Source organism: Balaenoptera musculus, chromosome 4, assembly GCF_009873245.2.
Source record: "Balaenoptera musculus isolate JJ_BM4_2016_0621 chromosome 4, mBalMus1.pri.v3, whole genome shotgun sequence".
Lineage (NCBI taxonomy): Eukaryota > Metazoa > Chordata > Mammalia > Artiodactyla > Balaenopteridae > Balaenoptera > Balaenoptera musculus.
The window spans coordinates 98741405-98813493 of NC_045788.1; the positions used below are offsets into that span (position 1 = coordinate 98741405).

Consider the following 72089-nt stretch of genomic DNA (forward strand, 5'->3'; position numbering starts at 1 on the left):
AACTAATGGATACTGTCTAAAGAAATGGAGAACAAAGATGTTAAATAAAGATGTAATAATAGAGGTGTTCATTGGAATAAAAATATAAACCAGAATTATCCACAAAACTCACAAACATAATATGGGGTGAAAAAAAGCAACCTGTAGAATAATACATACAGTTTGATTCCATTTGTATAAAATTCAAAAGATGCAAAGCTAGCCCATAGACTGTGTTTAGGTGATAAGACTCTAATGAAAAACCAAGGGCAAATACAATTCTGGTGAGTGGGGAAAAGGACTGAGGCAAAGCTTCCAGAGAGCTTCAAAGTTAGCAGTGTCCTATTTCTTGAGCTGGACTCTGGTACACAAGAGGCCATTTCAGTATTTGAATATATCAAGGAGATATTTCTTAATATCCTCATATTTCCTAAATATTAATAGTAAATAATTATGCCCTTTAAGCTAGGGCAGAAAAACTCTTTTACTTGGATACCAACATGTACCTACTTCTGTGGGTTTTCCTTTTGGCATCCTGATACGTGTGTCTTTAAAAATCAAGTATTTTTCCCTAATATTTAAATTAATGCCTATACTTTGTGGAAATTTTGGAAAATAACAGTATCAGAAAGGAAATAATCATCACATTTTGTGCCACTGTTTAGAAATAACCATTACCATAACCACTCAATATTTTGGTGTATTTCTTTCTAGCTACTTCATGTAAATTTGAATTTAGTTAAATTGTGTATACAATTTTGTATCCTGATTTCCCCCCCTTATCTTTATATCTTAAACACTTCCCTCTCTTATTTAAAATCTTCAAAGACAGAGGACAGGCTGGCAGTGAAAATAGGGGTTTTCTTGAAAAGTGACCTACTGACTGAGGGCTCTAAACTATTGTCCGCCCTTTTCCCTCAAGGGATTTGGCCTTCAGCTGGGCAGGAAATTCAAGAGCTCTTTTCTAGAAAACAATTTTGTAGAATAGTTCTAGACAAAACAAAACAAAACACAAAAAGCCCCCCAAACTCCACCACGAGGAGGGAGCTTTGGCGTTCTCACCACACACAGCTCTTTCCTTACGCACTCTCCACCCACCTCCCACCACCTCCCATATCTAGAGCTTTCAGTCCAATTTTTAGTGCCTCTTTAAGGGCGGAGATAATCAGATATTGGAGGAAAACCTCCAAATATATAAGAGAGAGAGAAAGCAGAGATAACAGACAGACCGACCTCTAGTTAATATTCTCAGAAAAGAGATTAAACTTATCATTTAGTAATATAGAGGTAAACAGAAGATAAAGCTAAAGGATTTAAAACTGGTTGCTTTTGGAGATCAGGACTGGGGGTAGATGACCATGGGACAGAGAACTGCTATTTTTCAGTATAAGCCTTTACTACTATTTGATTTTTTTAACTGCTGACATTTATTAGATTAATAAAAGAGTTAAAAAGTAAAGGCCATGCATTTTTTTAAGATCTCAAAACATTGTTTTCATTATGCATACTTTTCCATAATATAGATGTTTCTTAGCAGAAGAACTTTCCATTCTCTTACATAGATTTTTTTTTTTTTAATTACGAGTTGCCATTACCCTATCAGTGTTTTAAAGACCTCTTCCTGTTTTTAACCTCAGGTTAAGATTTTTTAAATGCATGGTATCTTCTAACTAGTTTAAGAGACCAGGTGTGCTCAGAGGAAAGAATTATTTATCAGGTTGTAATCTTCAAGATCCATAGAACTTTCACCGTGGAACTAAAGTGTCTTTTCTGTCTATGCTAATAAGTAAAACTATTGCTCATAAAATAAACTGTCACAGATTTCACACACATCAAGGTATACAGGGAAGGCATTTCAGAGGGTGGGTGCTGGACAATGTCCCAGATATGTGACCTCTTTAAAGTTTCTGCTTGGGAGATTAGAAGTTATATTGAAATCAATGACCATCTAACGACCACTGTTTCTGGGGTTATGTTTTCTAAATATAGCGGCCCTCTGGCTTAACCACAAAAGCATCTCATGAGTTATAGAGGAACTTGAGCAGAGTTGTGTTTGTAAAGAAAGAAACCTAAAAAAATAAACGTTCCTGTTTTTATAGCTCTACTTTGTTTTCTTCAAGTTTATTTTAATGACAACTTGAAGGGCTTGCTACCAGTGGCTGAAAACCTCAACATGGTTTCCTTGGCAATCACTAGAATATGAAATGGAAATGAAAGTTACCCAGTGAAAAGCTCACAACTCCTCACTGCTCCCCCTCGATCCCCTCCAGATTAGAAGAAATTCAGTGGAAGGAATGCGCCAGCCTGGGATTTGGGGAAAATATCTGGCTTCCTTCCTGGACTACTATACAATCTATGTGCTGCCACTACAGTGTCGTTAATTCATGGTTGGATTGGTGTGATACAATACAGGAGAGCAGGGAAATCAGATTGAAGGAGATTTTCTGTTTAAGAAAAATGAGTTACTAGATGAAGAATGCTTCTTCCTGAAGTCTATGGGCTTTCTCTCAGTGTTGTTACGTAGTTTGGTTTCACCCTGGCCAGGTTCTTGTGTGTCCAGGTGGGTGGATTCCTCTCATTCCTACTCTCCTTTTGTGGTGTGACATTCTGAGTTCACTGTTATTTGTTCCTCATGATTTTTTAGTGTATTGCTGTAATCATAGTTAGAGTCAGAAATGCCCTAAAATCCTCTTATTGACGTAGCATGAAATTTTATCTGCATTTTTTTAATTTAGAAAAATATTTGAGTTAGAAGCATACACATTTTGAAAAGTATATGTACAAAGACAACATAGCATCATGTTTTCATTACTTATACGTCATATCCTTGAACCCTTTAATTTTCTCACACCAGAAAATATTTTTAAATATACAATTTTCATAAAAATTTAGGTAGGCGTACTAACAAATAACTCATTTCCCTCTTTCATAACTCATCTTTTTTTTTTTAATATAGAGTTTATGGTTCTTGCTTATATCTCTGTGGTTTGATGTTTTATCCTCTGGATTAATTTCAATACTTTCTGTTCTCTTACTAGAATACTTTCCTTTTTCCTCAACATTTTCTTCTTAGGTTTGGATAATTCATATGTTTCTTCCTTATATGTAGAAATCTAAATCTAGTCATAAATAATTCCTTCAAATTATGAGGATCTATTTATTTATTCTTCTGACTTATCCTAAAAAAGAATTAAGGTGATTTATAACACATAATATATAATAGGATGTATTCAATTAAAAGTAAGAAAAGGGCTTCCCTGGTGGTGCAGTGGTTGAGGGTCTGCCTGCCAATGCAGGGGACACGGGTTCGAGCCCTGGTCTGGGAGGATCCCACATGCCGCGGAGCAACTGGGCCCGTGAGCCACAATTACTGAGCCTGCGCGTCTGGAGCCTGTGCTCCGCAACAGGAGAGGCCGCGATAACGAGAGGCCCGCGCACCGCGATGAAGAGTGGCCCCCGTTTGCCACAACTAGGGAAAGCCCTCGCACAGAAACGAAGACCCAACACAGCCATAAATAAAGTAAATAAATAAAATTAAAAAAAAAAAGTAAGAAAAGTTAGCAAGAAGAAATTAATGTTGGAAAATTCAGAAGCCAAGAGTGAGATCAGTACCCAAATACTTGCCAGATGGTCACAGTTTGGCTTGGTGTTCAATCCCTGGTTTTTGTTCACCAGCTTCAAGTCCCGTCCTTGTAGGCTGAGGACTACAGCCCCCCTGTATTAGGGTTCTCCAGAGAAACTGAACCTATAGGAGATACATATCTCTCTATCTCTATCTCAAAAGATTTATTTTAATGAATTGGCTCATGCAATTATGGAGGCTAGCAAATCTTATTCTGAGCAGTTCAAGCTCTAAGGCCATCAGCCTGCAGACCTAGGGAAGAGCCAGTGCTGTTCAAGTCAAATGAAGGCCATCTGCTGGCAGAATCTCCTCTTGCTCGGGAAGGTCAGTCTTTTGTTCTATTCAGGCCTTCAGCTGATTAGAAGTGGCCCACCCACATTATGGAGGGAAATCTGCTTTACTCAAAATCTTCTCATTTAAATGTTAGTCTCATTGAAAAACACCCTTACGAAAACATCCAGAATAATGTTTGACTTGTAGTCATCTGGGCACCATGGCCCAGCCAAGTTGACACATAAAAGTAACCATAACACCGCTGAAGCCTGCTCCTTCCTTGCCTTTACCAACCACTTGCCCTTTTTGGAGGTACACTCCCCCTTCCATTTTCCCTAATCCATGAAGTTTCTCTTAATCCTTTTTTCTCACTCCTTACGCTTGCGAGACTCAATTCCATAGGGGCCATCGGGCCACGAGTTCCTATTTCCAGTATCCGGTGAAACTCCTGTCTTTTCTGGTGGCCAACAATTGCTTATGAATAGGCTTCTAGGTTATCCTGGGCTTCCGGCTAACCTCTGCTCCAACAGCCCTGCCCCCCAGGTCTTTGTAAAAATTCCTTACATTGTTGCAAGCCTGTTATGAGCCAGCACTTCTGCTAAAGGGTTTTACAGTAGGAAGTAGCTCTGCTGACCTAGGCCACATTTTCTGGGGCCAATGAAGCCAGTACACAGGCCATAGCTTTTTTTTTTTTTTTTTTTTTTTTTTTTTTACTATTATCCCCTAAGCCAGCCTGCAGGCCATTTATTTTATTTTATTTTTTTTAGAAATTCACGTTCTTTTTATTTATTTATTTATTTATTTATGGCTGTGTTGGGTCTTCGTTTCTCTGCGAGGGCTTTCTCTAATTGTGGCAAGCGGGGACCACTCTTCATCGCGGTGCGCGGGCCTCTCACCATCGTGGCCTCTCTTGTTGCGGAGCACAGGCTCCAGACGCGCAGGCTCAGTAGTTGTGGCTCACGGGCCCAGTTGCTCCGTGGCATGTGGGATCTTCCCAGACCAGGGCTCGAACCCGTGTCCCCTGCGTTGGCAGGCAGATTCTCAACCACTGCGCCACCAGGGAAGCCCAACACAGGCCATAGCTTTAACAATTTACTTTAATCCCTAATGAGGATAAACAATAGGACAGTTCCTGGGAAAATTTTCCAAGACCTAGCCATCCTGTGTGTCTCTGCTTTACTGCCTCTCTTGCTCCCCTGAAGAATAAAGCCCAGACCATAGTCAGGGGTTGTGGGAATTAGTTACTGACCCTGGCAGGCTTTGGAACCCTGTGAGGAAAAATAACTCTCTAGCTTTCAACAGGGAAAGCAAAAATAAAAATGAAATAAAATAAGACAAATAAATGGCAACACTAAAAAATTTATAGGCAGAGACTCAAATATAAGTCTGTACTGTCCCCCCCTTTTCTTTTTTTAACCAGCCAACCGAGGACCCTTAAATGTATAACAATCATTTCTGAAACCTTTGCTAATATTCCTATACCACCTGAGCCCAGATCTCAGACCAGTCACAGCTGTGGGATCTAGGGACAGTCACACAGACTCTACGCTTAAGTTACCACATCTGTAAAATAGAATGAGTAATGTGTTCCTCTCAAAATTACTGTGAGAGGTAACTGAGATAATGCATGGAAAAGAGTTCTGTAAACTGTTAAGTGCATCCAGACATTACGTATTTAGTAAATCAGTTAAAGCCGTACTGAAGACATTAAAACAAGTGATCAGATATTTCATAAAAAGAAAATGAGGTAAATAATTTTTATCATTTTACAAGTAGGAAAAGGAGTAGATGAGATTAGTCAGGAAGAAGAGTTTAGTCATTTGCAGGTTACACTTGCTCCCCTCCCGGTGGAAAATATAAATATACGTGTATGTTTACGTTATATAGATAGATGCCTCTGTCAATTGCTTTTCACTTTCTCTGGTCAACATCAAAAATAATAATTATTTTTAAAGCTAAGAAATTTGAGTAATCTGATGGAGGAATTTAGCTGGAAAAGTGAAAAACAATTCAGTGATAGGTATGTTTACATATATCAAAATATTCAGCACATATTTTTATACGTATGTATGTTTTATTTGGGAAGGAAATAACAAGTGACTTCTCTGTGTATTTCAATTCTTTTATGTATTATTGTTTTCCACCTATTGTTTAACTTTTTGATTCTCTTCTTTGTTTTTTTTTTCCTTTGTGGTCAAGTGTATATCATAGACCACCTTAGATTAGCTGAGAACATTTTACTCGTGACAGCATTTCAAAGTATGCCACATCAAAGGTGGGCAAAAGAATTCGTTTCTTGGCCTTGCTCCTCTCCTCGCCTTGAAAGTCTGTCCCAGTGGCCCCTACCACTCCCACCTGTAACCATCTCACCCTGTTTTGAACCCAGGCATCTTTAGTATCTGTAACTCTCATCTGATTCTCACATACCACTCAGTAACATTATATATCTCTTTGCAAATTTAGATTTACACTTAAATGTTCCATTTCCCCTCACACCAGCTAATATTAATAGTTAACACTAATTGAGGATTTACTATGTGCCAGGCACTGTTCTAAAATTACCTGAGTTAATGTATTCAATATTTGAAAGGATCCTATGAGAGAGGTGCTATTATTTCCATTGCATATGTGAGAAAAATTGAAGGGTGGATGGATGAAGTATTTGCTCAACACCCCAGAGCCACGCGTCCAGCCACCAGTGGTCTGGCTCTGAGGCTGCAACTGAACCATTGAGTTACAGAAGCGCACAGGTGCCAAGACCTTGCCTCTCACCATGGTACTGCCAGCACCTCACCATGAATTGCATCCAGTAAGGGACGGTAAATGTCTTGTGGTTGTTGGTCTGAGAAAAAATCCTATTGTTATAGAAAAAATAAAGGAGCAAGGGCTAGGGAACTTATGTTCTACTAATGCTATTTTAATTGTTTTCTCCTTATCTTTCTTTTCCCATACTAAATTAAAATTTTTAGATTAAGCTGACTTGTACTGAGTTCAGAATCAAGGAATGTTAATGATATCGAGGCTTTTCTGGCACTGATTTTTTTCTTAGTATCAGTCTGTGGTTTGGTGACATAACTATAGAAACATGGATAGAAACTCCCTATTATGCAATAAACCACTTCCTTTGTCTGTTTATTCATTTATCTGCAGTGTCTTAGCTAAACTCTTCTCCACTTGTAGGGTCCTATAATTGCAGCTATCTCACTACGTGGAGCATAAACATTGCAGAGTGCTGAAGAGCATGGACTTGGTTCCCAGATTTTGAGGTTAGGATCTTATGTAAATCCTGTGTACATAATATGTACCTCACTAGGGTGGTAGAAAGGATTACCTATGTGTTCATCTATGTAAAGCACTTTAAACAGTGCCACACACATAATAAGCACTTCTTAAGTGTTTACTATCATTTTTAAAACCCCACAATCTCAGGAAATATACTTAATCCAGCCTTGTGCAATTAGAAGCTTCAGTTCAGTTCAACCCAAAGCATAACAAAGTGAAACCTCTATTCTCATAGGAACATCAGAACTTAGATTTGAAATGGAACCTAACGATATGCTGCTCACATTTCTCTATATTATACCTAACAGGTGGTAATTGTGATTCTGCTTGAACATTCCCAGTGATGGGGAGCTTACTACCTCTCAGGAAAGTACACATCATGATTGAATAGTTTGATTATGAATAAGCTTATACTTTATACTGAACAGAAATCTCCCCTTCTGTAAATGCCACTCATTGGTTCCAGTGATAGGTTAGCAAGCAGTTGTCTTCCATTTCCTTGGGCAGAAGTGCTTCATGAATTCTTAAAATGTTTGATTCCATGTTTTTTTTTTTTTAAAGTACATTTCTGAATTATTTGCCAAACTGAAACTCAAAAAAAGGGTGTGTAATATCCTTGGGAAGTTTGCTAACCTTCTCCAATTCTCAGCTTTTTAACCTGTAAAACGAGTCTAACTCGTAAGTGAATAATAAGCACTTAACAAATGTTAGATGCACCTTTATAATTATTATCATTGTATTATTGGCATTTGATATAAGCTATTAGGAGGCTTCCGTAAAACTCTGTGACTCTATTTTGCTCATGTTGCTGTAGACAATTCTCAGCTATTTTCTTCCTCAACCTGAGGAAAAAAACCCCGGTTCTGAGCTTCAAACCCCAAACTTGGCCTTATAATAAACTGAGCATGGGCTTTCCTGGGTCTCCAACCTATTCAAGGTAATCCATCAGGAGTGATCACTCAACTTCCAGCAGCTATAGTCCCTGAAGATCTTCCAGGACAGGTGTTCACATGCTCCAGCTTTCCTGGTAGCGGATGCTTTGGAAATCCACTGGAGCCAAGTTTCACTAACGTCAAGGTGTTGAGAGGCTTTCCGTGGATGTGGGACCCCATGTAACTGCTGCCTACTGCAAACCTTATCATTCCTGCACATCTCAGCTGCCAGATGCTCCAGAGGATCCCGTGGCCTCAGAATAGGGAGAAATCCACCACAGCAGATTTCTATTTGGGGGATAATTCCCGTCTCATGTTAATCCAGCTTTGCAGAGGCTGGAGACCTGGAGACTAGGGAGACTGGCAGCACTCAGTCCTCAACTCAGAAAACCATCTTATATTTCCCCTGCTTTTCTACTCAGCTCCTCCGAGCAGGAACTTGAGTCCGGAGGAAGTCTGCCTGAGCTTGGCTAAAATGATATCCCCCTTTGGCTGTCTGTCCTGTAATATCTGTGGAGCATATTGTTAACTAGTTTTTTTTTTTTTTAAAGATTGATTGATTGATTGATTACTATGTTGGGTCTTCGTTTCTGTGCTAGGGCTTTCTCTAGTTGCGGCAAGTGGGGGCCACTCTTCATCGCGGTGCGCGGGCCTCTCACTATCGCGGCCTCTCTTGTTGCGGAGCACAGGCTCCAGACGCGCAGGCTCAGTAGTTGTGGCTCACGGGCCTAGTTGCTCCGCGGCATGTGGGATCTTCACAGACCAGGGCTCGAACCAGTGTCCCTGCATTAGCAGGCAGACTCTCAACCACTGCGCCACCAGGGAAGCCCTGTTAACTAGTTTTAAAAATTATAAATGTGATATATGTGCATAGTAACATTTTTTCAAACATTTCTGTAAGTTCAGAGCATACAATAAAAAGCTATATATCCCTAACCACTATCACCCCCAATTCCACGGCCCACTGATAGATCTCCTTATAAATTGTTGCAGAAATTTCATGCGCTTATGCGTGTAATTGTGCATACATGCCTATTTTTATAAGAATATTGAGGGAATCTTATTATAAACATATAGATATGTTTCACACACTTTATATTTTGAGCACTTTGCCACAGCAGCATAGATAGTTTCCTTCTTTTCAATGGTTCTATAACATTTTAAGTTAAAAAATTTTAAATTTTACTTTATTAATGAATATTGAGATTCCTTTTCTTTCCTTGTTAGTCCAAACTGTGGTAACTAGCCTCAGAAGATGGCCTCCAGTGATCCTTAGCTCCTGGTACTCATGCCCTTGTGTATTCACTTCCCTCACTGAATTGGGCTGACCTGTGTAACACGGATATTGCGGAAATGGTGATGTGTGACTTCCAGGACTAGGTCATACAAAGCATTGTGGCTTCTGCTTGCTGTTTCTTGGATTGCTCACTCTGATGGAAGCCAGTTGTCATGTCACGTGGGCACTCCAACAGTCCTACTGAGAGGTCCGTGGGGTGAAGGACTGAGGCCTCCTGCAACCTGTTGGCCAAGAGAGTGAGTCACACTGGAACTGGATCTTCCAGCCACAGTCAGACCTTCAGAAGACTGTACCCACATCTGACTACAACCTTGTAAGATACCCACCCAGCTAAGCTGCTCTCCAACTCCTGACACACAGACACTGCATGAGATAATCATGTTTGGTATGGGGACTTCCCTGGTGGTGCAGTGGTTAAGAATCCACCTGCCAATTCAGGGGACACGGGTTCAAGCCCTGGTCTGGGAAGATCCCACATGGCACGGAGCAACTAAGCCCGTGCACCACAACTACTGAGCCTGTGCTCTAGAGCCTGTGAGCCACAACTACTGAAGTCCACATGCCTAGAGCCTGTGCTCTGCAACAAGAGAAGCCACCGCAATGAGAAGCCCGTGCACCGCAGCAAAGAGTAGCCCCCGCTTGCAGCAACTAGAGAAAGCCCGCGTACAGCAATGAAGACCCAACACAGCCAAAAATAAATAAATTTATTTAAAAAAAAGCAATGTTTGGTATGTGTTAAGCTTTTAAGTTTGGGAGTAATTTCTTATGCTGCAATAGATAACTTTTACCTAAACAATGCCATAATAATCATCCATGTCTACTCACTTTTGTGAGTCTATGAAAATCTACAAAACAAATTCCTAGAAGTAGAATCACTAGATTGAAACAAATGTCAATTTTATTTTTTTTAATTTTAAAAAAATTTTTATTTATTTGGTTGCGCTGGGTCTTAGATGTGGCAGGTGGGCTCCTTAGTTGCCACACGTGGGCTCCTTTGTTGTGGCATGTGAACTCTTAGTTGCGGCATGCACATGGGATCTAGTTCCCTGACCAGGGATCAAACCCGGGCCCTCTACACAGAGGGAGCATGGAGTCTTTTTTTTTTTTGGCTGTATTGGATCTTCATTGCTGTGTGTGGGCTTTCTCTAGTTGCGGCGAGTGGGGGCTACTCTTCGTTGCAGTGCTTGGGCTTCTCATTGCGGTGGCTTCTCTTGTTGCGCAGCACGGGCTTTAGGCACGCGGGCTCAGTAGCTGTGGTGCACGGGCTTAGTTGCTCATGGCATGTGGGATCTTCCTGGATCAGGGATTGAACCCATGTCCCCTGCATTGGCAGGCAGATTCTTAACCACTGGGAAGCACGGAGTCTTAACCACTGTGCCACCAGGAAAGTCCCGAAACAAATGTGAATTTTAAGTTTTACTTAATAATATCAAATTTAAGTTAACAAAGTCTCACAGTGAATGAATAGGCTTCCCCATATCTGCCCTCATCATCACAGCCCACGCTAAATTTTGGCCATTTTATAGGTTTAAAAAAAGTTTTTTTTAGATTTGGATTTCTTAGGTATGAGGTTGAGCATTTTTTCTTGTATTTATTGGACAGTTATATCTATATTTCTGTTAGCTGTCAATTGATGTCTTTCACTCAGCTTTATATTGGATTGCTCATATTTTCCCTATTAACTTGTTAGAGCTCTTTGTATAATAAGAAAATTAGCCCTGTCTTACCTGTGTACGTATTTTCACCCATTTTGACATTATAGAGTTTTTTCTGAGTAGAATATTTTTACTTTTTGTGGTAAACTGTATCTTTTAAAAAATATTTTAGATTTTTATATAAAGTTTTCTATACCATCTCTAAAATTATTAAAATGCTCATCTGTACCATTTTTCTAGAGTCCACATATATGCGATAATATATATTTGTTTTTCTCTTTCTGACTTACTTCACTCTGTATGACAGACTCTAAGTCTATCCACATCTCTACAAATGGTACAGATGAACTTATCTGCAAGGCAGGAATAGAAAGGCAGACGTAGAGAGCTGACATGTGGACACAGAGGGGGAAGGGGAGGGTGGGATGAACTGGGAGATTAGGTGTTACATAAACACACTACCACGTGTAAAATAGATAGCTAGTGGGAACCTGCTGTATAGCACAGGGAGCTCAGCTCGGTGCTCTGTGATGACCTAGATGGGTGGGATGGTGGGGGAGGGAGGTTTAAGAGGGAGGGGATATATGTATACATATAGCTGATTCACTTCATTGTACAGCAGAAACTAACACAACATTGTAAAGCAATTATACTACAATTAAAAAGAAAAAGAAAAACGCTCATATTATCTTCTGGTTCATATCTTACATGGTTTTTTTTTTCCCCTACCAGAAGTGGTGACTGGAAAATTGAATCTCAAAAAATAGAAACAAAAGCCCTGATTTGTAGTATTTGCCAATTTCTGAAGTGTAAACACTCCCACCATGCCCAATTACAAGCTATCAATGTAACTTCACTGAACACAGAGTTAGTTAGAAAAAGTTGTTCACAATTGCTTCTTGCCAGCTGGCATATGCCAGGTCCAGCACATCCCTGCACCAGAAAAGTATTTTGATGTAAGAAATGAGGGAGATCCACCTTTTTTCCCTCCATATGGCTTTTTTTCCCAAGTGACAAATTCATTTTTTTCTATACTGAAGTGCTCAATTTGATCATATTCATATCTCCTATATGTATTTGGGTCTATTTCTGTACTCTGTAGTCTCTTTCATTGATTATCTGTTCCACCACACAAACAGTTTAGTTACTAGAGTTTTATAATATCTTTTCATACCTCACAAGGCTAGTCCTTTTAAATAATCTTCTTTTCCAGAGTTTTCCCTGGCTTCATATATTGCTCTTACCGATGTGCCCTTGGTTTAGAAAGGTTTATGGCTTTGCACTGGTCATTTAAAAAATTTAAGCCTATAAATATGCACAACTAAAACTACACCATAATAATGCTTACATGTTCATGTTTCTGGCAAGACTCAGGAACTCTTTTTGGTGAATTCTTTCCTCATGCACCAATACAATACGATACAGTACAATTGGATAAAAGCAATTGAACACATAACTTGGTCATATTTTGATAATATTTTGACATAGATGGTGTTAATACGGACTGTACATTTTAGGTGTGTGTTAGCCTTTTATGTTTATACTGCAGAATGCAAGCAAGTTGTTAGTGCTCTTCAAAACTTCTGATTCAGTTTAATGGAAGTAGTCCTAAACTGCAGTGTGAGTTCCTTTAAAGAGCCATTTGCAAATATTTGTTATTATGAATTGGATTTTAATCTCAATGCAATTAAAGTAAATCAAAATTTAAAAAATAGACTGGATGCTGCCGGTTGAGGTAGATACTGGGATGCACATAAGACTATAACTTTCATTAAAATAGCTAAACGTTCATGATAACATATATTTATATTGATTACATTCTTTCTACATTATGTATAAAAATGTAAGCTTTTATTTCAGTAAAGGTTTTCACTGTTAAAAATGTTTCAAATCCACTGAGCTGAGTCTTCAGCAAGATGCGAGGATGAGTGGGGCAGAGAAAGCTGTGTCTAACTTACTTATAAAGTTGTTTTAGTTTCTCTTTAGGTCTTCAGTTTCTCCACCCACATCACCCCGTATACCTTAGGACTAAATGCTCTCTCATCTTCTGCGTTTTTTGATTGTTTGTTTGTTTGTTTATTTTAATGTTCTTTCCCCACCCCCCATCAAAAACTAATTTCACAGTATAAAGATCAGTGGTTGCCAGGGGTTAGTTAGGGTGAAGGGAGGGGGCAATAGGCAGGGAAGAGAGGATTTTTAGTGCAGTGAAACTACATTGGATGATACCATAATGGTGGATATATGTCATTATACGTTAGTCCAAATCTATAAAATATACAACACCAAGAGAACTCTAATGTAAACTGTGGCTTTGGGTGATAATGATGTTTTAATAATGTACATTCATCAGTTGTAACAAATGTGGCACCCTGGTGGGTGATGTTGATAACAGGGGTTGGGGGGTGGGCGGAGGCTCTGCATGGGTGGAGGCAGGGGGTACATGTGGGATCTCTGTACCTTCCATTCAATCTTGCTGTGAACCTGAAACCACCCTAAAAAATAAGTCTATAAAAAAACAAGCAACTGATCTCAGACCCTTTGTCATACTAAAGTGCAAATGATGGATGGAAGATTAAAGTGCTATCTCTCTTAAGTACCTTTGTCTCTCAATGGGGAAAGAAGCTGTAAAGCTGATGGGCTAAAGCTTCAGTTCTGGCTTGCAGGTGGATGTTGGAGTTTACAACAGCACAGCCTTCTCCTGAATCCTAAAGAGAGGAGGGGAGCAGAGTTGAAAGGCAAAAGGAAAAACTGAAAGAGCAGAAGAGCTGAGGGCACAAGATTTACGTTCCGATCTTGGCCCTGTCATTTTCAGGATGAGTGATCTTGAGAACTCCCCATGACGCGTTTTTCTCACCTGAGTGACAAGCTAAATAATAAGAGCGTCCTGTTAGTGCTTTAATGAAGATGAATTCAGTTAATATAGGAGAACATGCTTCTTCATTATTTGAAGTAATAAAAAATGTTGGTTATTAGTCACAAAGAAGGCAGATGTGCTTTTGAAACATTTAGACTCCAGATTGACAAGGGGATCAGTCTGCCTGTTTTACTCTCCTTTTCCATTAACTCGGTGTCTGAACTTTCTCATCTCTAAAACTAGGATAAAAAAGATATGTTTGTAAAGTGTTTAGAGAAGTGCCTGTCTGTCCCCACTTCCATCTCAGTAAGTATCCAACAAAGGTTTTTGTTGTTTCTATTTCCTTCCCAAATCCACGCAAAAAGACATTACTGTCTGTCTCTGAAGTTCAGCTCAGTCAGAAGTCAAGCCCCACTGGCCCAGAAAAGAAGAATCTCTGACTTTTCCCATAACTTCTTTTAGGGTATTTATTACTTTCTGTCTCCCTCTGCGCACTGTCTGCATTGCTCACTCCTCAACATTTTGGGTGGGTTTGTGGCTTTTGCCCCCATCATTCTATTAAAATTTCACCTGTTTTAGAGGAAGTAAACTGTAAAGCGTTCTTTGGACAGCTAAAAGTGAAGTGCTGCATTTAGAAAGGGAGAGGATTTTTAAAACACAGAACAACAATCAATTCTATTTTAACTTGAAATATACAGTTAAGAGCATCAGATAGAGGTGAGAAGTAGAATAATTCTGACTGTTACTGTTGATATATTTCTGAAAAGGATATTTATTCTTCTTTTCTTCATGTTTGTATTTTCAGTTACCACCTGTCTTCTTGGATAGAAATAACTTCCTTTCTACAAAGCTGCTGGGTTTCTCTGGGAGTGGGGAGGTTCTGAACCTTGCGTGTGATTGCTTCCCTCAGTTCAGTAAAGAGATCAGTCACCAAGTCACCCCTTGCCCTCCAGTGATACCTGCCACCTCTCGTTTTCACAAGATATGATAAAGCAAATGAGTCAGCCCCAAGGACCCTTCAATAATGGCACGCAATGCTCAGGCTAACCTTAACTTTAGCTGGAGCTAAAGAAGTTTCAAAAAAAAAACCCTTCAGAAACCCTTCTTCCAGAAATACAGGCATGCATCTGGTTTCTATCTCTCTCTCTCTATTTGCCTTGTATTTGGCTTTCAGGATTTCATTTAACTTTTTAAAAACACAAAGGTATGGTTTTTAGTTTGAATAAAAAAGCAGTGATATAGTAGCCTGTGATCTTCCTCTTTAAGGTAAGATTCTGCATAATTATGTGTAAAGAGAAGGTATTTTGAATAGTAGAAGAGGATGGGTATGTTTATTCTCTTAATTATCACTTACTAGTCAACAAGTATAATGCTAGAAAGATCTTTTTGCTTATGCTGCATTGTTGGTTTCCTTTTCTTGAGATAAATTTTGTTTCAATGACTGTTTTCCTAACTGGTGCCATGTTTTCTTCTCTGTTGTTTTTCTAACTGCATTTTTAAAAATCACGACAATTTTTTGTTTTAAGTACTAGGAATGATATGTACATTAAAATAATTGTTAAATAATAGGAGAAAAACAAAATATGCCACTGAGAGATTCTAAATGAAACCCAAATCTAAACTCCTTTTTTGAACAGCTTTGTACTTACTCACTTTCATGTAAAGGAGGTGTTAATTTATGTGGTGAAAGGGATAAGGATTTTAGTTCCTTTGAACTTTTATTATTGTTCCTATATGTATGCTCCAGAAAGAAAGCAAATCAATAGCATTTTGAAATTATTTAGTCACTTGTCATCGTATCCCACAAGCATTCCTTCTTTTTTTTTTTTTTTTTTAAAGAAACCTTTTTTTTTTTTTTTAATTTATTTATTTATGGCTGTGTTGGGTCTTCGTTTCTGTGCGAGGGCTTTCTCTAGTTGTGGCAAGCGGGGGCCACTCTTCATCGCGGTGCGCAGGCCTCTCACCATCGCGGCCTCTCTTGTTGCGGAGCACAGGCTCCAGACGCGCAGGCTCAGTAGTTGTGGCTCACGGGCCCAGTTGCTCCGCGGCATGTGGGATCTTCCCAGACCAGGGCTCGAACCCGTGTGCCCTGCATCGGCAGGCAGACTCTCAACCACTGCGCCACCAGGGAAGCCTGCATTCCTTCCTGTTTGCAAGCGTTCAGTGTATTGTCATCAGACTGGGTAGAGTGAAGCTGTGGGGATGAGAACTTTGGGCAGCAGAAGAGTGGATAAAGTTGGTGTAAAAGGAAACTTTGATATTAGAGAAACTGGTTTAGCCCAGTACAGAGGATAGAAAAAGTCAACTCAGTATTTTTCCAAAGCATCCATCTTAAAAACAAAAAATAGGATTTTAATCAGGTGAACAGGTGGAACTTCAGGTGGAGTGTTTATTTTTGTCTATTTATACATTCTTTATAATCACTCAGATCAAAGGGTTTGTATTAGGTGTATTACGCTTATGTATTTGAGCAAATCAATATCCACAATAAAAATGTTATTAGCTTACAGGAAATGCCAAACTGGGTCAGATCTATGATCCATGCATCCTAATTCCACCTGTTTCAGACTGATCCAGGGTTAATATATGCAATGACCTGCTGATTGCCCTCCAGACAACTTCCTAAGTTTAGGAAGAGCCTATAAACAATGCCAATAACAGTGCCTGGCAAATGTTTGGCTTAGGAGTGATTAATATTTGCTGAACAAATGAATGAGCCATGAAGTCAACCAACATGTAATTATCTACGTTCCCTTGAAGCTAATCTTAGTTTATGTTACCAACTGTACGTGACAGGTTCTTTGTTTTAATTGTCTTATATTATCTTAAAAATTACCTATCTTGAACATCAAGAAAGTTTTTTTCCCCTCCCCCCAACTTTGGTATTCCAGGGTTTGATTTGTTTGGTTTTAAAGCGTAAGACACAGAAGGAATGCTATACCCTCAAGCTGATGTTCTCCCTGCCTCAGCTGACCCTGTTTCACTCAGGAGTGGAAGAATGCTGGCTTTGGTTATAAACAACATTCCCATAAGAAAACACACTGATGACTGGAGTATTTACAGCATGACCTACCTGAAGGATAAATGTTAATTAGTTGTGTCTACTCCTTAACACCAGGGATGTTACAAGATTAAGAGGCTCAGATAAGAAAGAGAAGCATGAATTATAAGTAAGCTGGCAGAAGGGTAATTTCAGGGAGTAAGCTATTATTATGTTGTAATGGTTTATTGCAGTAGACCCTAGCAAGGCTTTTAGAGCACATATTCATACCATTTTTTTTAAACATCTTTATTGGAGTATAATTGCTTTACAATGGTGTGTTAGTTTCTGCTTTATAACAAAGTGAGTCAGCCATACATATACGTACACACATACCATTTTGAAAAACCTCAGGGGACTAAAAGAAGAAAGAAACAGAAGCTCATTCTTTTTTTTTTTTTTTTTTAATTTATTTATTTTTGGCTGTGTTGGGTCTTCGTTTCTGTGCGAGGGCTTTCTCTAGTTGCAGCGAGTGGGGGCCACTCTTCATCGCGGTGCGTGGGCCTCTCACTATCGTGACCTCTCTTGTTGCGGAGCATGGGCTCCAGATGCACAGGCTCAGTAGTTGTGGCTCACGGGCTTTGTTGCTCCGTGGCATGTGGGATCTTCCCAGACCAGGGCTCGAACCCGTATCCCCTGCATTGGCAGGCAGATTCTTAACCACTGCGCCACCAGGGAAGCCCAGAAGCTCATTCTTTTGGCCAACAGAGAATTTGTTGACAGAGACACATGCTACCATATTTTGCAATTTCCAGGAACTAGAAACGGTGGATTAGTCACATCTGTTGTGAGTATACTGGAGTGAAGAGTGGAAGCACTTCTCCATATATTGGCTACCCCAGGTTAGATGCTGAATAATTTGACTTATTCTTTTGGGTAGAAACACAATTAAGAGAATAAATCCAACTGGGGTTTTTAAATAAAGAAACATACCAGATAAAGCAGGACACAGTGTAAGATTCTCAGACTGAAGTAGCTCTATGGTAAGACTGTAGAAGTTTGACCCTAATGGCCTTCTGAAACAATGCTGGGCATTCAAGAGAGAGCTCTAGAGTGACTTCCCCCATTTTAAATCTAGGCGTTTGGTCACGGGTTAAGTATATTCACAGAGTGTATCCGAAGAAAAACCAGTCTTTCATGCATTTAATTACAAAGAATAACAAGTAGCAAACTTTTAGAACTTTTTTTGGCCAACCTTTTAATCTCTGGTAGAGGAGCACATTCTGGAGGTAAGGAATCAGGTTCGATTTGTATACTTACACCTATTCCACACCAAAAACTTTGCATTGTTTTGAGAGTGCATTGGTAAATAAAAATTTTCTACCTCTGCTTCTCCTCAGTAGGGATACACTTTCAGCAGATTGGAGATATTAAGAGAATTACTTCAGGAAGTGCTTCAACCAGCAAGGACTGAGATGTTTTCAAAATGCCATGTATCGGCTTCAAGAGTATTTATTCCCCTGGTTCCCCTCCCTGTGCGGTTGCTTCAAGCTGGCAGCCCTCTCTAGAGATGGTTAGACGCTCCTCTTTCAGGTGCTGGCAATTGCCCCCTCTCCTCTTCCTTTTGGAAATAGATATAAGCTCTGTTGTTACCAATCCCAGGCTAGTGCACTACCCCTTGTGATCTCCCTTTATTAAGCCCCCCTTAAATTATACAAATTTTGGGATGCCACCTTTTTCCTCCTGGGATCCTGATACAACACCTAAGATCATGAAAGAATATGAGTCATTCCCAGTGTGAAGTGAGAGTTTTGTAAGAGCAATCTGGGAAAGAGAGTGAGAGAGAGACAGAGAGAAAGAGAGATATTCCACTAATGGATCACCCAACTTGTGATAGACACACCACCTACTGGCCCAGTGGGACCCACTGCCTGGGAATGGCTTGGTCGGCTGCAGTTGGAAGTCTTACTTCTCTATTTCCAAGTAGGATCATTTAATACTGTAACACTTGGGAATCTACCACAAAACCCCTCTTCTTTGATAACCTCACCATCTTTTCTGTCAGGGTTCTTCTTTTTATTCTTCTTAAAATTAACCTAAGGTGTGAGATCATTGTAACATCCATGCCCTGCTCCCTTGGGAGTTTAGAATCAAAGTTATAGGATATTTGTCTGACTTACTAGTTATTTATTTTATATACAGTAGTGTGTATATGTCAATCCCAATCTCCCAATTTATCCCTCTCCCCCCTTTTCCCCCCAGTAACCATAAGTTTGTTTTTTACATCTGTGACTCTATTTCTGTTTTGTAAATATGTTCATTTGTACCATTTTTTTTTTAGATTCCACATAAGCAATATCATATGATATTTGTTGTATAGCACAGGGAACTCTATTCAATACTCTGTAATGACCTATATGGGAAAAGAATCTAAAAAAGAGTGGATATATGTATATGTATAACTGATTCGCTTTGCTGTATAGCAGAAAGCAACACAACACTGTAAATCAACTATGTTCCAATAAAAATTAAAAAACAAAAAACAAACAAAACAAAACAAAAGAATCAAAGTCATAGGATTTTCAAGCTGTAAGGGTTGTTTGAAGCCATGTAGTACAACTTCCTCTTTTCACACACAAGAGTCTGAGGTTTCTGTAGCCGATGTGGAAGGGCCTCGTGCAAAGACCCACATCTCGTGGTTATTGCGAGTGTTAGAGCCCATGAAACCCACAGCCCTGTTTTCCCTGGTCTTATCTTTCTGTCCAGAGACTTTGGACTTAACACGTGATACTATTCAGATTAGACGCCTGAGGGGCAAAGGCCTCTGTGGGGAGTTCTGCAGAATGAATAGGGAGAAGAGAAGAGTACAAAAAAGGGAAACTGTTTTTAACTCCTGTGGGAATTTTCTGAGGTATGCTTTGAAGACTGTGCTTTACCAGGAATCCTACAACTATCCAGCCACCAAAAATTCCTGCCATTTTTTTTTCAATAGGGTGGACATTTTCAGCAAATAGGGTGATACATGAGGCAGGTAGCGAGAAAGCAGTTCACTTCCTCCCCTGCCTTGCTTAAGTCATGCCCAGTAAGTGAGGGCTCCAGTGGGGCTCAGAGGCTAGTGTGTGCAGGAATGGGCTTAAGCTTTGACCTGTTAGTTACTGGAAATAATCCTCTGACTGGAGCCAATAAACGTTGTAGGTTTGCTATCATTCCTTGGATCTGAGAGTTATTCATTATAATTAAAATTTATTCTTAGTATAACATGGCTCTGACACTAATATTTTACTTTTAAATGTGGCAATCTCAGAGACAGAATAGGCTTGTGACCCCCTTCAGTAAAGGAGATGCTTCCTTAACCATTTGAAATAAATATTGGGAATACTGAAATGGCATTCTTGTCATTTTATCTCCTTTGTTTCTTCATTTTGTGGGGTTCTTCTGTACATAAATTTCTACTAACTTCAAAGGGCAGATCCTGAGGTTTGATGAGCTATTAGAAGTTAGCAGAAAAAAGTGCAGGACAACTGCTTTTAGTAATTTGCATGTTTGGAGGGACATACTTTCATACACTGTATTGGTTTCCTAGGGCTACCATAACAAAGTACTACAAACTGGGTGGCTTAGAACAACAGAAATTTATTGTCTCATAGATCTGGAGGCCAGAGGTCTGAAAGCAAGTTGTCAGCAGGGCCACGCTCCTTCTGATGTCTCTAGGAAACGATCTGTTTTGGGGCCTCTCTTCTAGTTTTTGGTAGCTTCTGGCATTCCTTGGCTTGTAGATGACCATCTTCTCCCTGTGTCTCTTCACATCATATTCCCTCTGTGTCTGTGTCCAAATTTCCACCTTTTATAACGACATCAGTCGTACTAGAACAAAGCCCACCCTAATGACCCTATTTTAATTTGATTATCTCTGTAAAGACCCTGTGTTCAAATAAGGTCACGTTCTAAGGTACTAGGGGTTAAGACTTCAACGTATCTTTTTGGAGGGCACAATTCAACTCATAACAATACAGTCTGTTGAAATTGAATGGAATCGCTACTCAGCGAACGTTGCTGAGCTACTCACACCCAAACATTCTGACCGGGACTTTTCACCAGCTCATCTAGGGCCCACCTTTGCTTGGTGTGCTGCTTACCGCAAGTTAGGATCCAACTGTGTGTTTAAAATTAGTGGTCTTGAGGTATGTGCTTGGTGGGGCTTGCTGTTTTTCTTTCTGCCCTTTCTGAGTTTCATGTGCAAGTGAGACGGCTCAAAAATTAATGACAATGGTGTGCTTGTGTTGTACTCTAAGTCGTAAGATTGTGGCTTCAGGCAGAGCTGCAAGAGTTGAAAATTCACAGAACAAAAGTGATTGCATATTTTTGGTAATTTCGTTGTAAAATAGACAACTTTGTGTTTTGTAATTACTATATTCTTATCCAAAGTTGCTAATAATGTTTTTTCTTTTACATTAAGCATCCTCCTTTCTTTAAAAATAAGAGCTAAACATAATTCCTAATTATATATCTTCTAATTATCTGAAAATGTCTACATTTCAAAAAAGGTTTTATATGGCTAAAATGCAAGAGGATACAAAAATTATAGTATTATTTAAGGACTCTGGAGGCATTTTGATCCACTTAGCCATATGCAAACATATGGAAACATTTGCTTTTTTAGACCTGCAAAATCAGAAACATATGAATTTGCAAAATGACACATCTCAATGTAGTTAAAACTCTGTTCGCCATTTTATAATTATCACCCAAGCAGCCCCAGTACTACTACTTATACTGCTACTAATGCTGATACTACTACTAGTAATGATAACAGTTGATGTTTATTGAGCATATATTGTGTGTCAGGCACTGTTCCAAGTGCTTTGCCATGTTTTGATTAATTTCACTTCCACAACAACTCAGTGAGGTAAATACCATTATCGATAATTAAAGAAACTGCGGCCCAGAGCTTAACATTACACAGTAATGGCAAAGCCAGAATTCAAATCTGGACTCAGAGCTCTTCCTCTTAATCATTAAAAAAATCTTCCTGGGCAGAACATTCCAAAGTCTATGCCACAGAACGCCAATTTTATTAAAAGCTCCTGAAAAAAAGAAAAAAGGAAAACATTTACATACTTAAATACATGTGGGAATTGCTGCTATCTATGTAGACTCATAGTGTAGTCTATATTAAAAATTGTGAGAATTTTCCCAGAAAAGAAACCTGTATAACAGAATGTAAGATTGAGGTTTCAACTAAGCACAAGATAAAATAAATGCAAAATTCCCAAGGGAGTTGCTAAGTCATCATATACAGACTGTACAAGCATAGTATCTGGCAAGCTAGTCCATAACTTGGATTTTTTTCAGAGAATAGAGAGGTTTTGTAAGATTTTCTTGGGAGAGACTAGTAGCTGTGCTATGGGGCCCCAAACTTTTCCACTTGGGAAAGTTGCTACCTCCTATACCAGCCTAGTGAGCAAGGGCTTAATGGGACTACTTGAAAAGCTTAATGTATGTCCCCATATGTTGGGGACACTGCAGGCTAGAATTGCTTCTCTCCTGGGAAATGTAGAAGCAAAAGTTGGCACATCATCACTTTGATGCCCAATCTGTATGGAGCCAAATATGTATGGGGACAAAGGTTTCATTGCTTCCCCTAGATCAAGGGTGGGCTGGTGTGGAGTCTCCCAGTTGATGGACTAGGGGATAAGGGGGGTAGACATCCTGAGGGAATGAGGAGTATCCCTCAAATCTTGAGAGTTGATGCTGGAGAGGTCCCCTATGATGGAATGTTCAAAGAACCCTTAACATTGGCCCATATGAGTCACCTTCACCATCTCCCATCCCCAAAGAACATGAAGTCATTCAGCAAAGTAAGGACAAAAATCCCCTTATCTTTTCTCCCTGCTTTCACCCACGATTGCTAGATAAAATACAAGGTCTTCAGTTAAATTTGAATTTCAGGTGTACAATGAACGCTTTTTATTATACATATATCCCATGCAATATTTGGGACATGTTTATATTAAATAATATTTGCTATTCATCAGAATTTCAAATTTAACTAGGCCTCCCATATTTTTATCTGTTAAATCTGGCAAGCTTATCCCACCCCACCTTTCCCCAAAAAGCTGGCGAGTAGGTGAATGGTGAGAAGAAAGAAAGAACAGAAGTTATTATGTTTTCTGAATTAATGCTCTGATTCGAGATTTAAAGCGCTTCCCCCCAAATAAGTAGAAAAGTCAAGAGACCTGCCAAGGTCTTCAGGCAGGGGCAGGGGCCAATTACCGTAATGAATAAATTTGAAAAGATTAGAGAAGAATAAAAAATAAAAATTATATTTTGAGTACACCGCAAATCTTCTCTGTTAGAGGATCCAGGTCTATTTTACTGACTTTATTGAGCTGTTCCTCTCCAGGACCATAATAACTATTAGCTTTTCCTGGAATTTGTGCTCTTTGGAACACATTTTGGGAAATTCTACTTTGTTTTATAACTTTGTGGTGTAATTAACTAAAGTGGTATACTGGAGAATTCTGGCAAAACTGCTGGGACAACTTGGAGATCCTTTAAGGTTTCAAAGAAAACCCAAATCAAACGGGCTTAAACAACAAGAGAAGACAACAAACGGGCTTAGGTTCAGGTGACTGGAAAGTCCAGACGTAGGGAGGAGTTAGGGTTCGTTGATTTAGCAGCTTGGCCATGCCAGTAAGAACTCAGTTTTTAAATTGGCTGCAAGTTTTAATAGAGCCCGGATGGGAGAGAGCAAGGCTAAGCCGGCGTTCTGAATAGCCTGGTTGGCTGGTCACATGCTCACCGTGTGGTGACTGTGGCCAGGGGCTGGAAGGTACTGAGGACCTGAAGTCTGTGAAGGCTTTTCCATGGGGCTGAGAGTGGGTTCAACTTTTACCAAAACGCATGAGCTGTGCTTTGGGAAGAAGCAGACAGATGACTGCCTGGGGGTGGGAGTAAAGCTTGTGAATGGTTGCTGGCTCAATCAACAAATGTCCAGTACAGCTGGGAATTTAAGTTTCTGTCATTGACTGCAGGCAGAGGTGATGCTCAAAACTATTTAACAACCTATACCCTCGTGGGCACCACTTCTGTCTGTGCAGGAGCCTGTCTCCCAAAGCCCTCCTGCTTACAAAGTGTTAACCCTTGAGTTGGTTGATGTTGAAGGGTCCAGGAGCTCCTGGAGAAGGGGACAGAAGGCCATGATAGGTGAGCACTCAGAGTACTCAGGACAGTGGCTACGTACCACCTGGAACTGAAATGTATCACTATCTTAACAGCATTTATAATTGTACCCATGTGTACAGGCTCAATGAGTTTTTAGAAAACGCGAAGGATTTTTGCTTCTGAATAAGACCCTTCACTTAATTTCCTCATTTGAAAAATGAGTGGGTTGAAGTAGATGATTTACAATTCCTTTGAAAGAAATGTTTGTGTTGTATTCTATAAAAAATTATATAAATAAGCCTTTAATTCGATCTACCATGCACATTGTGATATGTCTGTATTAAACAGAATATTATAAATTTTATAATTATAAACAGAATGTTATAAATTTTAAAATGCAGAGAACCAAATTTCCATTTGAAATTTGGCACATGAAATTTAACTGACTTTGAGTCTGAATTTAACTAGATTTTTACATTGAAAATTTCAAATACATTATTTCTAAAGGTCATGCTTTCATTGTTTCTCACTTTCTGTGTTTTGCAGTAAAGCAAGGGAAAAAACCAATCATTTAACATGTTAAAAAGCTCATGTTTTTTAACATGTTAAAACTCCTAGAGGAAAACATAGGCAGACAAAAATAGCAGTAATATTTTTTTGAAGTCTCCTAAAGGAAAAGATACAAAAGCAAAAATAAACAAATGAGACCTAATTAAACTTAAAAGCTTTTGCACATCAAAGGAAACCATTGACAAAACAAAAAGACAGCCTACTGAATGGGAGAAAATATTTGCAAATGATATGACTGATAAGAGGTTAATATGCAACATATATGAACAGCTCATACAACTCAACATCAAAAAAAAAAAAAAAACCCGATTAAAAAATGGGCAGAAGAACTGAATAAACATTTTTCCAAAGAGGAAATGCAGATGGCCAACAGGCACATGAAAGATGCTCAACATCACTAATCATCAGGGAAGTGCAAATCAAAACCACAAGGAGGGCTTCCCTGGTGGCGCAGTGGTTAAGAACCCACCTGCCAATGCAGGGGACACGGGTTCGAGCCCTGGTCCGGGAAGATCCCACATGCCGCAGAGCAGCTAAGCCCGTGCGCCACAACTACTGAGCCTGTGCTCTAGAGCCCGCGAGCCACAACTACTGAGCCCCTGCGAGCCACAACTATTGAAGCCCATGTGCCTAGAGCCCGTGCTCCGCAACAAAGACAAGCCACCGCAATAAGAAGCCCGCACACTGCAACGAAGAGTAGCCCCCACTCACTGCGACTAGAGAAAGCCCGCACAGGACAACAAAGACACAATGCAGCCAAAAATAAAATAAATGAATAAATAAATGTATAAATAAATAATAATACTTAAAAATAAAAAACGCAAGGAGATATCACCACATCTGTCAGAATGGCTATCATCAAAAAGAAGACAAATAAAAAATGTTGTCAAAGATGTGGAGAAAAGGGAACCCTTGTATACTCTTGGTGGGAATGTAAATTGGCTCAGCCACTGTGGAAAACAGTATGGAGGTTTCTCAAAAAACTAAAAATAGAACTACCATATGACCCAGCAATTCCACTCTTGGGTATATATCTGAAAAAAACAAAAACATTAATTTGAAAAGATCATGCAACCCAATGTTCTCTGCAGCATTATTTACAATTGCCAAGGTATGGAAGCAACCTAAGTATCCATCAACAGATGAATGGATTAAAGAAGATGTGTTATATATATATATATATATATATATATATATATATATATATATATATATATATATATATATATATATATATTTATGCAATTGAATACTACTCAGCCATAGAAAAGAATGAAATTTTTCCATTTGCAGCAACATGGATGGACTTGGAGGGCATTATGCTAAGTGAAATAAGTCAGACAGAGAAAGACAAATATATATCACTTACATGTGGATCTAAAAAATATAACAAACTAGTGAATAAAACAACAAAGAAGCAAACTCACTGATATAGAGAACAAACTAGTGGTTACCAGTGAGGAGAGGGAAGGGGGGAGGGGCAAGTTAGGGGCAGGAGGAATAAAAAGGGTTATTATGGGATTATATGAAATCATGTGTGTGAAACTTTTGAAAATTGTAAAGCACTATAGAATTTAAAGCATCTTTCATTCAATTAAAAAAATTAGTGCTGTTTTGAATTTAATGGAAAGCAGAGAGGCACAAAAACAGAAACGGCTGAAGAAAAATTAGTGTTAAGATGGAAGCCACGTATTCATGTGAAGATGGTTCAGTGGCTGAAGTAATCCAATCACGGTAGCCGCTGTTGGCAGGGTTCCCCAATGGTGGAGGGTAGGGAGGGAGTGGTGGCCACGAGGTCATTCCGCTCTCCCACTGGGTCAGTGTCCTCACAGTGCAGAGCTAAAGTGCAGCTGGAGAACATGAATTTTTCTCCCAGGCTTCACCTGCCTGTTCTAACTCTCCCTGAGAAGCCTTCCCAACAGCTTAGCTGGCTAGTCATTTTAGATACAAGAAAACTACAGGGAGGAACTTTTTTCCTAAAATAAATGGAAAATCAGCAACAATGATGATGCTATCTCCCATTCCCTTACTTGTCCCTCTGCCAACCCCACCCCTGCCCCAAAACAGAGTTGATTTTTCCAGAGGGCAGTGTTGTAGGCACCACAGTTATAGACAAGTGGGAAAAATATTATATCTATTTCTTATTTTTTCTACATAGAGGAATAAATAAAATGTTTGTGATATTTTGATCTTTGATGGAGCATTTTAAACATTTGCAGATCTGTATTTGTAGATTTTTCTGCACTTTAAGTCATCAAAAATGTCAAAGCCAAGAAAGACTTTGACTTTCAAAGAGAGAATTTCTTGCCTATAGCTAGTGCTTTCTCCTATCTTCAGAGCAAAACCGTGGCTTGGTAGATCCTTAAGTCCCTCCCTCCCTCTTTATATATAATTTCGGATAGAGTTACAGGTATACACACACAGCTGTGTTAATTAACCCAGCTGAAAAACTTTACTTACAGAGACTTCTAAGGAAAGACATAAGAGTCACAGGGATAAGGACTGATTGTCTTATCTCTTTAAAGGTATTTTCTGTTACAGCACTAGCTAGAACTAAATAATAAATGTCTTATAATGCTTTGAATAAAAATAGTTCTCAAACGTAATTGATAAAACTTGCTGCCCAAGAGCTAAAATAAATTTATTATTTAATAAATTTAAATAATTTATTTAAAGAGTAAACGAGGATGCTGCTTTTTTGGGTCTGCATGTTTAGGTATGTATATATTATGCCTAATATATAGAGTTATGTGTAGTTTATGTAACATATATATACTTCAACAACAACTTGATAAATTTTAAGTCCTCACAATTAAATTACTTTAAATTAGTTAAACTATATATTTGTGTTTATGCATACAGGATTAATAAAGAATATAAAACCAAAACAGACATTACTGTGTGATCCACCTCAACAACTCCATGGAAAACAGTGTTATTTAACAGGTTAGAAACTGAGGCAGAGAATGTCAGTAACTTGTGCTTTGTTGTTATGGTTTCCAACTCAAATTTTTCTGATACTAAAGCCTTTATGTTTCCCACTACATCACATTATAGTTTTGTAGTTATGCCATTATTTTAAGGCATTCTTCCTTTAAATTTTCCAGGGAAGTGGGAGAAAGGTGCAAATAAACTCTAATAATAGCTGCAATATTACTCACCATTATAGTACTAAGAACTATTACCTATTACCTAAGGTGTCATCCAGGACTTTTCTTAAGCCAGCTAATCAAGATACTTCTCAGAGGCACCCTTTTATAATTCTCTGCTTTATATATGACTTTAACAGTATGAAAACGTATAAAATGCTTGTTATTCCACTGTGTAGAATGCTGCATTTTGACATGTCTGAAGGAAAGCATTTCCCAAAAGAATTCTTGAACCCTCAGAAAATTTATATTCTCTCAGAGAAAAAAACATTTTTCTTCACATGTTAGTTCCAGTTTGCAGAGAAGCAGCCCTCATGACAAGAGTAGGCAAGAGATTTACTGGGAGATGGAGGTAGAGAAGGTGGGGAGAGACCCTAGGACTGAGATGGAGGTCTGACCCCTGTGGGAAAAGACAGGGAAGGAAGGTGGACTGTGTTAAATTAAATGTGATAATACATGTTAACCACTTAAAAGTTCCTTGGTACCAAATGAATACTCAGTAAACAGATTTCATTCTTAATCTCCACTTTTAAAAAGTCATTGCAATGAGAATTATAGATATTTATTACAAGTCATTTTCCCTGTGCATTTTTCTTGCTAACAGAGCTGTACCGTTACAGTGGAAAACTGACATCAGGCCAGTGGTTTTCCTTCCTTGAGAGCTTCGTAAACAATCTTTAGACATCTTCGCTACTAGAAAACTTTCTAGGTAAATCCAAGTGAAAGAGAAAAATGTTAAAAGTCAACATTCATCCTCGTAAGACTGCTCAAATAAAAAGTTCATTACTTTAGAAAATTTTCACTTGGAAATATTTGCACTTTTCCAGAAATATCATATTATTTTCAAATGTTTTAGAAGAGAGCATTTGGAATAAGTTGGTAAGTCCCAATTTATTCCAAATGCTATCATTCTATTGAACCAATTCTAATTTGCACTTAATTGAAAAGTTTAAATCTTTAAAAATAACATAAAAACTGCATCTACGTACTCAAACTAGGCTGACATTTGACTTAATGGGCAAGTCAATTTAGTAAAAGTAAATTGGAATCTTTGAACTAAACAATGACTTGCTGCATTTGATATGACAACAACTATGATTTGATTGAGATTTAATTTGATAAAGCTTTGTCCAAAGTTAAATCATCCCAAAGTTACGGATATGAAATTTAAAATTGAATATGACATTTAAAAAATCCCTATTTTGCCTTTAGAGGAAGAGGCAAAGTTGTACTGAAATATTAATATGTGTTTTATGCCACATGTGACATTTATTCCAGCACCCTTTATTTTAAAGTTTAAAAAAGAAATACATATTCATTATAGGAAATTTAAAGTATTCAAAAAAATGTAAAGAAAAATAAATCAAAATGAAAAAGTGAATTTGTCCTTGTTTCTACTATCTAAAAAAACCATTATTAACATTTTAATATACTCCCTAAATAAAGTGAGCTGAGGTAATTATTCTTTGCTGTTAAAAAATAAATGTTTTAATACTCGAGTACCATGCTCTCTTATTCTTAAATATTATGTTTCCTTTTCTCCTTGATTGTGGGCCAGTAATTATTAACCTTATTATCATTTTACTTCCTAACATTCTTAACTCCGCCTCCTAAAAATGCTGGATGGTAAATATTATTTCTTATTTAATGTAAATTTCAATCAAGTTTTTACCTTATGTTTGGGGCAGTTTATACTGTTCCTAATTTGAGAAACTCCTGTGCTTCTCAAAACTACATTTGGGAGTCCCTACTAAAATTAGGAAGTCATTTATACAAACACGCGCTCTGGAAAGTGTAAACAAAGTTCCTGAAAGACAGGAGCACTGGCTACTGAATGTTTTCTGCACACAGACCAGTGCAACTTCTTGGCATAACAAATAGCACTTAATAAGAAAGATGGTGAAACTTTAAACCTCTGGACCGGTTTAGGCTGCATTGCCCACAGACACACAGTCTATAGTGTGAGCTTTGACATTAGATTTATTTTTCTTCTTGCTGTGGGTATATTCTAAGAAATCAGGGACTAGAAAAATTTTCAGGGATAAAGAAAATGAGACTATGATTCTTACTTAGTACGTATATGCTCTTCAAAAAAAAATATTTTCCTGTGAGAGCCACTGTCATAAGTGCTACTATCCTTTAATGTGGGGTTGGGTGTGAGGGGGAGTAAAATAGATAACTGTCCATTTCTTACATGAGCACATATTTGTTTTTCTAGATAAGGATTTTAGTGACTGTTGGATGGAATATGCCATTTCGGATAGGTCACAATTAAGAGATCATGGTAAACATGTTACAAGATAACATTTTTCTTTTAAAAAGAAAAGTATTTTTAATAAAATGGGCTTCCTCCCCCCTCAAGCAATGTTAGTCATGAATAGGCAAAGGGTTTGGTGATTTGAGATATTTGCATTGGAAAAGATAAGAAATATAGTTTGAATTTGAGAAATTATTATATAGAGAGAATAAACTAAACCAAGAGAAGGTTGTGATGTTGAGTCTATTAAAGAGCCTGGGAATCAGAGAAAAAAAATATGGTGATGTGGAAAAAGCATGAGCTTTGGAATTGCATAGACAATTCTAAATGGGTTTAATTGAAATCAGGTTTCATTTTTGGTTCAGTCCATTAAGAATTATGTGAAATTTGATTTCTTTGAATTTTATTTTCTCCATCTCTAAAATGGAGTTATTTCTCAACTATTACTTATCAAGCTCTTAATATGTACCAGTCACTTTTGCAAACAATGCTGCAGTAAAAATGCATGTATGTATATCTTTGCACGTGGCCATAATTACATTCCAGGGTAAAATCCTAGAAGTGGATTTCTTTTCAAAGATGTTTCTAAATATCCTCTAGAAAGCTTAATCAAATTATGCTCAATCAATAGTCCAAGAAGTCTTGCCCACACTCCACACCTCTTATCCTGCTCAGCTTCAGTATTTAATGTTTAAACCTTTGCCAATTTAATAGGTAAAATTATATTTTTAAATTTTAATTTGGCCATCTTTGATTATTTACTTTGCTAAATATTTTCATAAATTTACTGTCAGTATTTTTTCTATGTTTGAATTATATAAGTGAAGTTACTGTAATTTGAAATCCTAAAGATTGTGTAAATTATGCAGTTCTGCATTGACTTTTTTTCAATTCTTTACTAATTTGAAACTATTTTTTATTAATGCATACAAGTCGAGTTTGCATTGCATTACCTTCAACTCCTCTGAATCTGACTCTTTTTTTTTGCTTTAAACATGAAACCACGGGCCAAGTTTCATTTCTTGTTTACCACCTCTCCACCTGAGTTGTCAGTTTTGCTTTTGGTCTAAACTGAGGGTAAGAGAGAGGGTATCTCATTAAATCACAGTCTTTGGGCAAGGTTAGAGTAATCTACTTTGCATATCCTTTTTAGTTGTTTGAAAATAAATTTAAACGTGATACTGTTCAGTTGTGTTCTTATGTTTAAAACACACTTTTACACCTAAAAATCCTTAAGGGCAATAAAAGTGTTTTCATTTGGGGATGCCAGTGTTGGGGGTGCACATTGTACATTTCTTTAAGGAAATGCGACAATATTTAGGAAATAACCCTATCAAAATGGTAGCTACATGAAGTGACTTGTGTATGGACAAATATGGGCTTTTCCCTGAACATTGGAAAAGATCAAAGAAAGTGATTTGACTTGTTCTTGGGGGCAGTACTTCATTCTTTGATTCAAAAAATAACTCGGGGCTTGTAAACTCCATGAGGAAACAAATTCTACTTCTACCTCTTTAAATCCTCCAGAGTCTAATAGTGCCGTATATATAGTAGTTGATTGTAGGAATGGGCTACTTGTTCAATTTTAATAGGATATTTTCATCCATTTATGTTTTTATTGTAATTGTTGATATGTTTATTTTTATATATGCCATTTTATTTTGTATTTTCTATTTACTATATTTTTTCTTTGCTTTATCTTCTCCTCTATTGCATTCTATCAAGTACTTTAAACTGAATATTAGCAACAAGAGTCAATAGATGCTTATCAGCTGTGTTTGTACATTGTGTTTGTGTGTGTGAGACAGAGAAAGGGAGAGACAGAGATGGAGATGCGGGGTCGAGGGGAGGGGAGAGAGGGAGAGAGAGAGAGAGAAGTTTTGTGAGTGAGTGACTGCAATACGCCTGCTTCAGAATCCAGTTATAATAAGGAACCCATCAGTCATAATAACAAATTTGTGGCTGGCATAGTGCATTGTGTACAACAGACACTTTGCCTTCACAGTTTGATGTTTGAGATATTGAATATTTTCAAGGAACTCCACTGGTCTAGGCATAAGAGTCACAAAATTAAACCATTGATCTATGATGGGTTGAGTAATGACTGACGTAACTAGCAGGTCAGGCCAAACACCTAGGGTTGACATCTCAATTCTGTTTTATTTTCTACACATCATGCAGTGTCTCTGAGGAGGTTAAACTTTATGAAATTTGTATGGAGTAAATTATATGTTACACTGGAATTTGCAGATTTAAGAATTTGTGAAAGTTTTACAGTAGACAGTTTTTACATATGTCTATAAGGAAAAGAGCAGAGTTGCTTGCTGAAATTTTCTGCCACAGAAAAGTTTTTAAACATTAAAAATAGTCTTTAGCCACACATAATTTTTGATGCATAAAATTTTATTTGATTTAAGAACATCACACGAATACCTAAATCTTCTGCAAATATAAAGTATTCTAGCAAGAAGAACTTTTTATATTTCATTTTGAACTAATAGTAGTAAGGAAATGAAATCTTGCTAATCAGAATTGATAGAGGCTAGCAGATAAAAATTCTAAATTTCCCATCAGTGTTGACAAACATAAAGTACTCATAGATGAAGCCTAACTCTTGTTAATATGGGAGTGATAGTAAACTAGCTAATTATTAAATCTTCTTCATTAGAAAATGAGAAAATCACTGAATAATGTCAGATTGATGATACCTGCAGAGCATTATAAAAATAATATGAACATTGTATCATATATCCTTTAAATGGGCCACTTGCCTAGATTAGCCACAATTCAACTCAACCTCAGGTGGCCAACCCAGAAACAGTTCCACTGTAATTTTAAAGTGCCTTTGGATCTTAGAAATTTGGTACTCATATACATAAGCCATGAATTTTTTAGTTTAATAATGTCTGCCAACTAACAGAGTACCTCCTTCTACTTTTAGATTAATAAATGGACATTTCATGTGAGTTTACATTTGATTTAACTTATCATAAGAACTTTCACTTTATTAACAGTTTGGCACATTGGATATTTAAAGTGGTTTTTTTTGGTTTGTTTGTTTATTTGTTTTAATGCTGTAGGTTAATCAATCTTAGGATGAAATTCCCACTTATCAAATACATTTAGGAAATGTAGCTTTATTAAGAAAATGACAAAGATAACAAGAGACAAGAGGAACTAATCCTAAGGTGGATTTTTGCATCTGCAATTTAGAGTCAAGTTGCTGGAACTATTTTTCCCTGTACACTGATATGTAAAGTCTTGTCATAACTGCTTATTCATAGAACTGATAAAAGCAAAGAATGTTGACTGAGAGAAAAGGACTTAAAATAAGAAAAGACATTTGCAAGGGATAATCCAACCCACAAGCTCTGTGGGAAGCAAAACCCACTACCCATTTCTGGTAGTTAGCATTACGTTCCTGCCTTTTCTCTGGACAGCACTGCTGTCATGGGGCTAGAGGCATCATCTTGCTAGCAATAAATTTGTAATTCTTTTATTATTGTTTGACTTTTGTGAATGAGCCCTGCAGGAAAACTGAGGGTCGCTGTTCTCTGTGGCATGCACATTCGACAAGTCATTTCTCACTTCTGAGATCTCTTGGGGGAATAGAGAATGATTTGAGGAGTCAAGATGAATCAGAGGAAGATTTCTTTTACTCAGCTTCCCATCATACTGTGCATTTCTGTGTCTATTTAAAAATTAACTTATGACCCCTAGTAATCGTCCCCTCTCAGTCACGCACATAGCTTCCTTTAAGACTGTTCTTAGTGTTGTTCTCACTCAGAGGTGATTTTGACTCGTTAGAGTGGATGAATTGTGGGGCTCCCAGGAATATCAGGTTAGTTTTCTTCTTTCCACTATGACCCAAATGGACTAAATGTGTGTTTGTGACTGTGTACTTTAATTTTAAAATTAATTACGAGTTATCAGACAACTTCTCACCCAGGCTTTAATGGAGAGCTTTTCTGTGGTAAGTTCTCATAGTAACATAACACTAATCACATTTTGAATTTTTTTCTATCAGAGTTAGGCTATCTTTAAAATTATGCCTATTTTTCCTTTCATCACTGGTACCTTATGAATATAAAATATGCTAAGATCTTCATAAGGCACACAAGTAGCATATCTACTTAAAGTATTAAAAAGTACAACAGTATATTTTTCTTCCATGTTAAAACGAAAAAATGAAAGGGATGAAACAGAAGTAGGATAGATTCTAATATCTGTTAAATGAGAATGATTAAGTTTCATTTGATAATCTAGTTTGGAAACTTTTATGTAACATTCAATAATTAATGATAGAAACAGAATTGTTTTACATAACTTTTTATTCAATATTTAAAAAAACCTTTTACTTATATTTATTAGTCTTACAATATCCTTGAGGATTCTATAGACATAGATATTACCAATGACATCTAGGTATGAAAGATTAAAATGACTTGTTCAATGTCCCAACATTGAGGGTGAAGCTAAACCAAGTAACCTAGGTTTTCTCATTTTCTCACAAATACCTTAGCTGATTGACTGGCCTATTTTTTAAAGGTAGCATTTCTTAAAGGCACTGATTTTGTGATTAGTTACATTGCTTTTGTTGATTTGTTTTAAAAAAGTGAATGTCTTCTACTTTCTGTATTTTTGTTTTTATTTAACCTTTGGAGATCTATTTAATTATATTGAATGCACTTCTGAAGTTTTCCCAGAAACTTTATTTCTTATGATTTACACAGTCTTTTTTTTCTATATCTATGATAATTTATTAAAAGTCTGTTAGAATATCAGTATTAACTGATATGTTAATAGAAATTAATACAACATAGAATACTTTTATAACAAAATTATATTTTTATTTAATAAAAGTTTTAGAGAAAGTAATAAATTAACCAATTTATAAAACCAAAAACTTCTGAATAGACTCTAAGAAGATGCACAATATTTGAAATTACTCTTAATATGAAAGATACATAGGATGAACTTGAATTACCTAGTCTCTGAAAAGATTCTAAGCTTTCTCTGATCTTCAAATCTAATATTTAAAAATAAAGCAATAATTCATTTGTGTAAACAGTGGGGGTAAAAACATAACCTACTTTATCTTGAACCAAAAGATATATTACAATAGTATGTTTGCTGCTACAAAGCCTTTTGTGGTTGCTGCTAATTACATTTTCCACTTCAAATTCTTTAAAAGGAATATAGGTACAAATTGACTCAGTAAATCTTTATCAGGTAAGGAAGTCCAGAAGGTCTCTGAGTTTCAAAAAATGTATGTAAAATACCAGTAATGTCTTTGTTATGGATTTTTCCCTTCAGCTGAATACAGAGCATCCTGTCTTCCTACGTTATTGGATCAAATCATGAAATTACATACACCAAGCAAATGATGCTATAGGGAATGTGTAGCACTAACACTTTAATTAAAATACAAAATGATAATCTGCACGAGGGTGTTGCTAAGCATTTGATGACCTCCAATTACAGTAGTAGTAGCACTTTTATTTGATAACTAGATAACTAGGTAATTAAAAACATGTAATTAAAACAAAGCCATATCCTAATTTATAAAGGCAATGGAAACAAAGAGCACAGTAAAATCCCATTGAAAAGTAGTTACTACATCATTATAATGAGATCCATTTTAACCAACATATCTTATAAGGAAAATAAAAGCCAAACCTTGTCCTATGCTTTCTTGTTAAAATACTCTTGAAGACCAAGTGGTAAAATAAGTCCCAAGTCATAAACACAATACAAAATGATTTTATCCCAGTGAGCTTTCGCCAGTCCAAAGTTATTGTGAATGGTATAGGGTGAAAGATAATGTTGGAAGATGGTATAGAATTACCATATAAAGTTTTAAAGATTAAGGCCAGAACCTCACTTCATTACTCAGGAATAATTAATTATTGAGCACAGGTATATTACATTTTTTACTACCTGCATTGTCACCACATTTCTCACCAGACACAAGTTGGCAGAATCCTTTAAATGTTGCCCACTTTGGAGCCCGGTATGAAGGGTCATGTGGATCTAGGTTCCTGAGAGAGGAAAAGGCTTGAATGTTCATTAACAACCATGAAGGAAGGAACTGGCCCAAGCAGGAGCCTTTATCCTAGAGTTCAAAAACATAAGAGTTGTATTTTGCCTGGTGAACTTGATTGGCAAGGGTCAAATAAGGCCACTCAGCTAAGAAAAACAAAACAAAACAAAACAGCATGTGGCCTAATTACGTCCATGAACACAGAGACTTTCTAGATGTCTCTTTAAAAATGAACACTTCCTTGTATTCATGAAGCAATATTACCACTAGCAATACTTTTCTTCTTTCCTTGTCTCAGACACAAATGAACCCTCCGATCCGCCAACAGAGCTTGAAATGTCACTGCCCCTTTCAGAGTGACACAGACCTCTTCCTCCTTCTGGCAAAATCCTCTGCCTGAATGAAGTTGGAGAGAGCCTTAGTGAGGTCTGAGGTCTCGGTGCTGCTCCCGAAGTCATAGGTCTTCAGGCAAGGGCACAAGCAGCGCACGATGGCCCGGCGGATGTAGCTGTCAAAGATATAGTAAATGAAAGGGCTGATGGAGCCGTTGGCAAATGCCAAGGGCCCACTCACCTCCATGCCCCACTGGAGAAAAGCTGAAGGAAAGTAGAGTTCTTGCTGCAGCCCAGAGACAATAGCCAGGAGCTTGAAAGTATTAAAGGGCAGCCAGGAGAAGACAAAGGCTGCCACGACGATAAAGATGACCTTTATGGATTTCCTCAGCTTTTTGTTATGTTTTCCTGACTGCTTGTAACGGACACACAGCTTCCTTGTGATACAACAGTAGCAGGTCACAATGCTCACCAAAGGGGCAAAAAACGTACAAATTAAGGCCACCAGGCCCCAAGCCAGTTTAGTTGGAGTGGCCCTCTTCTCTGCACAGTATGGCTTACCATCAATCAGGGTGAGCTCCCTGGACAGAAGAGTAGGCAACCCCAGGAGGCAGGAGATAAACCAGACACTGGCACAGACTCCATACGCGCAGTCTCTACTTCTGAATTTCCTGGATACGGCTGGACACATGATGGCCAGGTAGCGGTCAACACTCATGCAGGTGAGCAAGAAGACATTGCAGTGCATGTTGACCGAGATCATGTAGGAGCTGCCTTTGCACAGGAAAGAGCCTGTCCTCCACTGTCCTAAAGATGCTTCTTTATCCACCCAGAGAGGCAACGTGATGATGAAGATGAAGTCAGAGGCAGCCAGGTTGATGATAAAAATGTCAATCAGTCTTCGGCTGCCCCTTTTGAAATGCAATGCACTCATGAGAATGACGTTCCCCAACGCTCCAGTCAGGAACACCACTGTGTAAAAGACCGGAAGGAAGACTGATGTATAAGGAACGTGGGAGTGGGTCTCTTCAATATCAGGATTTTGGCTTGTAACATAGAAATATTCCAAATAAACCGTGGTTGCTTCTGGGTCCATCATTGGGTCCAGCAGGTGCCAAATCTGGTAAATTTTCTTACCTAGGAAGTTTTTGTATGAATTTTAGAATTCTCAAGGCAGCTTCTTTTATACAACGCCTGCCTCTTCTCCCTGCCCCACCCCCTTCCTTAAAAGATCTTGGGACACGCAGAAAAACAGAGATTAAAAAACAGTTTCTACCAATCCTCAGAAAGGGCCCGCAAGGAACACCACCCTGATTGGTATTGGGTAGTTGTGGTTATGGTTTTCTTTATTTGCATTTGCCCAGGAAACTGAGGTGCTTTTTGACTTTTTTCTTCAAGATATTCAATTTGTTTCTTTAAATCTCCAGAGATTAGGAAATGAATTAACTTTTTCTCCTTACCTACTTTAAAGACATCTTTGCTTTTCTGACACTGAGAATCCTTTTGATCTAGCCTCCTGTTTCACATACAAGATACTGTTTTACTTTTAGAATTTTAAGGTGGTGATGTTGAAGATACTGTTTTCATCTACATCATTGGTGAAATGTGAAGAAAACAGTCTTCCATTGCATAAAGAGTAAATTGAAATTTCCCCAAATCATACCAGTCCACATCTATGGCAAACATAATGATTCCAATTAGGGTATTAGTTTCTTCCCATTTATTTCACTCTTTCAGTTCATGCATAATTGATCCTGTCTTGTTCAGTAAGTTTTAAAAAATACCCAAAATGCTGGGACCATGTCTTGTGCGTTTATCATTATTAAAAAAAATTTTTCACTACAGTTAGCTCAGAACCTTGCATGTAGTAGGTGCTTTGGAAATGTTACTCATGATCCAGTATAATTTAGCAAGGATGAATTCATTGGGGTTTAACTGTGGGCATTGCTGTTATTTATGCAGCTTACAAACACAGGTTTAAAAGTCACAAACTGTTATTTTTCCGCTGTTACCTGTTACTATAATTCAACCAATTAAGTTCCCTTTTGTTAGTGTTAATATCCTTGAGCAGGAGATTTTTCTCCCTACTAACCCTCAAATAACTATCCTTCATCAGTCTCTAGATCCCCTCTGATCTTTTCTTCTTTACACCTCACCTTGATAGCAGTGAGTTTTTAGCTTTTGAGCTCTGACTTTTCAGTAAGTGCCTGCACACATCAGTGAACTTCACTTTTGGAATTACTGACTTGGCAACAGACAGAACTATATTAGGTGACATTACAATGGAGTGGCCAGTATAGGCACTATAAAAGGAAGATTTTTGGTTCATTCAAAACACTTGAGAAACAGGCTAATATCAAAAAGATTCTATCATATTTTTCTCTCATCTTTTCCCTTTTATTTATTTGCATTTTACCATAGTAAAATACAACAGATTCTGAAACTTGACTCCTTTTATTTCAATTCTTTACTGGCCAAAGTGGCTCAAGCTTCCTTCATACTCTTCTGTCCTTACTTTCCCTCCATCTCATTTCTTCATCAAAATTACAGTTTCAGGTTGATACTACTATCGCATAGATGAAAATATAATTGTGAAACACTTGAAGTCCTTTCTACCGAATTATTTCTCCCGTAATTAATATATTGAAAAGAATGATCCTGCCTGCTGTGCTCCTTTCTTCTGTCTTCTTCCTGATGTGTTCTATTGCCACCTCAGTCTCAGGCATTTAGTCTGGGTCAGGGGAGGATGAGGGCTACCCTGATCTGGGGCAGCCCCATAAAGTCACTTGGGAGTTGATTTACGGGCCTGGGTCTACCTCCTTTTGTGTCCTAGGCTGCTCTGTGTTGTTCCTGGAGGGAGTGTGGGAGGGTATATCCTTCACTAAATATAGGCTGCAGAGGAGATAAACTAATTAACTTTTTGACATTTCTTGGATAGAAATCTTTCTCACTGGGTAAGCCTTAACTATTTAATAGAATATTTCATTTTTCAAATAGTTTGAAGTAGGACAATGTTTACTTGAAAAGGACTGATGGGGTAAACATGGAAAATTTAAATATTTAAACACTATGTGTGTGTGTGTGTGTGTGTGTGTGTGTGTGCATTAAAGAAGCAATTATATGTATATATTTTAAAATTTCTTTGTAATTGTACTTTAATTGTATTATTGGAATTTTGCATTCTGCAGCCAGAAGTTCTTCTAGTATTTGAAAAGATAAGGCTGATTCTGGGGCTAAGATATTGAAAAAAATTTTTTTAGGTATGTCTCAAGAATTCCACATAAAAGAATTATAAAATGGAAAAGAGTTCATGCTCACACTCTAGAGGAAAACATCTGTCTGCACATTTATTCTGTAGGTCTTAAATTTTCTTTCAGCATTCCAAAGCTGTTAGCCTGCTGTTGTAAAATATCTCAAATCTGACTTCCTCAGTAAACTTTGAAGCAGCTGTAGACAAAATGATTTGCTTTATCATATATAGTCACTTTGGATTATGGTAATTAGTGGTAGAATGCTGCAGTATGAGAATACCCATCATGGATCAACAGTATCTTGGGACCCAAGTTAGAAAATAAATTGTTTTAAGCCAAAAAAGGGAACAAACAGCATTGTACTGGTCTTTTAATAGCTCAAAGAGTACAGAGCTATTATGAGACAGAACCCACAATAAAAGCTGACTAGATAGAGTAGGGGAGGTCATAGTTCTAAATAAATTAGGAACGACAATCATTTTTAACTTTGAATGCTCTTTGAAATAGACATGAGGAAACTAACAGTAAAATAACCAGCTACGCACAGACCAAAACTCAAAAACAACACTGGACACCATAAGCATATGAAACGGCAGTATGAACAAAGTGATGACCAACAAAACAAGAGTAAGCTGTAAATATCAGTAACTGAATTACAGCACACATGTCACCTCTCAAGAATTGTTTTTTCAGAAAAAAACAAAAAAACAAAAACACTCAACTTTCCTCCTTCATCCCTAGCAGAGATCATTGTTTTCAGCTTTGTGTTCTCTAAGAACTTTTACAACACTGCTTCTAAAGTACTTATTATCTCATTTTACATGGTAAGTTGTTTTAGCATCTGACCTCCTGAGCTGATCATGAGCAACTTGAAGGCAGAGACCATCGATATCTTTCCACCGGCCTCTAGCTTATAGCATTTTTCTAACTAAAGTCTTTTTTGGCCTCTTAATGTCATTGTTTTGAAACTGTGGATGCCAGACCACATTACCCACGTTAGAGTCACCTGGGATGCCTACTAAACTGTAGCTTTCTGAAGCTGGTCCCAGATCTACTGAATCAGAGTTGTTAGGAGTGGAGTCTAGGACTTTATATTTAATAAGCCCTCAAAGTGATTCTTAAACACACTAAAGTTTAGAGTCCCTGTTCTAATTTATACATCTTAACCAACTTTATACATTATGCTTTGTTATTATTTTGGCTAACTTTTAAAAAAGTTTAAAAATTACCTCTAAATTTGAACTTCTTAGAAGTCTTCTGGCCTGGATCTCAGAAATTTTTAGGAATTAATTTAGACTTCTGAACCCTCTCTCATTCTGTGTCCCAATTCCTGAGATATGTTCAGAACTGGCTCAAATGTTGAAAATGGGGAGAGAGTAAGTTTTTGTCCACTGAGGCATCTGCTCAAGTGGATCTACTATCACCATTCAGCCAAAGCTGTGACTACAAGCCTCTGCTGCACAGGCGGATTGAAGGCTTTGTGTGAATATGGCCACCCCAACTGGCACTATGATATATTACCTCTTTTTTTTCCTCTATCAACCACTCTCACCCCCATATTAGAAAGGATTCATTAGATTAGGTAGCAGATAGCACAGCAGAAAGAAACCTCTGTTCGTACATGGTCTACTGATATGTCCCAGAATAAATGGCAAAGATCATGAAGCAAACTATTTGTTTTTCATAAATCTTATCAATCAGAGTGATTATATATTCATTTGTTAGAAACACTCTTACTTGAGTATCATAACATGTAGAACCATTTAAATAGTCCAGTGTAAGAGCTCTGTTTATAGTCTAAGAGTTAAGTGATTTTTTTTTTTTTTTATTCTGACAGTTACTTGGAGAGTTTAGTGCAATATAATGTAATATATCATGCCAAATTAAGTGGAACCTATTTGCTATTTTCAGTGTCCTCCCCCACTTTATTTGTTGGATTATTTCCCCTGGTACCTCATATTTACGTAAACAGCAGTGATATTAGTATTTTAGGCACACTTCAGGCTTCTTCATAATAGTTGACTTAATCTGGATTTAGGTTGTGTACAGCAAAAAATTGTATTTATTTATATTGGTGTCCCTCATACCCAGCACAGTGTCTGGCATACAATAGGTGGTCAGTGTACCCAGCACAGTGTCTGGCATACAATAGGTGATCAATAAATGTTTGTAGATCTTGACTGAATTATGCTTGAGTTTTGAGCCATTTGCAATGAATAAGGACTTTTCACAAACTTCTCCAACAGCTTCTATTTTCCATGATTACTGGTTTTTTTTGAAACAGCAAAGGTCTGAGTTGCTGCATCTTTTCTAATCAGAATGCATATAGCCTTCCTCCTTTTTCTTTGTCCATCTGCATTTCCCACTATCTCTGTCTTCTTGCATATTGCCTTGGCTGGAGGTGTAGGATACATGAATTCCCCAATGAAGCTTTAATGCTGTGGACCTATGACAACCATATTTCGGAGTTACATTATTCTTCTTCCAGCAGAATTATAAGCCATAAAATTTTAGAGCTTTAAGTGACATTAGTGATCATCTAGTACAACCATTTTACTAATGAGGACACTGGGGCCCAGAAAGAGGTCATCTACCAAAGATTCACATTGATGATTTTAAAATAAAGGACAATTTAAATTTAAAGTTCTCATCTACGTATGGTCCATCCTCTGTCCTTCAGAAGCATGGACATCTGAACAACTATAGTTTGTTGCTCTGTGTAACATTTGACAGGAATTACTAAAAGGAAAGAGCTATTTTGGATGTAGTTTTCTATTTGCCTTGTCCTTGATTAATTTTGCCATTGTTCTATAGTGAATTGGTACAAAGAAATTCGAAGGTTGACACATCTTTTTGAGGGTAGTTGTTGACTGGAACCCATTAATTTGCATATATTTCTATTTTCCTCCTTTCTGCACTCCAAAGTTCATAAGGAAAACAACCAGGACAAAGCTCTGTGAGGACCTAGATGGGTGGGATGGGTGGGGGGGAGGGAGGTCAAAGAGGGAGGGTATATATGTATACATATAGCTGATTCACTTCATTGTACAGCAGAAACTAACACAACATTGTAAGGCAATTATACTCCAATTAAAAAAAAAACTATATGAGAAAAATATAATGTAGATATATCTTGCTTAATATAATTTTTAATTTCTAAAAAAAGTACAATTAAAAATAATATGTAAGTATATGTAAGTATATTAGGGAATTTGGGATTGAAGGGAATTCTCACATAAAGAGTTGCTTTGTAAGCACATAATATAAACAAGTTATAATACCTGCGTATCTAGATTTTCAGTTATTTGGTTTATTTAAAGTATAGTGTAATTATAACACCTTCTTGCTGAAACTAGAACCATCCTTAACAAATTAAGCCAGAGGTCTAGTTCAACTTTGCTTTTAAATCTAAATTTCATGATCTGTATTTGGTTGTACTAAATCATCTTTAATATTTGTGAAAATATGTCAGGCAGCTACTGTTTCCCAAACAGTGCAGTAAGAAATGGAAACAGACATTTAACTCCATTAATTCATTAAGGATTTATTTTGCCTATCCACACGACCAGCTGCACAAACAGAAGACAGAAACACCCAAGATGTAGAGATAAATCAGAAACACAGTTGTGTGCTTAGTGGTACTGGGTGTGACGAGATGGTTCAAGTCCTCTGGTCTGAGTGGGCAGGATGGTCACAACCTCAAGCATGCAGACACTCCCAGGTCCATACTAAATTGCTGATTGAAATGTGTCTTGTGCGTTTTCTAGGCATTCTGCAGACTTAATGGATGAGAGTGTCATCCCTTGGATCTAAAGACTGTCATACAGAGTGAAGTAAGTCAGAAAGAGAAAAACAAATATCGTATATTAACGCATGTATGTGGAACCTAGAAAAATGGTACAGATGAACCGGTTTGCAGGGCAGAAGTTGAGACACAGATGTAGAGAACGAAAGTATGGACACCAAGGGGGGAAAACCGCGGTGGGGTGGGGATGGTGGTGTGCTGAATTGGGCGATTGGGATTGACAAGTATACACTGATGTGTATAAAACTGATGACTAATAAGAACCTGCAGTATAAAAAAACAAACAAACAAACAAAAAACCAACTAATACTAAACTTTCTTTGGGTTATTTGTATGGAAATATATTAATATAAATGTTTCAGACATTACATGAAATTTCTAAAAATCTTATATGTTCTGGTATAATGTTATAATTCTAGTTATTACTTTAAAATGTATATCTTAGAAGTAACTAAATTTCCTTGTCAATTGCATTATTATGAACTTTCATCAAATCTTTAACCATGGTCATTTTTAGGTCTTTTGTCATTTACAGACAGTTCTGGGTGTACTCTGATGCTTTTGCAAAAATGTTCCTATAAAAGGGTTTCATCTTCAAGGGATTCATGGAAAAGACTCTGACAAGTACAGGTTTCTGGTAACTGACTATACTGTTGAACTGAATGAATAAGCATTTTCAGAACTCTAATGGAAAACTGATGAATTCATAAAAGTGCTAACAAAAGATCAAGATAAAAAAAAATAATTACATGGGACTGAGTGAACTGATGAGGATGATTATAATTTTTGTGACTTTCTGTTTGAATAAAAAAAAAATCCCACAAGGACTAAGAGGCAAAAAATATACAAATCAATTTTCACTGCAAAGTAAAGGAGCTGTTACAGTGGAGGATTACTGGACTGAATGTCAATATTATGACATAGTATGAGTGTGTTTTGTGTTTGGTAATTGCAATCATTGTTGCTTTTGTTGTGGTTATCCATTTACAGTGCTTAGTGTCAGTTTATCTATCTCTTGTAAAAATAAAATACAGTGTGTGTGTGTGTGTGTGTGTGTGTGTGTGAAAAAAAAAAAAATGGGCGGAAGACCTAAATAGACATTTCACCAAGGCAGACATACAGATAGCCAAGAGGCACATGAAAAGATGCTCAACATCACTAATTATTAGAGAAATGCAAATCAAAACTACAATGAGGTATCCCTCACGTCGGTCAGAATGGCCATTATCAAAAAATCTAGAAACAATAAATGCTGGAAAGGGTGTGGTGAAAAGGGAACCTTCCTGCACTGTTGGTGGGAATGTAAATTGATACAACCACTATGGAAAATAGTATGGAGGTTCCTTAAAAAGCTAAAAATAGAACTACCATATGACCCAGCAATCCCACTACTGAGCATGTACCCTGAGAAAACCATAATTCAAAAAGAGACATGTACCATAATATTCATTGCAGCTCTATTTACAATAGCCAGGACATGGAATCAACCTAAATGTCCATTGATAGATGAATGGATAAAGAAGATGTGGCACATATATACAATGGAATATTTCTCAGCCATAAAAAGAAACGAAATTGAGTTATTTGTAGTGAGGTGGATGGACCTAGAGTCTGTCATACAGAATGAAATAAGTCAGACAGAGAAAAACAAATACCATATGCTAGCGTGTATATATGGAATATAAAAAAAAAAAGTACTGATGAACCTAGTTGCAGGGCAGGAATAAAGAGGTAGACGCAGAAAATGGACTTGAGGAAATGGGATGGGAGGGTGAAGCTGGGGCGAAGTGAGAGTAGCATCAACATATATACACACTACTAAATGTGAAATAGTTGGCTGGTGGGAAGCAGCAGCATAGCACAGGGAGATCGGCTAGGTGCTTTGCGATGACCTACGGGGGTGGAATAGGGAGGATGGGAGGGAGGCTCAAGAGGGAGGGGATATGGGGACATGTGTATGCATATGGCTGATTCCCTTGTGCAACAGAAACTAACACAGTATTGTGAAGCAGTTATACTCCAATGAAGATCTATTAAAAAATAAAATAAAATAAAATAAAATAAAATAAAATAAAATAAAATAAAATAAAATAAAATAAAAAAAGAAAGTGTAATCCTTGTTTGCAGGTCTCCCCAGGAACATCCATCTCCTGAATCATGAGGACTTACGTATGCTATGAGCCCAGCCTGGGAATCTCCTGAGCGGAGCTAAGTAAGGATGCCTGAAATCTGGTCCTGGAAAGTCTTTCCTAGTCATTTGGCAGTTAGTCCAGAGGTTCATAAACCTCCTGATGTGAGCAGGGACCAAGATAAATGGCTTACTTCCAGCCTCCAGGGGAATTGAGAGCTTTAAAAAGGTGTTTATACAGTACTGATCCTACTCAAAGATTACAGGTGTTGAACAAATATTTGCAAATACTAATAATTTAACAATTGTTTACTACGCTCCAGGCTCTGGGCTGGGTACTTTATGTGTATTTTCTCATTTAATCCTTACAAGGATCACACAGGATAGGTGCTACTGTCAACATCATAATTTAGAGAAAAGTAAACTGAGACTTAAAGAATAAGTAAGAGTAAGTAAGTAAATTGTCTAACGGCACAAAGCTAGTCAACTCACCCCAGTATTCAAGTTTGAAGTCAGTTATTCCCTGGGCTCCGTTCCCTTGTTTGTGAACTGAGGTGCTGTCTTCCTCTTCCTTTTTTAAACTTCTCTTTAGCCTGGTTTTATTTACCATGTGACTTCACTGGAGAGATAGTTCTACTCCGCTGGAGAGAGAAGGTAGGGGATTTCTAATGAAGCCAGTGGATGAAAACATTTCCTGGTGAATAAATGCTTTGAGGAGTCTTATTGCACAATAACAATTTGCCTGGGCACCTCCTCCATTTTCTCTAGTTGGTGTCTCTGACAAACTTCTCCTATGACCAGATATTCTACATGAAAATCCAGTCATATTTGAATATTATATTTGGCTATTACTTTAATTAGGTACTGGATGTGAATATCAGTTCAGCCATTTAGGCAAAAGAACTATAGCTAAAAGTAGAAAAACAAATGATATGCCTTCAGTCTGTCAGGGGGGTAGAAATTTAGTATCAACTTGGGCCTCCCACCTTTCTCCTGTGCTGTGGCCAAATTCTAAGGCATTTGGGGGACGAGGAAGGGTTTGAGAGCCCCTCTGGTCCTTGAGTTGGCTGTCTCTGTAGGTATCTGTTGAGAAATCCATCATTTGCTATTCTCAGAGCACATTCATGAGTCCACACACGTCACTAAAAAGATGTCCCTGCTTCCTGTCTGTGGATTTCTATGCAGTACTTGAAGGCTTAGAATCATTTTGTTGCCTCTGTGCCGTACAGTCATCTGCGATCTCTGAGGTTGTCCATGACTTTATCTGCTTAAGGCAATATTCTCCAAATTTCAGTCTTTTTCATACTACATAAATTTTTTATTCACTTTTTTGACATATCTGGGACCCTCAGTATTAACTTAATATTTTTCTTCAACAAATTGTAATTTATTTTAAAAGTAAACTTGACTGCAATAAAGAGAAAACTAATATCACTTGCCACAAAGAGAAAGCAGCCACAAACAAAAACTACACGAAACCCGAAGAATGTCATTACATTCTAGTTGGATACCTTCTGTCAGGTTACATCCTTCTTAGTCTAAACGTAAGCAGTAAAACCAGAAAGACTATCTGCTGCAGTGGGAGTGAGGTTGTGGGAGAGAAAATCAATGGGTTAACATTTTAAAAGTACAATCGCATTGCTGTTCATAAGCAGGGTGGTGGTAGGGATAGCACAGGACTGGAAAAATCTGAGTCATATTCGTCACAATTAATGACTAGTAGTGACCGGAAATAGGTCGCCTTACTCGGTGGACCTTCGTCCCTTCCTTAGTAAAATATAAGAATCCATCTGCTCAGACTTCCTTTTTGCGCACCTAGGGAGCTGAACTACATCTCCCACAATGCGCCGCGCGGCACCGAGAATGCCGTCCGCCGCCTCTCGCAGCTTTTCCTCTGTCCCTCCTACAACTCCCACAAGCCCCCTCGGCTCCGGGACCAGGCCGGGCCCGGGGAGGAGGCGGAGGCGCGGGAGTTATGGAGGGGGCGGGCTCTGCAGGGAAGTGCGTCAGAGGAGGCGCGGGGAGAGTAGGGTGCTGTGGTTTGAGCTTGAGGGTGAAGCTGGCGGAGCAGGAGGATGGGCGGTGAGTGAGCGGGGCCGAGGTCGCCGGGCGGGGGTCGCGTAGCCGTTCGGTGTTTCCAGCCGTTTGAAGAGGGGCCCCCTCCCCGGGCGCGGCCGGGGCTGTGCGGGTTCTGAGTGGGGGCCTGGGGCGGGGCTTTTCCCTTGGCCGAGTGGTCCGGGGAGGGGCCTGCTCGGGTACCTGAGGCCCCTGGCCGGGGACCGCGCAGGGCTGCCCCGCCCCAGCTCCGGCTGGTCTCGACCACCCCCGGCCCCAGGGTGCGCCCCACGAGGTGACAGCGCCAGGCGTCCGGCCTGGGCGAACCGCCGCTCCCGGTGCTCGGGACCTTTTAAGGTCATTTGAGAGCCACCGGGAGGAAAAAGGATTAAAAAGAATAAAAATACAAACCCAACTTCTGGAGTTATCGTTAATTATTGTAATTGCTCTGATCTCTCCTGAGTCACTTGCCATTTCCCAAACTCAGCAACCACAGTTCGCGAGCCCGATTTCGTGCTCCTTTTTAAGGTGTTTGGCGCGGTCATGGTATATACTTGCAGTATTTGACTAAGCTTGATCCGCCTTGAGTCATTTTACTGCGGCCATTTACTACTGCCAGCGAGCCCTGTCCACGCCTTGGGAGTGTTAATATTTGCCTAATCCAGAGTTTTCTTTCTGGCTGAGGAGGGATCATTTAGTTTGCAGATGAGTAGGTTCAGAAGTATAAGGAATGGGTAGAGTAGATAGGAGTGAAGACTTTGGCAGCGTAAAAGAGCTTGGCTTAGCTTTAATGGATTAGTGGCAGATTGGTATCTAGCATTATTATATGTTGTTATTCTCTTTGCTATGCCATGCACCTGGAACAACCTTTCTTTCTGGGTTAACAAACATTTTCACCTGTCTTTTAAATAGCTCCTTACTCTTAACCTTGTTTTAGAAGGTTTCCCTATGCAGAGGAAACTGGGAGAAGCCGATTTCCTCTGCTTCCTTTTCCTATGCCTTTTTCACACTCAGACCCAGAACACTTAACGCTCTGCAGTCTGTCATTAAAAATTTATGCAAGGTACATTGCTGACTCTGGGCATGTCTGTTGTTTGTATCTGTAATGTGTATGTCCATTTCAGTGTTGTCTGTTTTAGTGTGCAGGTGATAGACTAGAGAACAAGACCTCTGTCTCCGTAGCATCCTGGGTATGTGAGCATTCAATAAGTACTTTCGTGATAATAAGTTTTGTTTTGAACTTAATTAAAAAATGCTTGCTTCCTCTTTTTTTTTTTTTAATTCATTAATGATTATACATTACTTTAAAGAGCCTTGGGAGGGGGAATAGGGTAAAGGGTGATTTTGACATAATTCCCTTCAAAATCTGTGTTTGTCCTTGAAGTCTAACTTTTGTTCTTTCTTCAACTTTTAAACAGAGCAGTCTGAATGCCAGAATGGATAACCGTTTTGCTACAGCATTTGTAATTGCTTGTGTGCTTAGCCTCATTTCTACCATCTACATGGCGGCCTCAATTGGCACAGACTTCTGGTATGAGTATCGAAGTCCAGTTCAAGAAAATTCCAGCGATTTGAACAAAAGTATCTGGACTGACTTTGCTAGTGATGAGGCAGATGAAAAGACTTATAATGATGCACTTTTCCGATATAATGGCACAGTGGGATTGTGGAGACGGTGTATCACTATACCCCAAAACACATACTGGTATAGTCCACCAGAAAGGACAGGTATTTCTCTTATTTTAACTTTTGTCTCCTTTACCTACTGTATAATAGAGAAAGTGATGTGATGATGGCCCAGTTATGTATAAGCAGGTTTGTGGGTTCTTTCTCTCCCCAAAGAAAGAAATCTTATGTATCTCTTTTTTCCCCGTCACTACCCTCCCCAGCTTCTGTGAATTACCATCGTACTCATTAATATTGGTTGGATGAGTAACTGTCCTTATCTTGGGAAAATCGTTCTAAATCTTTGTACTTATTTACCCACTCATTAAAATATTTGTATTAAACTCACATGTCATGAGAAAATAATTGGAAAAGAACACTGGAAGATTTCAAATACTTGGTAACTGGTAAAACGGACTAGTATCCAAAATGAAGTCAACACATATGAATTCATAGTCATTTTATATGTAGCTGTGTTATAGTTGATATTATCATTTGCCCTCTAAATCTTAGAGGATATAATTCGACCACTTCTGTGTTTAAGTCTGCATATTTGAGACTGTTTTACAACAGTCTTGATGGAGTTTTTAGGTTAAAAATATCCATTACAGAAGTAAAAAAAAAAAAAATCTAAGAAACTGCCTCTCAAGTTTATTTTGTAAGCATTCTTAACATTTAAAAATTTTAATTTCCATTTATTAAGATGGAAGCTTTAGAGTTCTTTGTAAGGAACAGCTTTATAAATTGTTTCTATGTATGACTACTTCTGTTGGGCTCTTGGTGGGAAGTAATGTATTCAAATCACAGTACAACAGGCTTGAGTTACCATACGTCGGAAGGCTGATAGTTGTGATTTTGTATGGAAAAAAGAAAGTAGTTTGGAAAGAGGTGAAAGTTGGTTAAATTTTATTTAAAATGTTCAATTCTATTTATGAGAGCATAGGAGCACTTGATATTTGAATCTTAGCAATCATTTATTATTCAGTCAACAAATATTTATTGCATTCCTTCATGTTCCAGGGCCTAGGAGCTTGGAGTACATTAGGGAAAAAAACATATAAAAATCCCTACTCCCGGGGAGCTAACATTCTAATAAGGGCTGACAGGCAACAAACAATAAATAAGTATAATAGTATAAACAGAATAAGTAATTATATAGTAGAAGATGACATGTGCTATGAAAAATACAGCACAATAAAGGGGGTTTGGAAATACATAGGGAAGGGGATGTTGGTGGGCATAAGTTATGCTATTAAATAGTAAAGGCAAGATATGCTGCAACAAGAAAATACCACTTGAGGAAAGACTTGCTAAAGGTGAAGGAGTTGACCATATGGGTAGTTGTGGAGGCAGGGAGAATCATTTAAGTTGGAAGGAACAACTGCAAGGGCCCTGTGGTGGGAGCATGCTTGAAGTATTCAAGAACCAGCAAGGAATTCCCTGGGCTGGAAGGGAGGGGGCTGGGGGAAGAGTTGGGTATGTGTCAGAGACACATCCTGGGAGAGGGAGTAGGGCAAATCACGCAGGATTCTCTAGGTGTGATGAGGGCTTTGGTTTTTGCTCTGAGTGTGATGAAGCCACTGGGGGTCTTTGTGCAGAGGAAAGATAATCTGGTCACCTAGGAAGATGTGCTGAAAACAGACAGGTGGCTGGCCAAGACAGAAGCCAGGAGACTTAGGAGGCTATTGCACCAATTCAGGTGAGAGATGATTATGACTCAAGACCAGGGTGGTAGTACTAAGCTACCAGTACTGATTCTGGATATATTTTGAAGGTAGAGCCTCTGGGATTTCCTGATGGAATGCATATGGGCAAGAATGACTCTAAAGTTTCTGGTCTGAGGAACGAGAAGAATGGAATTGTCATTACCTGAAATGGGGAACATGGGTTTTAGAGTAGGTCTGGGGGAGAAGATCAAAGTTTCTATTTATTTCAGTCTTTGTCCACTCCTTCTTCCTAGTCTTCTTACTACCTATTCTAATTCATTTTACTGCTCCTCTTACTGCGCCTTCCTGAACCCATGTCTTAAGCCTGCTGCTGAGAACCATTGGTCCTTTGGGCATTGGTGACGCCTGTGTGTCACTCAGGACCAAAGAGGTTGCTGTCTCCCCTGAGAACATTTTTCCATATCACTTTTTATTTCAGAGAATAATTACTAAAAGAGATTTTTGTTAAATGTTTAAAATTAAAACAACAAGCAATCATTGTTATTCTCGTTCCAGAGTCATTTGATATGGTCACAAAATGTATCAGTTTCACGCTAAATGAGCAGTTCGTGGAGAAATTTGTTGATCCTGGAAACCACAATAGTGGGATTGATCTGCTTCGGACCTGTGAGTAGTTTGAACGCAGCAAGACAATTGGGAAAAAAAGAAAATAATTTTATTTCCCTTTTGTTGAACTCTTTTTGGAACAGGATGACATTGTACATTGTATCAACTTGAAATAAGGTCTTTAACATTATCCCAACAAACTCTGTTCTGTTGATAACACATTTTAGAAGTTAGATTCATACTTACCAAATCACAACTATGAAGTTGAGCAGCTAATGCATTGGGTGACAGAATCCAGACCATCCAAAAGATGTTATTAATGGGCCCATTTAAAGAGGAAATTTAACAGGGATAAATAATACATTTTTGTATTTAAGTTAAACACTTCATTTATCTGAGTTCAGATTGGGATATGTGAAAAAAGTTGACTGCAAGCTTTATATGAGTCAACAAGTATCAGGCCTGCCGAAGTATTGATCCAGTCTTAGGTGGTAGTAACCAAGGTGTAGATGTCAAAAACAAATGAAAGTATTTATTACGAGCATTCTATTCCTTGATGGTCAGGCGGCCTAGGAAATGCTGTCTTCATATTTGGACCGTTTCTAGGCTATATAGAGAGTTACTGGAGCTTGCCTGGAAGAATGACCACGTCATGAGAAGGAACATTGAATAAATGACGAGTATTCAGTTTTGCATTGTGAATGCATAGGAAGAAGTTTATTACTAACAGAGTTTGAAGGGAAGTTAGAGAAAAGACTTTTATATAGTTCCAGAAAGTAAAACTAGCACTAAAAGGTAAAGTTTGGTTTAGAATTGATGTTACTACATTGATAATAATTAAAATAATTTGAAAATGTAATGGGATGCTTTGTAAAGTCATCAGCTTTTATTCCCATGTTGCTGAGGGAATTTATGATAATTAAAACTGCCATTTATTGAGTGCCTGGTATATACCAGATCCTCTGCTTTGTGCTTTATGTATATTCGTTTAACAGGTCTTTTATAATCTCTATTCATTTGCTTGTTATTCCTGTCTTAAAATCCTATAAGGACTTAAATTTGTTTGTATGTAGAGCCATTTGTTTGTTAATTTGTTTGTATGTTTTGCTTCAAATCTGGTTCTACCACTTATTGTGTTACCTTGTACAAGTTATTTATACCTCTTGGTTCAGTTTCCTCATTTATAAAATGGAGATAATAGTAATAGTACCTACTTCATAGAGATGTTGGGAGGTTTAATACACAAAGCATGTATAGAACAGTGCCTGACACATAGGAAACCCTCAGTAACAGTTAATTGTTAGTGTCCTTTTACTTTTATCAGGACCAAGTTAGCATTGTTTTTGAATAATGTGGTTTAGGAAAAAACCTCAATATTAGCATACTTCATTCTCACTTTTTGAGAGAAGTTCTAATTAGAATATGAAAGAAATTGTGAGAAAACTGAAATCATGGTAACGTTTCTTTTTTCTCTCTCTCTTTTTTAAAATCAGATCTTTGGCGTTGCCAGTTCCTTTTACCTTTTGTTAGTCTAGGTTTGATGTGCTTTGGGGCTTTGATTGGACTTTGTGCTTGTATCTGCCGAAGCTTGTACCCCACCATTGCCACAGGCATTCTCCATCTCCTTGCAGGTGGGTCTTGTCATCACACTTAGTTTTACCTACTTCTTGTCTCCTTAGGGATCCCATATTACTGCCCTGTTGTGTTGCCTGGAAAGCTCTTACCATGCTCTTATCTAGCTATGTTTTTTTCTAAATTTTCCTCCAAGGTCTGTGTACACTGGGCTCAGTGAGCTGTTACGTTGCTGGAATTGAACTACTCCACCAGAAACTGGAGCTGCCTGAGAATGTGTCTGGCGAATTCGGATGGTCCTTCTGCCTGGCTTGCGTCTCAGCTCCCTTACAGTTCATGGCTTCTGCTCTCTTCGTCTGGGCCGCTCATACCAACCGGAAAGAGTACACCTTCATGAAGGCATATCGTGTGGCATGAGTGGGAAGCTGCCTGCTTTACAATTGCCATTTTTATGATTTTTTGATATTAATATTTTCCCTTATCTGCCCCCCAATTGTTTTTAATTTAACTCTTTTTTTAACGGGTATACCGTTTTATCCTGAAAATCCATTTTATTTATTCACGCAGACGTTTCTTAATACCACTAAAATTTATATGGAACCTGAGTGATTCCATCTTTCAGTCAAACTAATCTAGGTTCAGAGTCCAGACAGAAACAAAATGGGTAAACTCTTGGCACAAATTTGTGAAAGAAAATTGGTAGGAGGAGGTTGACCCAAAGCAAGTTCTGCTGAGGTCTGTTGGATAAAGTATCTGTTTAACTGGAAACTCTAGTTTGTTTGGGAAACAATCATTGTCAAAACTTATGTTCACTTTGCTGTTGTAGATAGCCAGTCAGCCAGAGGTATTAGTGCTGTTTTCAGGGACTTAGGCTATCTAAGGAAATTATCTAAGATCTTTTTCTCTAAATATTGGCATATAACTTCATCTGAGGTGAAATATCTTCAGTTGTTTATCTGTACTGTGTCTGTTTACAAGAAAGGAAGTGTTTACATGGAATTTTAACTTTGTAACTGCAAGAATTCCAGTTCAGCCAGAGAAGAGGATTAACCTTATTTACTTTTTTTTTAAAACTCTCCTTAATACGTCAATAAGATTTTCAGTATCGCCAAACCATTTTGGATTTTTGTTCCTTCCCTCCTCACCCACCAGACTTATTAAAAGAGTGCTTTTTTTTAACACTACATTGGGGTCACAGAGTAAAATTCTCCAACTGCCATATGTTTATTTCAGCTAAGTACCATAAAGAAGGTTACACCATAATGACCCTCTGGAGCTAGGAAAACTACCACAAGATCTAAAGCTTTGGCTGGTCGTTAACTTCCAACTATGGTCTTTATTTCTTGTGGTGAAATGATGTGCCTTTCCTTGCCTAATCCCTTCCTGGTGTGTATCAACATTATTTAATGTCTTCTAATTCAGTCATTTTTTTATAAATATGTCTATAAACATTGAACTTTAAAAAATCTTATTTATTTATTCCATTACTGTAGTACTTGACAGATTTAAAAAATAAATGTAACTTAGTAATAATTTCTTACAAAATCCTAGATCTGTCTTTTTTAAAAAATAAAAAATGAGAAGAGACTCAGAATTGTGTATAGTGTCTGAGTTGATTAAATCTCAGTACCTTAGGATAAAGAAGTACAGGATTCTGAATGAGGATTTTGTGATTTTCTGTGGGAAATGCATTGTTGCTCTGTAGGCCTATCTTTATGTCCAGTGTTTGGGTCTCTGTTTTATCTTCCAGAAAATGTGGGAACCCCTTGCCCCCATTAGAAAATAAGAGACTATTTCTTATGCTTCAGCGTTTTAAAGCATGTTTTCAAAGTAGTTTTGTGATCATTGTGTATCATACTTAACATGGCTAGTTTTTCATAAAGTCATTTAATGGCTGTGGATGTTTATGTTGTATATTAATCAAGTGGGCTTCTGACTTACAACAAAGCCAGTATTACTCTGCAGCCGATTATTGCCTGTGAAATGGCTAGTTACTCAGTTTTCTACTTCCTAACTCTTGAAGTTTCATTGCCTTTCAGCACCTTTTGTGGAAGATAGAAAAGCTAAGTGAACAAAACACAGCACACTTTTTTGGAATGAGATTTTAAAATTATTGACCAACATGACATTTTTGGATTTGGAAGTTAGTTATTTTATCCCTGCCTCTTGTCACCCCAGAATTACCTGTAACTTACTCTAATACCCGTCTTTAGTGTGCACTGAGGAAGCTTAGTCAGGATCTGACTTTTGAGCCTCACCAGTAGCACCCTTAAATATGGAAAGCTAGCACCATAAGCCCTGGTGCTGAGTATGTGTCGTTTAAGCACATTTCAGAGTAGCTGAGGTCATTCTCTCCTGCAAAGATTTTTTTCTTTGGAATACAAAGGCTTGCATTGTTTCACTTGATGTGTAAATATTACGGTTTTTCAGCTGTCTAATGATTCTAGTCAAGTAGAACCATATGAAATTACTGATATTTGACCATTTTTGATTAAACTGATACATAAAATCAGTGGCAAGGAAAGTGCTATTAATCTCTTTTCACCTAATCTTTGAAAGCAACCCCCGAAGTGTAAAAAAATAATTTTCAGATTTTTCAGAATGTGAGTTTTATGGCAACTTAAGAAACATGTTTCAAGATCTTAATTTTATGGTTCCTGATCTCATTTCATGATGTGAATAAATGTCTTCTATATCCTTTTTAGCAAAGACTCATTTTAGAAAATTTCTTAAGGATAGCCATAAACACAGTAAAAGTTAATACAATAAAAAAGGCAGAATTTATTTGTTCAATTAATATTTTGTGCCTGCTGTCTAGGTCATAATATACTAGGGTCTCGGGAATTTAATTGTAATGTGTTAAAAGTTTTACCTGGTCTAAGTATTGGTGTGTGTGTGTTGGGGGGGGTGGAGGCAGTGGATAGAGTTAAGTCACAGGTGAACTGATTGGTGACCGCAGTGAGAAGAGGGAGTTGACCATACAACAAATCAATTTAGAGTTTGTTTTTCCATTCCAGAGACATCGCTAAATTGCAGACTAGCACTGTTAAAACTTACGTAATATATATCCAGTCATTTTCAATTATTGTAAAGTAGTGTGAAGGCATTTTAAAATTTAACCCTTATGTAAGCTTTCACCAGAAATGAAAACAACCTGTTGATTTAACCTGATTTTGCCAGTTGCAACACTTTGAAAAGTTTCCCAGCAGCTAAAGGAGCAGGTAATGTGTATAGTGCTGAAGATGCAAATTGTTACTTCACAAGCTTCACCCAGCTCTGTCCTGGCACAGATGGGTGAAGTCTGTTGTCCTCCTTTCAGCCCTCTTCTCTTAAGGGAGTAATGATTCAGACTTGAGAGAAATAAAACAAGGAAACACATCTATGTATAAGAATTCTTTTTCTTTTGCTCATCAGGTGTTCCAACACACTATTGTAATGAGATATATTTTTCCCTTGGATCAAATTATGATATATGCCAGTGTCCTGCAAATTCATTACATGAAAAGAATAAATTAGAGTAATTATTTGCTCTCTAGAAGAAGAGATTTAAATCCTCTTCAGTGTTAAAATTTCTGTTAGCAAAATTAATACATTGACATACTAACACTTGCACACTTTCAGCAAACTTGTATAAAGCAAGATCCAATTTATATTACTTTCTACCTTTGCAGAGTTTTAAAAAGATGGAATAAGGAGAGAGAGAATTCTCTTTTGTCTTCACCTTTTAAAATATTTGAGTTATGGGGTAATGTATCACCTTTCATCTTCAGACTCTGTCTCAGGATGTGAAATTTACCTCACGTCTCCTACAGCCTTCCAGCCCCTCCCAGTCTTCTAGCCTGTGTTCTTGTTTTTCTCTGCTCAGCTTGTGTTGTCATTGGGATGTACACAAGCAGCTTTGAGTCTCTTGTTTGCATAATCTCCCATGGCACCTTCCTTCACAGTCCTTAGTCTTATCTTCACAGCAGAACTATGCCATCCAGTTTGCCTATTCTCAGTCTCAGGGTACCAAAGAGGGCTGCTCAAAACTATTCAGCTGATTCTGTTTAAAAAATTGCTGTTTGACTTTAGTTGCTTGACAGTTACCCCCCACTGCCTGTTGATTTATTACCCTGTAACACACATGTTTTTCAAATCTCTACAAATGTTAGTTGTTGGAAACTTGTATTCTTTTTCTTCAACTTCCACGGATGGAGTTTATGTTCTCTTTAAGGAGCACATATTGGAATGAACTCTTCCAGTTTCTCCAACACTTGTATGCTTCTCCCTACAAAAGAAGAAGAACGTATTAACTGATTGGAGAGATTGCTGGGAGCATGGCATCCACAAAAAGCAGCAAAGTGTATAGTGGTTAAGTATCCAGCTCAGGAGACAGCATACTAAATTTGTAATCCCAGGTCTGTCACTTAGCCTTTCCAAGTCCCACTTTTTCTATCTGTGAAATGCTGTGATTATCATACCTGCCTCATAGAGTTGTAATGAGGATATTGTTCAGCATAAAGTAGCCACTCAGAAATGCTTGACTGGCTGCGTTAAGAGTGGATGGGGTTACCCCTAGTGACCTGGCCACCGCATGGAGTGGTTCTCAGTCTATGCTGCATATTGGAATTGCCTAGGGAACTTCAGAAAATACTTGTGTGCTAGAGATTCTGATTCGGTCTGGGGTGTAGCTAGGTCACTGATTTTTTTAAACCTTTCCAAGTGATTCCAGTGAGTAGCTATGTTTGAAAACTGTGTTTGAAAGCTACATTTAAAAGCAAGAAATAGGATTCTCTCTCTTCTTGGCAGATTGTTAGAAAGAGATAGTGGGCTCTGTAGAGTAAACAGACCTGGCATGCTGCCTGCCTTCCAGAAGCTATTTCTTTCCCGTGCTTTCAAGGCACTCTCTTCTGCTGACATCTGGCTCTTTGAGATGGGCCCCAATCCATCACACCACTGCTGGCTGGAGATGTACCAAGAGTCTACCTGCAGCCCAGGACGCTCCAGTGGCTGGTCCTAAGGTTCAGATTTGGCCGGAGGTAATAGAAAGCCTCGTTTGTTTTGGCTTCAATTCCAAATTACTTTCTTTAATTCAGTACTTTCAGGGACCCTGTAGTGGGGGGGGGTGGGTAACTAGGCCTCCATAAAAAGGGAGAATACTGTGATCCTTGTCTGTTTATCAGTTCATTGCATTACTTCTCTTTTGATTAGAACCAGAAAGGACAGAGGTATGAGTAACTGACATTAACCTCTACACAAGCCAGAAATGCTTGAGAATGAACATATAAAATGAAGATGAACTAGTACTTGCCTTGATAGGTTGTTGTGAGGGTTAGATAAGAAGGTACATAGATCCTGAAACATCAGAGGTCAGTAAATACTAGGTACTGTTAGGAGACGAAGGCAGCACAGGGGGAGGAGGGCAGCCTTTGCCCGGCCTGTGTGGTCAGTCTGTGCCGGAGCTGGAGCCGCTGTGGCTTGTCCTGTGGCTGCACTCCAGCAGGGCTTAGGGCTGGGCCTGGGGCTACGGCATCGGGGAGAATAGTTTCCTGGTAAGGTTCACTTCAAAACAGGTAGAGCTTCATTACAGACAGGCTCTTTAACCATTCTTGCATGTCAAAATGGAAGGATTTTTTAAAAGATTGTGTTTTTATCCTTTTTCCCAAACAGGTCTGCACCAGTGTGGGATTTTTTGGTCTTTCAGTGATTTTGCTAAGCATCGGTTGGTGATTTAAGGTTAGCTGCATCAAAAATCTGTCTTTATCCTGTTTAAATTGGATCCAGGTCCACTGAGAGAACAAGAGGAACTTGGATTCCTGTGGCTTGTTCTCAGGCTCCTGAAATGAACTGCTACCACATGCAATACAATTTGGTTTGGACGGTTCGTTTTCAGTGCTGAGGGTAGCAGTGGATTTCAGGGACGCACACCATAGGGCCAGACACTGAGCGTTATTCATGAACACTTATAATAAGTTGCAAAGTGGCACTTCTCTTGCCCTGCCTGGACTTAAAGGAGCATTCAAAGGTGTGAAAGATAAGAAATTATCTAAAAAATACATAGAAAGAATTCAAACACACGGGGCTAAGACTTCTTCCAGGACTTGTTTAGGGGCAGCAGCGTCCACTTTTATTATCATAACTATCCAACCATCCCCCATGGCAGTGGTCCCCTTCTCTTCCCATTTGAAATAAAAAGATGACAGGAGGAAGGAAAGGGAGGAAAAGGCCTTGAGTCTTTGCGTGGAGGGTGCTGCGGCCCATCTCTGCCTCCACCAGAGAAGGTGGGTACGGATCCCGCCCGCCAACTACTAGACGGCCTCCTAGGTGGACCAGCAGAGCTACTCTCTAGTTAACCCATGACTTTTCACACCTAAATCACATGCCTCGAATTTAGACATTCGCTTATAACCCCAGCTCTTCTTTTACTGCGTGAGAACCTTTAGGAAAATTATAACACTTCTGAGGTCTCAGTGGGATAATAAAGCCCACTTTTCATGTTTGCCGTGAGGCTTAAATAACATAATACACGTAAAGCACTCAGCACGGTGTCCAGCGCGTCTCAATAAATGGTAATCATAATTGATCAGCAGATGATTTCAGGTTCCCAGCCCTGCCTTCTCTCCTATGCTTTAGGTCTAAATTTCTAACGGCCTTCAAGGCAGCTCCATTTGAATCTTTTCATGATACCTAAAACTTAATATGTCCAGATTTGAACTCATCTTTCTTCTCATCGTTTCTCCAATTCCCATTTTCTTTGTTTTCCCTATCAGCTAGACTTTCAGTGGTGACATCATCTTTGATTGCTCCTGTTCCCTTGCCTTAACCAAGACTTTCTGATTCTATGTAATGTCTATCTCACTAAAACCCTGCTATCCTACCCTGGTTCAGGCTACTGGATGATGACAGTAGTATTGCTGCCAGCTCTCTCTGTAGTCCATTTTACATATCCTGCTAGTCTGATTTGCAAAAGCATAGATCTGATCACATCAACCTTTTGCTAAAAAACATTCAGTGACTCCTCATTGCTTATAAAGCAATGATTCTAGAAGCAATCCGGAATTGTCTAAATTTAGTCTCACATCCAAGATCTAGCATTAGCTAGTTCCATCTTTGAAACATTTTCTGTTCCCATCCTTTTACTTCAGTCAAACTCACTATTAATTGTACCCAGTTTGCACTTTCTTAGATCGATGCTTCTTGTTATATTGTGCTTCTGGAATACTGTTCTCCACATACTCAAATCTTGTCCACATCATTTTGTTGAAATTATATCGTTTCAACAACCATGACCATTTATTTACCAAATAGAATAATTTAAAGTTCACCTCAAATGTATTATTCTTTTGAATACTTATAGCACTCTGAGTAACACCCCACCCCCTGTAGCTTTTGTCACTTTCTACCTTGTTTAATACTGATTACTATACATATTCTCTTCCCTACTAGATCTTACTGCCTATTTATTTAATCTTTGTATCTCGCAACATCTCCCACATAGCCTTGCAAAGACTAGTTTCTCAGGAAATCAGAGGGAAGTTTTTGAGTGAGTAACCCTTGAAATTATTAGAAAGCCCTACTGTAAAGTGTATACACGAAATTAGATTATCTAGGAAAGAATTTGAACTGATAGACAAGAGCTCAAGTTTAATATTATGTTGCTACTTTGGAGGGAAAGCTCTGCAACAGTCCTTCAAGGTAACTTTGAGATTTATAGATACAACATTTTCCCCCCTGAGCTAGCAGAGGAAGAGGGTTCATTTTTTTGTCAGTTGGGATGCCACGTGTACAATTTAACTCACTTAGGCTTTTGTGATTTTTGCTCATTTCATATGAAGTGCTATACTAGAAAATATAAGTTTTCTGTTGCCTTGGTTAGGGTAACTCCTATTTATTTTTCTAGTCAAAGCTTAATATTTATTTCTTCTGCACAGTTTTTTCCTGACCATCTGTCTTGAGTTAGCTCTCCCTCTTATGTGTCCACAGTGCTCTGGAGTTCTTGAATGTGGGAAACAGTAAAGTCCAAGTTTGAAAGTGACTCTGTTTAAACTCCATGGATCTGTTCTTCCCGTACCTCAGTAAAATCTCGGGTAGGTCTTGGGGTTACTTAATAATTAAGAAAGTAGTTCTTTCTGACAGCAGCATGAAAGAGTTCAGTCCTGTCTGATAATCACACTCCAGGCCAGTTAGTGAAATATTAAAACTAAAACACCATTGAAAGTTAAAACTCCCTTCTCCCTTGGCTTAGTTTTGCCTCTGGCTGGGAGGAGACTTGAGCAGCTTCTTCTCTCTGTCCTCAGTCACTTTTTCCTGAGACAGTGACTCCTTTATGGTCAAAACCTGGGAAGAGTAGATTAGGAACAAGTACGGTTTTGTGTGGCTGTACCAGTTGTCCTCTGACCTTGGGGCTGCAGAGACCCATGCACGTTTGCTGCTCTTTCTCTCCTAGGGGCCACTTTGGGGAGTTTCTCAGAGACACCCCCCCCCCCGCCCCCCGCAGACTTTCAGCCTGCAGTTCTTTTGGCATGAGAAGTCAATGTCTTCAGCTGTCTGCTTACCCCTCCCCGCTCAGTACCTGGGTTGCTGGCAGGCTGGCTCGTCTCTGTCAGGGTCCTAGTGCTCTCAGGTTGTTCAGGAGTTCTCATTTACTAGGATCCCAGGTCAGCTCCTTCGGGGGGGAGGACATCTAGTCCCCAGGAAACAAGAACAGCTAATGAATAAATACCTGGATGGTGGGAATGCAGGTCTCTCCCAACTCAGACTGGGGTCTCGTTGCTTTGCTGCATCAGTCCCATCCAGCCAAGCCCTTACAGCTTTTAGCTTTTCAGGGGTGAGTGAGATATTCTTCCATAGGTTTCTCAAGCTCCAGTGGGCACGTGCCCAGCTCCCTGAGTAAAGCCCCTCTCAAGTGACTAAGCCCACTGAGGGGGAGGCAAGCCCCTCCCACCACAATGGGTGGGACCAGGGGAAGCCCAGAGCCTTCAGCTTGTCTCTCCAGAGATGTCTGTCTCCTATTTCTCCAAACTCTCATGAATCCCCGAGGCTCTTATAAATCTTTGAGGGGAGTGATGAGCTAAAAGTCACAAGATCTGTTTTTAGACCACCCCCTGCAAATCCTGCACAGGGGTCCAACATCTCAATTTGGAACGTGGAGCTTCTGATAAAACTAAACTGAGGTAACAGTATACATTACATTTGCATCCTGTTAAACAGTATTAAATTTTAATAATTTTGTTTAACATCTTCCTTCCTTGGACAACTTAAAACCCATGAGAGCAGAAATCTTGTCAGACTTAACTCATAGAACCCAGTGTTTGGCACAGTGCCCAGAATATAATAAGATGCTCAATAAATACTTAGTGAATGATGCATGAATCAAAATTCTTATCTTTCTTGAAAGGTATGAACTAATCTTGTAAGTCTGGTGAGCCACAATAGTCATTTTTCAGAGGTGAGTGCATAGAGGTACACATAATTATTAAATTTTGAGACTCGTGTTTCCTTTAATCAGTCCTCAAGTAAGAGTTATTTTCTTGGTGTGTATTTCATCAGGAGGAGAGTAAAAAATCGATTTCAAAAATTATTATTTCCCTCTAAGTAGAGGCTACATATTTAAATATGGTTAGTTAAGTAGAAGAAAAAATTGAGAGGGAGAAGGATTGTGAAGAATGAAGTTCTATTTAGTTTAATATTAGTCAATTATATTAGTCAATTACTGTTAATTAAATTTAATATTAGTCAATTTATATACTATAAATAGCCTGTACCATTTTCTTTCCTTTTTTAATGTCCTGCATTAGATAAATTTCAGAGGAGCAGGGATTGTGCCTGTGTAATTCTTTTTACTGTGTGTCGCCCGGTATCACTTCCCACTCTAAGAGGAAGTAAACTCAGTACATACTTTCCTGATGATGGCAGGAAGAGACGACACACTTTACAGGAGGGGATGAGGAGGAGGGAGTGGAGAGTGTAACAAAGGAGGACAGCCCTCAGGTTGCTGAGGAAATTATGCCAAAGCTGTCATCTCTTTGGTGCTCATAGCTTGCCCCTGCAAGAATTCTTGTCATGATAAATTTCAGACTTACGTTTTCCTTGTGACAACGTAAGACTAAGAGAGCGTTCAGGTGATGCCTTCTCTGGGGAGTCACACTCCTAGTTCAGCCAACATAGCACTGAGAAGATAACTAGTTTCACGGCCTTTCTCCCTGCCACGTCTAGCTGTGACTCTTCCAATGCAGCCTGGCTCTCTCAGGCTGCCCTGGCCTTCCAGGAACCACATTCAGGGCATCGTCTTGCCTTTGGTGTGTGAGAGTAATGGCTTCCTAGAACTGTGCCTCATTCTTCTGGGCTGTTTCCTGCTGAATAGCTGGTAAAATAGCGATGGAATTGATTTATGCTACTGAGATAATGAGTCACACCTTCCAGGTAAGTTATTTCCATTTCAATACCTGGACTTTCAACACCATAATCCTAATTTTTTGCTTCTGTCCTTCTCCCTTTCTTCCTGCCTTTCTTTCTTAATATAATTTTTGAGCACCTCACCTGCCGCCAGGCATTGGAGTAGGCCCTGGGGATGCAGACTGCACCCCTACTTTCATGGCAGTCATGTGGAACATGGGCTACCACTAAACTATGGAAGCATAATATATTTCATTTTTGAATCCATGAACAGTATCCCCAATCATTCAGTCATGCTCTTACTTGCTCATTTGGCAGGAAAGATAAAATCTATTCACCGTGTTTGTCTCAACATTCTAATGGTGGAATATGTTGTTGCTATGGAGATGAAGAAATATTTTGACTAGGAGAATAGTTTAGAACCCCTCAAATTACATTTCTTGGCCTACCCGTAGAGCTAGTCTCTACATAGCTGTCTTCCAGGGATGAATAATCCAGTTTGCCCTGTCCTGTTGTCTCTAGCTGTGATAACCTCAAGCAACTCTTTTAGTCTATGTTCCAGATTTATTGCAAATATGCTAAATGTATGTCCCCCACCCTCCACTTTGTAGATGACATACCAGGAAGCTTAAGTACCTATGCTTAGATGCCCTAACCTGCCCATCAGAGTGTCTCAGTGTGTTCCCTCTCATTTACCCTCTCTGGTTTTATGAAGAACTAGTTCCACACAGAGGCATATCTCTCCATGAAATCATGTTTTTAAATATTCTCAGAATTTTTTTCTTTTAACAGAAAGTTTTGGATTTTTATTTCATTTTTAAAATTTCATATATATTCTTTTATCCTTATCTTCTAAAGGGAGTATCAAAGAAAATAGATCTGTAAGTAATATCAGTATGCAATGACTAATTTCTCCAAAATTAGCATACTAATTTGATAATACACTCTTTCCCACATTAGCATTTGGCTTTCCTTCCTGTATAAAAGGGAGTTTACTTTCTTGTTAACACATTAAACAGGACTAACTAGTTTTATGTTTTTTCTGTTCCCTGGGATTGATATTGATTCACCAACAAAAACAAAACATAAAATTATAATAAAAAGAGATGAAGATCATTTAAGTAAAATAGTAAGTTCGTATTTAATAAAAAGATGACATACACTTACTTAAAATGAATTATATTGACTATTATTCCATCATATTTCTATCAAGTTCATACTTAAACTCCTGCCCAATAAAAATTTTTTTTTTAAAAAAGAAATTACAGCTCAACAGTTATCTACTGTATAAGATTTTCCTTTTAAAAACAATTACTGTATTTAGCTTATTTATTGTTGGTTATTTTGCTTTTTTAATAACCATTATATATATGACTATATATTAATTAACCAATGAATTAATAAATTACCCCTTCTGGGCCTTTTTGCTCATTTCTCTTCTATTTAACATTTTCACTATAAAAGGTGACCTGAAACAGTGAGAAATTGTTCAAATCAGTATATTTTATAGTTTATTATAGCAAGTTGGTAAATGTTTTTACTACGAGTATGGAAATAATGAAGTATAATGAGAGGCAGTATTTTGAAATGCAAGTTACACATTCAAATGTTCAGAGAGGCCAGGCAGGTGGCATAAAAAGAACTAATTGTTGCCAGATCTCCCAGTTTTTCAAGAGCAGTTGAAATTTGCTTTTATAAGTTTTCTCCTGATTTTTGAATCTTGGAAATTAATGTTAAAAAATACTATGCTGTTCTGCACTGCCAACAGTTCTAAACTATTCTGTGCAACCCTCTGGATGATCTTTTGTGACTTATGTGATAGTTGAGAATGTGGGATTTGTAGTTGGCTTGGGGTTCAGAACACAAATACTACTGTGGGACCCCGAGCAAATGACTCGGTCATACTGAACTTCATTTTCTTACCTGTCACATGGGGGTAATAACTGAATCTCTCTCATAGTATTTTGGCTTATTGGGAGCATGGGAGTTAGGGGACATCTGAGGAGCTCCAAATCTTGAAAAGCTGAATTCCCTTGGAGTTCACTGCTTTGTTCTTTGTTTCACAACAGCCCTCTTAACATTTACCTGGGGGAAAACAAATTTTATGAAGAATAAGTGAACTAAGCTGTCCTTAACATTCTCCCTTCAAACTCAGCCCTTGAGGTACCCTCAGCCCTGCCTTACCATCTTTCTCAACTCTTGTAAGTTGTGTAAATTGTGCTGGCCAACACAGTATATCTCAGTCCACAAGCTCTTCTTCTTCTTCTTCTTTTCTTTTTTTATAAATTTATTTATTTATTTATTTATTTTTGGCTGTGTTGGGTCTTTGTTGCTGTGCACAGGCTTCCTCTAGTTGCGGTGAGCGGGGGCTACTCTTCGTTGCGGTGCACGGACTTTTCATTGTCGTGGCTTCTTGTTGCGGAGCACGGGCTCTAGGCGTGCAGGCTTCAGTAGTTGTGGCACGTGGACTCAGTAGTTGTGGCTCGCAGGCTCAGTAGTTGTGGCTCGCGGGCTCTAGAGCACAGGCTCAGTAGTTGTGGTGCACGGGCTTAGTTGCTCGGCGGCATGTGGGATCTTCCCGGGCCAGGGCTCGAACCTGTGTCCCTTGTATTGGCAGGCGGATTCTTAACCACTGCGCCACCAGGGAAGCCCCACAAGCTCTTCTTACAGTGTGGTGTTGACACTCTTCCCATCAACGGTTCTATGTTTCCTCTCCTTAAATGAAAGTAAAATGTAGTGACTGCCTACAGTAGCCATGCTGTAAGGAAACCCAGGTGTATTTGTTTCCTGGCACTGCCGTAACAAAGTACCACAGAAAGGTACCTTAAAACAACAGAATTTTATCATCTAACAGATCTGGAGGCTGGAAGTTTGTAATCAAGGTGTTGGCAGGGCCACACTCCTGCCGGAATCATTCCTTGCCTCTTTCTATCTCCTGGTGGTTTGCTAGCACTCCTTGACATTCCTGACTTAGGTGTATCACTCCAATCCTCCATCTTCATAAGGCATTCTCCCTGTGTCTCTCTGCATTGTCTTCCCTCTGCACATCTGTCTCTGTGTCCCCTTTTTATAAAGGACACTAGTCATATTGGATTAGGGTCCATCCGAATGACCTCATTTTAACTTGATTACTTCTGTAAAGATCCTATTTCCCAAAATTCAACTTTTAGCAACAGATCACAAGGAGAGGCTACATGTTGGCTTAGGTCCCATCTGACAGCCAGTATCAATGGCCAGTCATACAAGTGAAGGAGCCTTTGAGACGACTCCAGTCCCAGCCACCATGTAACTGCAACTAGATGACAAATATTGAGCAAGAACTTGCCTAGGTGAGCACAGTCAACCCCCCAAACCATGACAGATGATAATATAGTGATTTTTTGTTGCTTCAAGTCATTGAGTTTTGGGACCATGCAACAACAAGTAACCGGAGCATAAGTCACAGTGAGATGGTAAAGAAGTTTTGTCCCCACAGGGGCCCAATATACCCCATGGTTACAAATATCTCTTAGGACCTGTGACTGCATCAGGCCAGCTCTGCTTCTTGTCTAGGCCTGCTCTGGCATTTTTCAAAGTCTTACCATTTTTAGATGCCTAAAGGCTCATTTTTCACCTTTGGCCAACAATTCTCTCATTCCTTGTATGCAGCAATTAATATGCACCTTTCCTTTAGGTCCTGCCTTGGCATTTATGGTGTATAGTTGATTTACAGTGCTGTGTTAATTTCTGCTGTACAGCAAAGTGATTCAGTTGTATGTATATACATTCTTTTTCATATTCTTTTCCATTATGGTTTATCACAGGATATTGAATAAAGTTCCCCGTGCTATACAGTAGGACCTTGTTGTTTATCCATTCTGTATATAATAATTTGCCTCTCCTAGTCCCAAACTCCCAATCCATCCTTCCCCCACACTCCTTCCCCCTTGGCAACCGTAAGTCTGTTTTCTATGTCTGTGAGTCTGTTTCTGTTTTGTAGATAAGTTCTTTTGTGTCATATTTTAGATTCCACATGTAAGCGATAGCATATAGTATTTGTCTTTCTTTTTCTGGCTTACTTCACTTAGTTTGATAATCTCTAGTTCCATCCATGTTGCTGCAAATGGGACACAGAGACAAAAAACCTTGGAATTTCAAATGTTTGGAACTAACGTATCCTTTTTCAAAAATGCTAATTTAGTTTTCTACTATAAACATTGGAAGTGGAAAGGAGCAAAAGTTCAAGCAATATTACCAATGTTTTAAAATTCATATTTTATTTTATCAGTTTAATTTGCAGAATTTTGGAAGTCATAATTTTAAATGGCTTAAAATGAAAAATAGCATCTGTACCTTCACCCCAATTTCTGCCCTCTCCAACCCTCAACCATTTTCAACTCTCCTAACTTTTTTTCTGGATTCACTTTTATATTTCTAAGTGATGTGCTTATACTGCTATTTTATAGTTTCTTAGTTATAAATGTTTCTGTAGAGGAGTATATAGCTCTCTCACTATACAACAGCCCTCCTCAGAGAATACTCTTTCACTTCCCTTACCCTCTCAATAAAGTTAAATCACCATTTTGGTTAAATCAGTAGTCTTTATTTCTATTCATATGGATATGTATTTATTGCTCATAGCTATGCCATGTAATGTACTATATCATCACCTTTCTCTTATTCAAAAAATTTCCCCTTAGGTTAATAAGGCCTTTTTTTCTATCATTTTGACACAAAATTGTTTGCCAGAAGTATAATCAACTAAATTAATTTTAACTTTTTTATTAAATAAATTTGACATGTAACATCGTGTAAGTTTAAGATGTATAGTGTGTTACTTCAGTATATTTATATATTGTAATATAATTGCCGTCGTTACAATATTTATCACATTACATAATTATACTACAGTATTATTGTCTATATTCATTATACTGTGCATTAGGTCTCTATATACATTAGATTTCTATTTGTTATAAGTCTGTGGCCTTAAACACCATCACTGCCCCCACTTCCACACCAATCCCCTGGTAACCACCATCTTACTCTCTGTTTTTTATAAGATTGATTTTTTGGGGGGTTCCGCATATAAGTGATAATATACAGTATTTGTCTTTCTCTGTCTGACTTATCTCACTTAGCATAATGTACTCAAGGTCCATCCATATTGTTGCAAATGGCAGGATATCTTCCTTTCTTATGACAATGGAATCCATTGTGTATATGTACCACATCTTTTTTTATCCATTCATCTGTTCATGGGCATTTGGGTTGTTTCCATATCTTGGCTATTGTGAATAAAGCTGTAATAAACATTGCATTGCAGTGCAGGTATCTTGTCAAAATCCTGTTTTCATTCCCTTTGGATATATACGCAGAAGTGGAATTGCTGGGTTGGTAAATCTACTTTTAAGTTTTTGAGGAACTTCCATATTGTTTTCCACAGTGGTTGGACCAATTTACATTTCTATCAACAATGTAAAAGGGTTCCCTTTTCACTACATCCATACCAGCACCTGTTGTCTCCTGTGTTCTTGATGACAGCCATTCCAACAGATGTGAGGTGATATCTCACTGTGGTTTTGATTTGCATTTCCCTGAATGATCAGTGATGTTGAGCATCTTTTTAATTTATTTTATTTATTTATGGCTGTGTTGGGTCTTCGTTTCTGTGCGAGGGCTTTCTTCTAGTTGTGGCAAGCGGGGGCCACTCTTCATCGCGGTGCGCGGGCCCCTCACTATCGCGGCCTCTCTTGTTGCGGAGCACAGGCTCCAGACGCACAGGCTCAGTAATTGTGGCTCACGGGCCCAGTTGCTCCGCGGCATGTGGGATCTTCCCAGACCAGGGCTCGAACCCGTGTCCCCTGCATTGGCAGGCAGACTCTGAACCACTGCGCCACCAGGGAAGCCCGTTGAGCATCTTTTTAAAAGCTTCAGCACATGAAAGAAACAATTAACAAAATGAAAAGACAACCTACAGAATGGGAAAACAGTTTTGCAAACCATATATCCAGTAAGGGCTTAATATCTAAAATATATAAAGAACTTGTAAAAGTTAATAACAAAAAACAAACCATCTGATTTAAAAATGGGCTGAAGAACTAAATAGGCATTTTTTTTTTTCCAAAGAGGACATCAGAATGGCCAACAGGAACATTAAATATTTAAATCAAAGCGCTTCTCTGGAGCTCTCTGTCACTCTACTCCAGTTTTAATCATTGTTTTCTTTTGTCTTAAGATTTCACTTCACAATCATCCTGGGAATTCCTCTTATATTTATTAATACATAAATATTTTCCAAGAAGGAATTATTTCTATGGTAAATTTTTCCTATTATTTGATAAGATAATGATAACTCTTGTTATTTGATTGCTGGAGCTCCTGAATATAAACTGCTGGTCTTTTTTTCTTTAATTTTCAATCATTTTGTTCCACTTTCTAAAATATTAGGTCACCTTTATCTTTTAACTCAATTACTTTTAAAAATTTCTGCTATTGTAATTTATATTTTTCATGATCCTTTTGTATTCTGAATGAATACAAAAAATTGAATTTTTTTAAATAGCTTCTGTTCTTGTACTTTGGATGCCATATCTTTTTAATTTGCCATGAATTATAATTTCTTTGAAATTTTCTTTTGTTACCTGATTTGTTCCTTTCTTTAAAGTTTTTTTGTTTTTTGTTTTTTGTTTTTTTTCCCTATGCTTATTTTCTCTTGAGAACTCTGAACTCTTTTAGCTCTAGGGTATTTGTGGGGTTGGCCCATGCTATCAGGGGTCTGTATTATACTGGGTCTCTCCCCCTGACAAATCCTTTAAAACTCTTTCTTCCACAAGAGTTGATCCCCAGGGCAGTCTCTAATAAACATCCAGCACACAAAACTCCATTGAACAGACTATTTCTCTGGAAATCTAACCTGTGACAATTAGTTTTGAGAGAGATAAGTTTGGCATAAGGGAGAGAATATATATTTTTCATTCCTGGTCTGGCTCCTGTAGTGAATTTGGGCCCTTCTAAAGAAAAATGTCAGAGGCAGAAATTAAACTTTGCATGAAGTACCTGCTGAGATAGTGGACAAAGACTGAGGGCCACTCTGCTTATGGGATGACTCACAGATATTTTAATGAGATTCTGGGTATAAGAAAAGATGCTTGATGGTCATGCCACTATTGGAATTATTTGTGAATATATATTGGAATGAACCATGACATTGTCAATATTCTATCAATTTTTGTCCTACAAAAACATTTCACAAGGGTTAACCTGAAATAACTTTGCTTCTTGAGAACAAATTCTATCCTTTCAAGTCAATATTAGGTCTTATTTAATTTTTATTTCTACCCAGGATCCGCCTTAGGGCTTCACATATTATAAACCTCAAAAATAGGTTGGCCAAATGCAAGGACAACTTTTGGAAAAAATTAAAATGAAAGAAAAAGCCTTCTGATTTTGTCCAGAGACAAACAGGAAACAGGGAAACAGAAAAACAAGCAAGAGACTGTTTTTTTACAGTCAGTTTTAGGTGAAAATTGGAATTGTCATGTATTTGTTATTTTACAGAGAAGATGAGAAGAGGCCACATGGGAGAATTTATACCATAAAATAATCTGAACTTTTTCAGCTCAACATCATAATGAGTATAGATGGAAAAGAGCAGCAGAAACCAGAAATCAGATGAAGACTTTGAAGGGATAAAATGAGACTGATCTTTGTTAGTAACTGGTAAACCACAGAGCACTTGGTTAGACAGAGCGGAGAGAAGAAGATTCTTGTGTGAGCTACACACTGTGTTTGATTTTTGCTTATGTTTAGTAGACATTATTTATTAGAACAGCTTTAGGTTCACAGCAAAATCGAGCAGAAAGTACAGAGATTTTCTATATACCCCTTGTTCCCACACATGCATAGCCTTCTCCATTATCAACATCCCCACCAGAGTGGTACATTTATTACATTGGTTGACACACCATTATCACCCAAAGTCTATAATTTACATTAGAGTTCACTCTTGGTGTTGTACATTCTATGGCTTTGGATACATTTATAATGACAAGTATCCACCATTACAGTATCATACAGAATATTTTCACTGTCCTAATAATCCTCTATGTTCCTGCTATTCATCCATCTTTTCCCCCAACCCCTGACAACCACTGATATTTTTACTATCTCCGTAGTTTTATGCCTTTTCCAGAATGCTATACATTTAGAATCACACAGTACATAGCTTTTTCAGATTGGCTTCCTTCACTTAATAAAATGCATGAAAGTTTCCTCCGCGTCTTTTCATGGCTTTGATAGCTCATTTCTGAGTAATATTTCATTGTCTAGACATACAACAATTTATCCATTCACCTACTGAAGGGTAACTTGGTTGCTTCCAAGTTATGGCAATTTTGAATAAAGCTGCTATAAACATACACAGGTTTTTGTGTGGACATAAGTTTTCAACTCCTTTGGGTAAATACCAAGGAGTGAGATTGCTGAATGATATAAGAATATGTTTAGTTTTGTAAGAAACTCCCTAACTGTCTTCCAAAGTGGCTGTACAATTTTGCATTTCTACCAGGAATGAATGAGAGTTCCTGTTGCTCCACA

General features: G+C 38.2%; 2 protein-coding genes across 6 annotated transcripts; one reads left to right on the top strand and one right to left on the bottom strand.

Annotated features, from left to right (window-relative positions):
• Positions 1-36356: 36356 nt before the first annotated feature.
• Positions 36357-46203, bottom strand: GPR15 (G protein-coupled receptor 15). 2 transcript variants are annotated; one of them, XM_036850649.1, is made up of 2 exons: positions 46066-46168; positions 36357-37526 (listed from the first exon to the last, which is right to left on the bottom strand). In XM_036850649.1, exon 2 carries the CDS (start codon positions 37486-37488, stop codon positions 36409-36411), a length of 1080 nt encoding a protein of 359 aa, XP_036706544.1. In that variant the 5' UTR covers positions 37489-37526; positions 46066-46168; the 3' UTR covers positions 36357-36408. The 2 variants fall into 2 exon arrangements, 1 of the variants encoding a protein (XP_036706544.1); XR_005019706.1 differs by lacking the exon at positions 36357-37526 and adding an exon at positions 43060-43456 and having other exon boundaries at positions 46066-46203.
• Positions 46204-47556: 1353 nt separating this feature from the next.
• On the top strand, positions 47557-55024 carry CLDND1 (claudin domain containing 1). Of its 4 annotated transcripts, none has more exons than XM_036850652.1 (6): positions 47557-47655; positions 48768-48818; positions 49047-49356; positions 51516-51626; positions 53060-53197; positions 53335-55024. In XM_036850652.1, the coding sequence occupies exons 3-6, from the start codon at positions 49065-49067 to the stop codon at positions 53553-53555; spliced, it is 762 nt and encodes a 253-aa protein (XP_036706547.1). In that variant the 5' UTR covers positions 47557-47655; positions 48768-48818; positions 49047-49064; the 3' UTR covers positions 53556-55024. The 4 variants fall into 4 exon arrangements, with proteins under 4 accessions (XP_036706547.1, XP_036706546.1, XP_036706548.1 ...); XM_036850650.1 differs by having other exon boundaries at positions 47628-47655; positions 48775-48818; XM_036850651.1 differs by lacking the exon at positions 48768-48818 and having other exon boundaries at positions 47579-47655.
• The last annotated feature ends 17065 nt before the right edge of the window (positions 55025-72089 follow it).

What these genes read in the sequence shown, in the direction of transcription:
- CLDND1 (XM_036850650.1), top strand. An exon ending in TAGTCCACCAGAAAGGACAG is followed by an intron (nt 49,357 to 51,515) that starts GTATTTCTCTTA and finishes TTCTCGTTCCAG; the next exon opens with AGTCATTTGATATGGTCACA. An exon ending in GATTGATCTGCTTCGGACCT is followed by an intron (nt 51,627 to 53,059) that starts GTGAGTAGTTTG and finishes TTTTAAAATCAG; the next exon opens with ATCTTTGGCGTTGCCAGTTC.
- GPR15 (XM_036850649.1), bottom strand. Translation starts at nt 37,488, where the DNA reads ATGATGGACCCAGAAGCAACCACGGTTTATTTGGAATATTTCTATGTT.